Consider the following 72089-nt stretch of genomic DNA (forward strand, 5'->3'; position numbering starts at 1 on the left):
AAAACAGCATACTACTGTGACACAGCCACATCAATGTTTATAGCAGCACAATTTGCAATAGCTAAATTGTGGAACCAACCTAGATTTCTTTCAATAGATGAATGGATAAAGAAACTGTGGTGTACATTAAAAGAGAACAAAGTCATGGCATTTGCAGGTAAATGAATGGAGTTGGAGAATATCATGTTAAGTGAAGTAAGCCAATCCCATAAAACCAAAGGCTGAATGTTTTCTCTGATATGTGGATGCTGATCCATAATGGGGGTGGGGCAGAACATAGTAGAAAAGGAGGAATTTCAGATAAAGCAAAGTGAAAGAAGGGGAAGGGCAAGGGCATGGGGATAGGAAAGAGCGTGGAATGATATGGACATCATTCCCCTGAGTACATGTATGACGACACAAATGGTGTGACTCTACTTTGTATACAGATACATAAAAATTGTGCTTCATATGTGTACTATTAACTGACATGCATTCTGATGTCATGTATAACAAATTAGAATAAATAAATAATTTTTTAAAAACTTACATGCATGCTAATCCTTATCTCAGTCTGTTTCTGGGAGAGTCTTCCCAAACGGGCTAGGGCAAGGAGGTTTAGAGAAGGAAAGATGGGGAAGCAGAATGCTTTCTCTTCAGTTCTATTAAGTGACCAAGGTGGAAGAAAGGGTCATAATCCTCAAAGTTCAGAAACTTGCTCTTACTAGATAAGAAGATATTGATTCTGCATCTTTAAATAAAAAAATGCTTTGCGCTTTTATACACTATTTAGAGATTCAAGGGCTGCAAACTACAGATGATGATAAGACTCCAGGGTTGTTAGAACTAGAATAAAAGTCTCATGACTCTTTGGCCAGTAGTTTCCACCAGCTTGGAGTCAAACAAAATACTTTAAATCTCAACTCAGCTACTTAGTTTGGTGACAGTGATGCACTGGTAAATGTCTAACAACTGGTCTTTGCAGGAAAGGGAACACACTGAATTGTGGCATCTGCCTTTGTTGGTGTTATCAGTTCTTTTATGGTGGTCTATTTGAAGCTGCCAGGATGACATCATTGAATACACAGTTGAAAGTGATGTACAGAGTTAACTCTCACTGGCTGGTGATAATCAGCTCTAGCTCATCCTTGTCTGTAACCTCTTTCTAAATGTCTTTTCTCCCCCTTATCTATTTTTTACATTGACATAGTTATACTTAGTAGTGTTTCATGGGAAATGTTAATGTTTGATATATAATTGAATAAAGCTTGTTTTGATTGTCATCATCAATGCCAAGAAAAGTTAAAAATGGAAAAGGGTATAAAATAGGTGTTTATAGTTTACCATTGATAACCGTATTTTTATATTGTGAAGTATAATTTTAGCTATAGTTATCTGAAAAAAAATCTTTGAGGAAAATACCAATAAAATGAGAGAATGACCATCAACAATAGCAACACTTTCCCTTATTTTCCACTCAATTGATAGAACTAAGGTATTTCCTAAACTGACCATTTGTTTGAGGAATCCCACCTATCTTAATCCTACATGTCTCTAAAATACCTAAACTAACAACTATCAATGCCACTTTGTATAGCTGGCATTAACCTAGATACATGAAGCAGCATTCTTATTTCTGAGATCAATGGGAGCAAGTATCAGGCTGTCAGTATTAATGGGGTCTCCATTGAAGCCAACTCAGGTTGTATTTTAGCAACTGAGAATACCTTCCTTAACCCATTAAATAATGTGTGGGACCTTGTTTCATCATTGTCATGTGATAGAAATACCAAAAGTCATCCAACAAATTTTAGGGCACTGTTGCAAAACTTGTTGTGTTAATACAAGCCATTACATGAACATCATAGCAGTGATTAGAAAGGTATTAGCATTCATAATGTGCATGTGAGGGTACCTTGGAACTTTGCTTACATTTTGTAAGTGTATTTTCTAGAGAATAGAATAAAACACTAGGCCTTTAACAACTGGGCACATCTGGATAGGAATGCTACTCATTTTCTCTTCCTCAGAAGCTGAATCTGAGTCCTTGAACATGAGTTGTGTGTGTGATGTTACCTCTTTCTCTAGTGCTGTCAAGATTGGCTTTATCCATATCCTATGAACTTCTGCTCATCTCAATTGGCTGCGTATAAACTTTGGTTAAACTTTACCCTGAAGGCAGGAAGTAAGAAGGGAGCCCTAGCAGAGTTGAGACTCTGACACAGGGAATCTTGGTGTGATGTTTGCCCACGGAGAGATCTTATTCATCAAAATATTTGCCATAAGGAAAGAAACAGACATCCAATTGCCCAAATTGTGTTCACTGACATTTATCTTTGGGTGCAATCATTGTTTCCTGCTAGCAACAATTTATCTGTGCTTGGACACAATTGCAACAGGAGTTCAAAAAAAAAAAAAAAAAAGGTAACCCAGGTAAAAAGGAGATGTGTAGCCATGCGGTGATTTGATAGGAGCCAACAGGATTTAGGGGAAGTAACATAAATCAATCTCTCTCTTTAGGGGGAAAAAACTGTAGAAATCCTAGATGGTAACAGGCATCTGTTATTGTGGAAATGGGCCTTTTGATTGGTTGCTCCAAAATACTTCTCAAAGGAAAACAGTTATTTTATCAACCTTTACTAAGGGTTGGAGGGAAGTGTTACATCAGGAAAAGAAAAAAAGAGCTAGATGTTACTCTCTCAGCCTGCATTCTCCTTCAGTGAGTTCCTCATTCTTACACAGGGATAGCTGCTGTCAGTTTCCTTGGGGGTAGATGTTAAAAACAAAACTAAGCTAAAAAGCCTCCCCCGCTTGCTCTCTCTCCTCTCCCCTTGCCCTTTCCCTTTGGGGACTGAAACTCTCTCCTTCTGGTTCCCACAGCATGCAGTGGGGCAGCCAAGCCGCCCCCGGCATCCTCCAGTGAGCAGAGCAGCAGGCCTGGCTCTGTCATGCCCCATCTCTCTCAGCCTCTAAGAGGCCTGCGGAGAAACAGCCCAGCTGGCAGGAGCACGCGGGCTGCTGGCTGCCCCTCAGCAGAGAGGCTTCTCACAAATTGGCCAGAGGCTGCCTTCTGAGCAGAGAGGGAAGAGGGCCAACACCTTCAGCTCATATTTGACTCTCCCTGCCCCGGCAAGGTCAAGAAAGCAAGAAGTGCTTTTCCCTTAGCAGCTCTAATTTTTAGTGAAGCCATGTGCCTTGGATTTGCAGGTCAAGAAACTGTGAGTTTAACACTCTAATCTACTCCATGTGCCTCTCTAATCCTGTAACCAACACATACCCAGCACTGAGCACCTCCAGGCACAGTGCTAAGTGTGGAGATGAACATGGAAAATCTGGCCTTGTACCTAGAAGACCTCATGGACCAGAGTGGAAGAAAATTTTCTTGCAGACAGTGTGGTAATGAGAGTGCAGCAAAAAAAAAAAAAAAAAAAAAGAGAGTGCAGCAGAAAGAGGGTGGGGTGGGGAGCACTGAGGAAAGCCTGTGAATGACATGGGTAAAGGATGACAAGGGGTTAGACTGGCCTTGTGTGTGGAGTTCCCGGCCTGCACACTCCCTGCAGAGAAAGCTCTCTTCTTCCTTTCCAGCCTGCTGTGGTGAACATGCATTCCTTGACAGGGTCCTGTAGTTCAGCAATGTTGCTGTGACTCTCTCCATGCCTGGCTCCATTCCTGGCCAGCACTTCAACCTGTTCTCTGTGTTTCTGTCATTCCCAGGTGGGGCATCTCCAGGGCAGAGTCCCTAGAAACTCTAGCCTACTCTAATATCCTCCAGCTAGCAACCTCAGCTGTATATAAGAAGAGCCAGTGTTTCCCAAAGTCCTGGCAAAACCCCCAAGCTCTACTTAGACCTGGGGAGCTAACTGTCATTTCTAAAATAACCCTAAGACAAAGGAATATGCTCGTTGGCTGTGTCTGGATCATTCTCACCTCAGTATAGGCATTGGAATAGTTTCCTGCTGCTATTGACAAAATTTTAAGGACTAGATTGTTGGCAAACAAAAAGGAAAGCTGTACACTATTTGTGTAAAGCTCTGGTCTTCTGTTTCTCTGTCCATTACACTAGGTAAACACTCTCCAAAGGAGTCTGAACAGCAAAACAGAACAGGAATGAAAGCAGATGGAAAGAAGGAAGAGCAGGGTGGTCAACTTACTGATAAAGAACACTGCATGGAACTTAGCCAGCAGCACATACTTTTTAATGGGTCACCCAGTAGGCACTTATTCACCATCTTCAATATTTGAGATGCCTCCGACTTGTTCAAAATCTTCTTTTTAATTGAATCCAGGGGTTAAGATTCACTTATTTGGAGCACTTCATATATGCTGTGCATAGTTCTGGATGTTTGGAGGAGGGAAGCTGCAGACTCCCATGGAGTTTACATTCTAAGGAAAGATACAACTAGAGACGTGAATACTGACATAGACATAGATACAGATACACAGATATTACACTAGATGTGGGAGACGGGGAAGGAAGAGGGACCAAAGAAAAGTACTAACTTTAGCCTTAATTTACCTTTTTGGAAAAAAAAACTAAACATACATAGTGAAACAGCTGGAGATAATGATGTCCCAGTACTGCACAGAAGCATATTAAAGTACACTAGATGTGCATACCCAGAAGAAAAATCATTTATTAGAAGAGGGGAAATTGAGGTGAGAATATTAAAAAAGGTTTCATGTATTGTTCTCCAGCTATGAAGCTGAAAGTCATCCAAGTATTACAAGGGGAAAGGAAGGAACTCTAGCCAGTTTTCCCAAAATTATATGACATAAGAGTCAACTTAAGTATTTTTGTTTGTTTGTTTTACAGTGCTGGGTATCAAACCCAGGTCCTCATGCACATCAGGCAAATCATTCTACCACTGAGCCATATCTCCAGCCCATTTTAAGTGTTTCTAGCATTAGATTTCCTGTTAGCAGGATAGACTAGGTCATCTTTATTTTAACCAGCAGGCTGACTACTTCTTACCACCCAGGAAAGTGTGGGACCCTTGTCTAGAGCTCAGCAATGCAGGATGTCCCCAGCCCTTACTGGTCCTTAGTGCTGCTTCTTTCAGACTATTGTGGGAGACCTTCTTTTTTTTTTTTTTTTTTTTTTGGTTTACAGAATGTGAGAATTGAATGGCATAAGAGATGACTACTGGATTTAGTGGAAAGTACAGAGAATAAAGTCCCCCATGCAAATAGATCATGTGAACGTTGATAGCGTTTCTCTGGCAAACAGAGAAAGGGCTGCAGAGATTGCAGACCAAAACATCCAGAGTGTGTGCTTCTAATTCAATTAAGCGCCTCTGTTTTCCATCCAGCCTGCTTCCCAAGTGCTCCACTAGCATATGCTACTGCACTAACAATGCCTTGTGGATGCACAAACCTCCCCAAGGTGGGAGGGGACAGCTGCTTAACAGTCACTGTGCACAGCAGGGCAGAAGGTGAAGAACAAGCCCTGGGTATGGTTTGGGAGGCACTAGGTAGACCACTGGGAAGATTCCTGACAAGACAGAAACCAGAATGGAAATTCTACTAAGGCCATTAGTGTACTGCACATCCATAATCTGTCAGGAAATGTCTTGGGTGTCTGCAACTATGAATAGCTAAGATCTTGGGGCTTCCTAACTAAGCTTGTGGGAATTAAGAGCATCATTGCTTGCTTCTGTAGGTGAGTTCTTGCTTTAAACTCTTTCTCCTCATCTCTGCATAGTTCATGAGATTCAAGGCAGCCAGAAAACACTGCTAGTGATAAAACCATACAATGGAAATAGAATTTAATAACTGGTTTAATAATTGGTTCCCAGAAATATTTCTGGTTCCACCTAGGCATGCTTCAGTATTGCACTTCTCTCTTCCCTTGAAGGGGTGTGTTTCCATGATTTTCTTTGGTCAATGGAAGTATGTTCCACTTTAGACAGATGTTTTAAAAGCTGGTACATGACGGGTCACTTTCTCTTTCCAACCAACACACTGAGAGACAAATGGAGGGTGCTCTTTCAGACTGATCCTGGAGCAAGGCTACTGGAGAACAGTGCCCCTAGCTGACTCATAACAGAAATGCAAGGTGAATGAGAAATTAACCTTATGTTTTAAACCATTGAGATTTTGGGGTTGCTTGTTACTGTAGCACAACCCAGTCTATGATGACTAACGCATTCAACAAAATCAATGCTTTTTCCCCATCCAGATACAGCAATCATATTAGCATGTATCATTAGGCTGCTTTTTCAGGCAGATAGGGGAAAAAACTGTTATTATGATGGGCAAAAAGCAAAGCAAACCTTTATTTGCTTTCACCATGAAATTGTCGCCTTTCTTTAAACAAACACATTTCTAACAATGATAATATGATGCTTTCATTAGTTTCTCCAACATAATTCTTATTCCTTTTTGCTGGTTTCTTGCATCAGTCTACCAATATTCCCTGCCTAAATTGTTACAATGGCTTCCTAGTTGAACTTTCTGCCTCTGGTGTTTTCTTTTTACACACAGTTACCAGGGTGTTTTATTATTAATTCTTATCTCAAACTTGAACAGAAAACTTTCCCACTTCAAACCCAATCATAGCTCCCCATTGCCTATAACATTAAATACATAGAATACACGAAAGTGTTAAGGTACATTTTAATTTTTTTCTTATAAATTATTTAATTTACCTTCTTAGCAAACACGTGTGCATGCCTCTTCACACACACCACAGAAATGCAGGAAGAAAAAACCTGAATTTCCTATTAGCACATTATTTGAGTCTTTACTCAAATGACTCATGACTGTCTATCAAGTTCGCAAGAAACACTTCAGGGCCAGAATCACCCGCAAGCCAGGGCCAGTCTCTAAGGAACCCCACTGTGTTCTGTTCCTCCATTCAATTTAGAGCAATTTAAAATTCCATCAATTTTAATGTTATGCATGTCCTTACAATAAACCACTACACCTTGAGCTTTAGAAAGCCTGTCTTGCACCTGATGGAGCCTCACTAGCACATCTATTTACTCTTACTTACTGTTTAAGATACTGAAAGCCAGGGCATTTTATAAAACTCAAAATCTTGTTATGGATGCAGACTGATTAATCCAACTCTATTAAGCAAATAGATTTTGTGTTATGCTCTAGTATGTGTATATAAATTTCCAAGTGGTCTGTACTTTAAAAATTCCCTTATTTTTTTCCAAAATAAAGTTATTATGTTTTTTCTTTTTTTATTTGTTCTAATTAGTTATACATGACAGTAGAATGCACTTTGATGCATCATACATAGATAGAGTGTAATTTCTCATTCTTCTGGTTGTACACGATTTGGAATCCCACTGGTCATACATATGCACACATGGTAAGAATATCTGATTCATTCTACTAACCTTCCTATCCTCATACCCCCTCCCCTCCCTTCACTCCCTTCTACCTAATCTAAAGAATGTAACACATATTATGAAAAGTTTGGAAATTGTATAACAGTGGGAAAAAGGAAAATAATAAATAATCCAATCTCAATATCAAAAAGAAAGCCTTTGTTACCATCCTGGATGTGGGGTATTTCCTCCTAGTCTTTTTGTGTCTTTGCTTGCACAGGAATCCCATTCCATAATGTTCCTCACTTCCCAGACCATAGACAAACTGCTCACAGAAGCTGTATCCTGAAAAGCTAGCAACCTAACTGGGATGAAATGTGTGTAGCATACACTCCCATCCTTGATTCCCTTTGATCAGCCAGGGTTCAGGCAGGGAATCAAAGCCTCCTTAAGTATTATGGGGAAAGGGGATTTATTATAGGAATTAGTCATTATAAAATTGTGGGGGCCCTGTTGGGGGAGTGAAGGTCTGAAATGGAAGTGGAAGGAAAAAGAGGAAGGGTTACTAATATATCGGATGCACACTGACAAGCTCCAGAAGCCAGGGCTTGAATAGATATTCAAGGAGCCCAGCACATCCCAGCAGCATAGTGAAACAGGAAAAGTGGGAGGTCTGTAAATGTGCAGGGAAAGCTGTCTCTCTGCCTGGCTACTACTGCCTCTGCAGGTGCACAGCCTACAACAGGAGGTGAGCCTGGAGCAGGCCTGGAGACTTGTCAGTGGAAGTTCGAGATGCTGAGTCCATGTTTAACTTCTGTTTTTGCTGACATGATCGCTCTGATTATTAGGCCAGTGGGCAAGGGCAGGGTGGCTCAGAAAAGAGGTCGACCAATATCTACCATTACTGAGGTCATCATGACCACCTGACCATCAAGTTCCTCTTCTTTGAGGTTTCTCTTTTGTGGGATACAAACATCTTTTTGTATTTTGCCTATTGTGAAAGGTCTATCTGCAAGCTTCTCTCCAGACTTTCCTGTCACCAACTTATAAGTGACATTCCTCTGAATCCCTGGCCATCCAATGAATCATCACTCACTGTCCATGAATCAATACAGTTCTACATCTTCATATCTGTCCTTCCAGGCAATGTGAATAACCAGGTGCACGGCTTGAAAGTTCTGCCTGTTGTCAGCCTCTCCCTCACCACTGTCCTTCAGGCAACCCTGACTGAAGCTAGAGTGTAACAGGCATCTACTTTTTTAGATGCTACCAGCTCATCATGCAAAACCATCACCACTTTATTGTTCTCGTTGTCCAGGAGAAGCTGTTTCCCATTCCCATGCCATCAAATAACAGAAAAGACTCTTGGGAATCCATCTGTAGAGTGAAACCCAGCAGTCACACTTTGCTGGGATAGACAAGGAAGAAGTAACAGGGAAAGAGCTTTGCTTAAAATAGTCTCACCCAATCCCAAAGTCCTTCCTCTTAAGGAGCTATGACAGTTCTGATGGGTCCCCAGAAGAGAAGCTGGAGTGGGAGGGATGGTATCTATTAATCTTTCCTTTAGGTTGGCAGGAAAAGACTAAAAGAAAACACAGCTCAGAAGCCAAGGTTAGAAGGACTGTTAAAGGTCATTGAATGTTCAATAAAATGAAAAGAACATTAGCCCAAGGAGAAGTAGCCCACATTTGCCTCAGGTCTCTCATTTACCAGGTAACAGAGGTACTTGTGCCCAACCTATCTTAATCTTTTGTCCAAAAATGCCAATGAGGGAGGCCAACTCCTTGAATATCCTTTTTGGGGAGATACAGTAACAGAGTCAGAGAAGCTGGACTCAGAGTATGTGTGGCAATCACATACAATTTCTTTCCTCTCTTTCAACCTCCACTGAGTCCAGTCAAAAGGACTGGGGAACATCTTGGTTTGAAGGAAATGCAATAAAGAGTACATCTTTCTAATGATGTGATTCAGTCTCTGCCAAAACCTCAGGTTTAGGTCAGATGTCAACTCCTCTTGGAAGCCTCCCCGTGTGCCCAAGTCAGAATGTGTTGTTCCTCTTTCTGAGTCTCCCTAAAGTCTGTAGCTAAACTTTCTTTCAAGCTATTTTGGACTGCAGTTAATACCTTCAATGTCTGCATTCTCCTTCCACTAGGTCCTTTGTTCTCATCTGGGATATCAAAACCCAGGATGTAGCAATGAGCAGTGAAGTATGTTGTAATTTGTAACTAATAGTAGGTAAAATAACAACATACAGATGATTCAGGGTGACATCTATGATGTGTTTCCAACTCTTTAATGCCACTTTCATTCAGTAGTATTCAATAGCGATTTCTTAAGCATAGGAGACACAGGCTTAGAAAGAGCAGAAATTGTTATATAACTCCGACTTTGCTCTTGAGATTGTGTTGCACATATTAATGCCATCCATTAAGTGTCAAGGTAACAAATATTGAGAACTTCTGTGTTAGAATGAGAGCTCCTTGAGAGGAAGTTCTCTGATTCACCAGTCTGTTAACGGTGTTGTCTAAAACAGTAACATGCACTTAGTAATGGAATACATTGAAACTGAAGAAAAATTAAAAAAAAAAAAAAACAAAGTTAACAAAACATGTCCACATATGGGAAGGTCAAATAAAGGAAATGTGATCTCTTGGTAGGACAAAAATCAGTTGTTTACATAGCACTTTATAACAAGTAGTCACAAAATCTTGTAATAATAAATAGAAGATAGGTTTAGCTGGGGTCAGCTAGGCAGCTCTCCCGTCTTGGCTGGGCTCATTCATGTCTGGGATGGGGGAACAACTGGCAATCAGCTGCTCTGTTGGACTTGGTTGGGACAACTAGGGAAGCTTTGAGTTGTTCTGTGTTTCTCATCTCCTAGTGAGCTCTTCTGGGCACATTCTCATGGTCAGAGCAAGGGTATAAGGCAGGGCAGGTGATAACATATATGGACTTTGCTCAAAATCAGCCTGCCATCTCTTCTGCACTTTCTATTAGGCAAGCAAGTCATCCGGCCAGCTAACATTCAAGAGATGGCGAAGATTTTCAACAAGGAACTGCATACTGCTGTGGGAAAGGGTTGCTGTCGGAACTAGGAGGAGCAGGAGCCACCACTTTAACTCATCATAGAGTATAAGAAGCTTTGACCACACAGGAGAACTGGAGCACAGGACCGAGGATTCTTTGTTTAGCACAGCTATGTTGACTTTAAAAATTCTTCCAGCACAATATCTAGGGTCAGAATGTTTCTCCATTGGGATGTCCACAGGGATACAAGCACTCTGCACAGATTAGATCACATAGCAGCACGAGGGCAGCCATTCTTCTTCATTGGACTTTATATCTGCAAGGTGTTAACAAGTAAACATTATGATAAGAAAAGGACATGGTTCCTGGAGCCTGTCCCTTTTCCAAGCATGGGCCAGTGCACATGAATAGCCCTGCCTCTGGCAAAGGACTGCAACCAGAGCTTTGTCGCCATTTCTGGTTCATTGTTCCTCTTAAGGGCTCCTGGGGAGAGTCAGAGAAATAAATCAGGACATATAGGATAGTCCCTCCAGCAGCTCTTGGGTAGCAAATATGTATAATGGTGGAAATGCTCCTGATTGCTTTCCATTTATTTCTGCAGCTACCGGTTTTCCCTATTGCTTGTTGTAAAGTTTAAAACAACATCAATTTTTAAGGACTTGAAAGTGCTTTTCTATTTAAAATCAAACAAGACAAGCATCATTTTCATTCTGGGACTGTGCTTTGCTTCTTGAAGTGTGCTGAATATATAGACACCCACTGAAAAATAATAATAATAAAAAAGCTAAGTGATGGAAATGAGTAATTGCTTGGCAGCGAGTCTGCAGGGAGAGGGCTGATGTCGTGCGGCACATATTTCATGAATAATGAGAGGAGTCTCAGAGCTGTGCAATCACTGCCTATTGGGTCAGAAATTTCACATTAGTGGATTCATCGGAGCAGATCAGTGTCATAAAGACACTCTCTCCTGGGGCAAACACACCTTTCCCTTCACTGAACTGTCGTCTCTTAGTTGTATGGTAGATACAGCAAAGACCTTCTGAGAGACAAGGGACAGATCTGGATTAAGAGTACTTATAGCACATCATTCTATCTGCTCATGGCAACAGAAAGAAACAGTTTTTAGCAGAGATAAGCTAGTAAGTCTATGGCTAACAAAGAGCCTAATGAAGCATTAGATAAATATAATCAATGAACATGTAATTCTATGAAATTTCACTGCAAAATAATTGGAACTCAGAGAATTTAAAAATAGTGACAGGAACTTCAGGTTTTTTGTCTTAGAAATTATATATTTTTTAACCAAATGTTCCTGTTCTCTTTCTGGGTCTTATTGTAGGATTTTACTTCCTGTCATCTTGTGAAGGTACTAACTATCAGATCATGACTTGAGTTGGCCTATGAACTGTGAGCAGAAGTGAAGTGGTCTTTTGGAAATGAAGGTTTAAGAGCCAGTGTGCAATCTGACATTGTTTCCACCAATGCTCCAGAGTGCCAGTCCACATGGGGGCCACTCCATCAGCCTGGGTTCTGGAAAGTACCGAGTACTGACCCCTAGGTAACCCTGACGGGCATGCAACCGGACCAGGAAATAAATAGTTCAAGCTCATAAGACTGTCAGTTGTTTGCTGCTGCAAAATATCCTGCTTAATTCACTAAGTACTTCTTGCTTATTTGTTTATTTTATTTATTTATTTTTTGCTCAGACCACCCTAGGTATCATATGGTAGTTTAGAGAATGGTATTTTATGGTTAGTTAGAGTTAAGTTTGAAGGATTCTTTGAAATAACTATAGGTTCATATAAAATAGAAACCAGAACAGTTTGGTGAAAATTAAGATCATGCATTCAAGATCTTTAGTGTAGTACTTGCATAAGTTTTCTAATCATCATTAACTAACATTATTAGCTAAGCCAGAGGCAGCTATACTAAACAAGGAGGTAAACACGCCACTCAGAAATAATTGATAGCCCTTAACTTAAAGCATATTTTTCCATAAAACCTCCCAAACTCTTGATTTTTTTTTCTCTCTTTCTCTTGGTTTTCATGGAGCCATAGAATACTAGGCTAAGATGCAGATAGTTACAGTAATATCCAAATGCTTGAGAAACTGGTCCAGGAGTGGAGGGATTTGTCCAGAGACACCTGCTTAGGAAGAGGCAGCAGGAGAGCAAAGGAAACCACATAATTTTATCATCCAAAAGAACACTTTTGAAAATGAATGAAGAACTTTGTTAGTAATCATTCCAGAACAACAGGTGGAAAGTAAGATTTTCTCTGGCAGAACAGAACATATGGTCACCCTAATTAGGACCTACTTTCCCTGTGGCTGTGCCCCACGTCACTTTCCTTCGCATCAAACATCTTCACACTCTTGATGTAAGAAACTCTTTGCCATTTACGCTTATGACATAGCGTTGTCACTAGGGAAGAAAAGAACCAAGAGCATTGCTTTCTTTTTTGAAATTCTTTATAAATCATTGTCACTTTTATTCTTTTCCCTCCCTGCTTTCTTTGACTTAGGTTCTTTGCTTATCGCTTTCATGTTTAACTATTTACCTTGAGCAACTGCCTTGCTCAACACAGTTATGGACACTCACTGTACAGATGAATTTGTATCTGAAAAAAAAAAAATGTTGCAACAGCATGGGGAAACTCAGAGGCAAGATTTACCAAAAAGAGAACACAGCTGCTTTCATATAACATGACACATAAAGAAGATTGCATAGCACTGGCAGGGACAGAAATGATAGTGGATACTCTCAAGAGATACATACAGTCATCCATACTCAGATGGGTTCTTAAGGGGACCTGGCTCTCCTCTTATCTATATTCAGAAAAGAAATTATAATTTTTTTGAACATAGCGGAAATTAACTCATGAGAAATAGAAAAGACCCAGAAAACATATTCTGGTATTCTCTCCAAGTTGCAACCCAAGTATGAAAATAGAACACAGAGGAGACAAAGGCCAGGTGAGCAGAAATTACATGCTAGAGATCCTTCTTCATTGCTGAACAAGGTATCCTTCCAGGTCCCTCATGCACAAATGGGCTGGGTGCTGTGACTGTTTAATTGCTTTTGAAATTAGAAATGCCCATGTATTGTGGAGCCTAAAAAGAATAGGCTAGTTTAAAAAAAAAAGAAAAAGAAAAAAAAGGTCATATTTTCCTATCAAAACTATAAGAAATTATATTAAGTGACAAAAAAATGATGTCTTTTGAGTCCTGAAAAGTGACACTATGGTCTAACTGCATCCCTGAGGCACCTGGCTTTGATTGAATGTGCCTGTATCATTCTTTCCATCTGTTGAATTATGATGCAGAATTAACACGAGAAGGCTGAACTTAAGAAGACTTTGAACTTTTCATTTCAATGTTGCTTTCTTTATGTGGAGTCTGGAGATATGATAATTAGTACTTTCACAAATCCCTATAGTCTGCCCTCCTCTTCCCTCCACAATCTCGGGCTCACCACCCTCCAGCCACATGGCCTGTCCTCATATTCCTCATATTCATCAAGTCTGATCATGTTTCCAGGGGATTTGTAATTGTTTCTTGCTCTGCCTGGGATGTTCTTTCTGTGAACCTTGTCAGGATTGGCTTTTCTTTACCATTTATGACTAGAGACTTCCCTGAACATGGTATCTATGTAGGTCATGAATATATTTCCAGAAGACTTCCTGAAAGCCAACAGGTTCTCAGTAAATATTTCTTGAAAATATGAATGAATGAATGAGTTTCATGTTGATTCTGGAATCAAATGACTGAAGAGATTGTGCTTTAAGGCTTTCTGAGAGCTGTTGGGAATCTTCTTTCTCCAGCAAGCTATATTCCTTGTAACTAAGGGTGCAATACTAAATAGAGTAGCACCAAAAGTATTTAAAATACTTAGGAAAAAGAATAATCTGGATGGTGGAATGTGGACGATCCAGACTTTCTATTGCATCCTACTTGGGTCTACTGTACTTGGTCTGTCTCCAACACGGGTGTCTCCTTCCTTCTGTTGCTCACTTCTCTACCTGTTCTCAGCCCCCAAATTATCAAATGTCTCCTTTCACTTTCTGTCTTAAACCTACTGCTTTTGAAAAGGCACTTGATCTCCAATTCACTTAACAGGATTCTTTAAAACAGTGTTTTATAAAACTTGATTGACTCTCCAAAAAAATTATAGTTTTTGCAGCTTTTTAGCCAGAGGTTTTTCCAAAATTATCTCTTAGAAGTGTGACATCATATTTTCCTGCTACCAAAGTAGTAAAGTTCAACTGGGATTGAACACATGGAATGGTTAGGTTTTCAGGATGTGCACATTTCACATCATTTATGCTGAGCTCTAAACTGATTTTGAACTTAGGGAGAGATGTTGTGTGTCTCTGAGTTTCAAGAATGACAATCTTTGTCTTCCATAAGATTACCTACTGCAGGTGCCTAGGGGGGGAAAGCCTCGCCTCAGTGGGGTTGCCCTATTACCATGCTTAAAGTCATGGAGTCCAGGCGAGGATAGGTCCATGACATCAGGTAGTCTGGAGTTTTTATTTTATAGGTGATGGAACTAGAGAGGTGTAGAAGTAACTTAGTAAAGAATGTGCAATGATTTAATGGATAGCATATTTTTTTATTCCTACAATCAGTTATTTTCCTATTGTAATATTCAAATTCTTTCTCTTTTGTAGCTTTCTCTCTTGTTTTCTCTCCTTCCCCCTCTTCCCTCTCCCACTGACCTCAGCTACTCTATATGCTCCTAAAGTGAATGCACCATGTCTTTCATTCTTTGTTTTCAATTTATTCCACACACACCTGGAAAGGCACCAGAGATGGAGAAGTGCTGATAGTCAGATGGTGCGTCAGATCTCCCCATCTTGTCCCTCCAGATTTAATTCCCTCCTTTCTCTCCCTTGCTCTGTTCCTGAAGGAGCTTATCTACATAGGGCCATCAGTAGACCTCTTGCCATTTAGTTCAACCAAAGAGAAGTCTTGGCAGGAGATTAGAGGGCAAGAGGAGAGAGTAGCAGTGGGGACGCTTGCCCTGTGTTCCCTCCCTACCAGGTCGCCATGGTTGGGCAACACTTCCGTGAAAGACTTCTGCTCGGCAGCACATCTTCCCTTGAGGCCTAGAGGGGATAAGAGAGGCATGCTGTTATCTATCCTGGAGGCATGTCACCATTCCTTATTGGCTTTCTAAACCATCCCAGCACCTATGGAAATATCCCTTTATTTAACTCTTTTTGAATTGCCACATTTGGAGATGCTGTCTGTTACTTGCCTTGTCTCTGGTCAAAATGCAGACAGGAAGGTGGAAGCAGCCATTTATCTCCAGCATAAAGGGAGCATTGTGTGATCCAGGCTATCTGCCTGGACCTTTCTGTGGATATTCTTTTAAATCCTTACAATAACCATCTGAATTGGGTACGACTGAGCCCATTTTCCAGGTTGGGAAACTGTGTCTCAGACAGGTCATATAGCATTGTTAGGATCACACAGTTGGTGCTTAGCCATTATCCTGATTTCCCCATAGGACCCCACCTGACCCCAAACTGTTATGTAATGATTGCATCTGCAGTGCAAATATCTCATCACAGATGGAGAGAAAATAGAAATAGGAGCAAGATTAAGTACTCAAGGAGTGAGAGAATTGTAGCGAGATTGGCCTATCTGTTCCTCTGGAACCCATCAGCATTGCAAAGAAACAAGACCTCTCTCACCAAGATGATGGTGGACAAATAACTGCTGGGGGCCACAGTGGGTGCCAAACTAGTTGGCAGTCTTTGAACAGGAGCTTCCAGCTGCTTCTTGGCTCCCCAACCTGCTGGTAACTGCTGAAAGAAGCGAATCTTCCTTCATGCTCACTCTTCCCACCCCCTCCCGATGCCCCCACAGTCTGGAACAGAAGCATTATCTCCCTGGCTCCCATTTAATCCTGGCAATCATCACCTTCATGCTTCCTCCTCCCTGCCAGTGTAGAGCGCAGTGCAGCCTGAAATTCCCAGCTCTGATGGAGAGCTCTGAATTATTCATCAGCTCGATAATGGCAGGTGATGAGATCTTTCCCCGATATGTCCCTGTCAATAGGTGTTTATTAATCTGTTTCACCAGCCACCCTGCTCTGACTGTGGGGCCAGAAGAACCCCACCCGCCCGCCTGACATGTATCGGCAGAGACAGCACTTTAAAGACTCCCTTTTGCTTGGGAGGTCATCTGAAGGTTATTAGGAACAAATTATTTCTTCATTTCCGCTGACTGAGTAGATAGCCTTAATGATCTGTCACCTAGCAATAGCCTGCCTGTTCAAACATAAAGAATGGCAGGCTGATGGGCTTATAACTAGAATCAGTTCATTTCAGCTATTCTCTTGTCAAGCATGTTTCCAAGATACATATAATATTTACATATTCATGAGCCTCTGCCGACACTGATGCCGTGAGGGGGCCTGTCTGGTAACGTGATACAAGTTTGTACCGTGTCCTCAGGCACTTAAAGTCTATTGAGTATATAAAGTCTACCCAGGGCCTCTTTTCTGGAGGTATTCTCTATTTTAAACACAGCGAGTGCCATCCCAATTTTATGCACTCAACTCCCTCTCCTTCCTTTTCCACCCCTCTATATCCACCAGAATCCCTTCACCTCACCTCTTAAGGAGAGAAAGCTATGGTTTGGAGAAAACTAAGGGGCCAGCATGGGTTTCCCACCTCCTAGCAGAGTAAACTCATCCAGGACATGTTTGCTTTACATTCCTTTAGGCTTCGTGTAGGTAACTCAAATTACATTGTGTAAAGCAAAGTGAAGTTACAGCTGGATTTGCAAATTTTGGACTTTGACAGCATTTTAGAGTCTCCTTGGGCTACTTGTAGCTAATTACTATTTCATGCCTTTGATTTTGCCATGGCCTATGGTCTTGTCTCAATCTATCTAGTTGAGGATGGTGCCCCATAAATCTTGCTATAAAACTAAATCACCTGGGGAAGACCTGAAAATTGTCATTTGGAGAGAGATTCTTATTACCCTATCTCCAATCTCCTGTTTCTTACTCCACCCCAAAATATTCTTCCTACTCCTACTGTGATTTGGAGAAAAAGAAATGTAATTAGTTCAGACATCTCTCCATGATAATTTATTTTTGTAGCCCATGGGCTGTGCCATGAAACCTCAGAGGCCTAGGAATACAGCCTATAATTCTAAGATGTCTGAGTCTAGTTTGGGTTTGCCCCATTTCTTCCAGGGCCCAAGTGCCATCCTTCTGGGTAGTTAGGTGCTACAGAGAGCAAATTGCTTTATTTTTATTTTTATTTTTTTGAGTTGTAGATAAACATAATGCCTTTATTTTATTTTTCATTTTTATGTGGTACTGAGGATCAAACCCAGTGCCTCACACATGCTAGGCAAGCACTCTATCACTGAGCAACAATCCCAGCCTGCAAATTGCTTTTTAAAATAGCATCAAGGTATCCTCAAGTATAAGAACCTTAAATACTTATTCATGGAGAATGACAAGTATGTGAAAAATAACATTCCATTGGGGAGTTGCTTGGGGAGGGTTTGGCAAGCACCTACTTCCTTCAAGTCAGTATTCCTGCAAGTGAAATGGGGATAATGACCCAAAGCCTTTTTTCTGTTTATGAAGTCATTATGACAATTAATGAGGTAGTAACTTGGTGAGTATGTTGGGAATCCATTGAGAAGATGACATTAAGGTACACTCAAACTATGACTGCTTGGCAGACAAATAATAACTTCGTCAAGCTAAGTATGAGCCATTCATTTGAAAACGTGTCAGAGCACTTGATTCTTTCACAGATTTATGGCTATTTCAGAATGGACATGGACTTCAATTATCAGGACTGAAAGCCCCAAAAATATAACAACTGAAAGCCCAAAAAATCAGAGAGGGGTTTCTCTGACTGGGGAGTGGGATACTAAGAACACCATACTCTTGGTCTCCCCTTCTGCTACCACTGAAGAAAACTCTACTTTCAAAAAAAAAAAGTTTGAAAATCTAAGCCTTTTTCTAACATTTGCACCAAGTGGTAATTTAAATGAAAGTTTCCATGTTTAAGTTACATAAAATAAAAGTAAAATTAAAATTCAGTTCCCCAGTCACAATAGCCACTTCATTTCATGTCTTCATAGTCACTGTGGCTAATTGCTTCCACGGTAGACCATGCAAATATGGGCCACATCCATTACTGCAGAGTTCTATTGGACAGCAACTAATCCAGGTATTCTCGAACTTTATTGTGTGTACCTAAAAATAACTCAAGGAGTTTCTTAAAATGTACATTTCTGAGATTCATCTTCAGAAATTGTGATGCAGGTGTAAGAGGAGTTACAGAAATCTTAATATTTTAAAAGTTTCCCAATAATTTTAATGGAATGGTTTGTGAGAATATCTGGCTTTATTAATACAATTTAAACTTTGTTCCTCAGATCAACAGCATTAAGGACAAACTGGGAGCTTGTTTGAAAAGGAAATTCAAGAATTGGGGATGGAGTTCAGCAATCCATCAAGGAAACTTCCAGGCAATTCTATGTATGCTCCATTTAAAAACCACTAGTCTAGACAGAAAAGAAATAGAACTGTAGACCCCCTGCAAATTACCAAAACTTAGATATAAATATTTGTAGTCTAAAATGACAATATTGAAATTAACTTATACATACATCGAATTTGCTTACATAAAATTCATTCATTTATTTCATCCATCCTCCTATCCATCATCCTTCCACATTTTCAGGGTACCAAGTATTGTAATAAGAATTGGGAATATAATATATTTTATAAATAACTAGAAGAGCTTGAAGTCTCCAAACACAAAGAAATGATAAAGAGATGAGAATGTTAATTACCCTGATTTTATCAGTACATATTGTATCCGTGTATTGAAATATCACACTGTATCATACAAATATGTACAATTATTACCCTTTAAAAATTGCTTAAATGTTTAAGGAAAGGGAAATGTTAATACCCTGATTTGATTTTTACACGTTGTATACATGAATAAAATTATGACACCATATCCCTTAAGTTTGCATAATTAATTATAAAAAATGAACTGAGAACAAAGTACTGAATAAGTTTGTTGTAATTTCTGCTTTTAAGAAGTGTGCAACTAACTGGTTGCTAACTCAATTTTCCTTAGTTTTCCTTCAGGTTTTTTTTTTAAGTGGGATGGAATAAAAATAAGACTATTTTCTCTAAACCAGAGGTCTGATGGTTTTCTAGCCCCCCACTCCTCACAGTTATATTAATAGCACACAGCAGTTGGTAGTTCACCCAGGTTTATATAGATATTCAGGGGAGATAAAACAATAGAATCCAGTTTTCCAGACTCCAAGCAAACACCAGCAATATTTGTGTAAAACAATGGATAAATGAATTTTCACTTATTCATAAATGAGTGTTCCAACTACTCATTTTAGTGAATTTATATATTGCATATCTTTAGCAGCAATTTACATAAAGCCAAGTCTTATTACAGCACTCAGAAACAAGATATTTATTAATTTCTCTTTCATATTCCATTTTTTCCTTAAAGTATTTTACTATATTTTATATTATTTTAAACTTTTACATCGTGGAAAACTTCAAACACAAACCCAGAAGGCTGTAGCTGCCGTGAGCTACAGCCCCCAGTCAGCTACATGGTCTCCAGGATCAACAAAGGATGCTCTGCAGTAGGTTTAGGGGATAGGGGTGCAAGAGCGCACTTTGCCACTTAGTTTTGTTTTGGATGTAGTCAGTGTTGTTGTTGGATTTTCTTTGCTTGCTTTTATTTGTTTTGCTATCCTAATTCCTTGATCTCTCAATGAGAATATTTGTTGAGTTTCACAAATACTGTCATCTTCCCTGTTCTGTGTATTTTAAGTTCAATGCCATGTTATGAAAGAAAAAATGTTATTGTAATAGAATTCTTATTTGTGGCTCCACCCTCCAAAGGTTGTTACTCTCAAGGATAAGGAGAGCTAAGTTTTTCCTGGTGACAGTAGGGATGCTTAACACAGAGTCACAGCCAAAGGCCCTTTGTCTTTTGTAAGTGACTGGAGATTTCATGCGGCTGTGAAACATAGCAGAAATGAGTGTGCTCAACATTGTGTAGCAAAAAAAATCCATTTTTAAAAATTTACTATTCCAAAGAGAAGAGAAAATTAAGGGAGATAGCACAAAATCCTTTTCTTTTCAAATAAGCAATTCTCAATGGCTGAAAGGCACGATAAGAGAAAAAGTTTAGGATAAGGAGGACTGGCTAATATCTATCTGTGAGTGAAAAAAAACAGTTATAATAAGGTTTTGTGCAAACTTTTCCTTCCAGTATCCATTTTTGAAGACCAGATATAATTTAAAAATCCAAACTTGAAAATAGATTATAATATTATAGCAAATAATACAGAGCCTGCTGAAATGTAACTACTAAAGTTGTTGCCAGAGAGCATTTTCATTTTTAGTATTAATTCAAATGTTTTCACTTTTACAGTACAAAACTATAAAATGTTTATAATAACAGTAACCATTTAGATTATTTATTTACAACTTACTACCTTCTACATCAATAGTTATTTATTTATTTATTTTTGTTTTTAGTGCATTGTAGCTATGCATGATATTGCAGTATAATTTGTCATTCATAAATGCATATAACATAGTTTTCTCCATTTTTACACATATTTATTGGTGCATTATAGTTGTTCATAATGATGGAATTTGTTGTTACATATTCATACATCCACACAATATAACAATATAATCTGGCCAGTATCACTCCCCAGCATTCCCCCCCCCCTTCCCTAAATCAATACCTTTTTATTTTATATTGAGATGTAATTCACAAGCCATAAAATTCATCATTATAACTGTACAATTCTGTCATATTTATATTTATATTGACAAAGTTATGCAATTATCATGATAAATTCCAGAATATTTTTATTACCCCAACCCTGGGGAAAAAAAAAAAAACATGAAAAGTTAATCCCTGTTAGCAATCAGTTCCCAGTCCTCCTCCTCCCCCTCCTCTGACAACCACTAACTTAATTTTTTATCTCTATGGATTTGTCTGTTCTTGAAATTTCCTATAAATCCCCACACTTATGTCCTATACATGCAGAACCGGTTTTTGTCAAGGACTTGTTTCAATATACTCTGGGATCTCTACATGCATATGTGTTTTCCTGCAGAGCATAGTAGCCCATGTTTTATTGCTTTGACTTTGAACCTTTGAATCAATACTACTTACTAGCTAATATCTGGCTCTCTTCTCTCATTCTGCCTGCCTCCTCCCTTGCCTCCTTCATTATAGACACATGAACCCCCTTGACTCACCTCACAGTCAAAAGCCTTGAATATTTCAGAAGCCTTGCCAAATAGGTCATCAATTAGTCAGATATGGGGTGCCTCGGTGTCCTCATATTTAAGATAGAAAACTTTTGAGCTTTATGAAAAACTATGATCCTATATCTACAGATATTAAATAAGAAAAGAAAGTAAGACAATTACTTAATGCAACAAATAAACCCAATATTTTGCCATCATTAACTAGATGTTTTCAAGAAATAACTATTTTTCCTGAAATAATCAGATGATTGCTGAAGTCTTCCACTTACATTGAGTCTATAGAATTAGCCTTAATTAAAAAAATCACACAGTAAGACAAATCATTTGATATAAATCCATATGACAATAATGAGTATTTGGAAGATTCATTTAATGAATTTATATTAGATTTGAATTTTTTCCCATTGGATTCTGTTATTTCCAAGGTCTTTGTGATAGAAATAATATGTTTAAATATCCTTATATGTGACTCAAAATATATTCTCTGTCTCCATTTTGTTGACATATCTTTCACAGAAATGGTAAAGGTTATTTTTAGGAAGATAGGAGAGTGGGCAAAAAAGTAATGGAAGATTTCTTGGAGAAAGAGCTGTATATTTAAAGGTCTGGAGTTGAGAAAAAGAGTATATAGTTTTTATGAGTGTCAACCACTGCAAGGGAGGAAGGTGACATGTTCTGGAGAGGGAAACTTAGGCAGAATGTCAATTACCTTCTGGGTTTTGTCAAGAAATTTGTATTCTATCATTTTGTCTGAGGCAATGAAGAGCCACTGAGGGTCATAAGCATGAGAGAGCCAAGTCAGACTAGTGATTTAAAAGTACCACAGCAGCCGGGCTGGGGATGTGGCTCAAGCGGTAGCGCGCTCGCCTGGCATGCGTGCGGCCCGGGTTCGATACTCAGCACCACATACCAACAAAGATGTTGTGTCCGCCGAGAACTAAAAATAAATAAATTTAAAAAATAAATAAATAAATAAAAGTACCACAGCATGAAGAGAACACATTGCAGAGCAGCAAGACTGGAGCTGGGGATATGAGGGACAGAGTCAGAGACAGAGGAGACAGAAGGCCAGAGGAGGCTGGAAGATTATAAATTCATGATTTCTAGATATCTTACAAATGTCTTTAAAAGATTTCTTCTCAGTCTTTCTAATGCAGGATAAGGAACACCATGTGGGGCAGAGGTAGGGGTGGCATGGTGACAAATTCCATATTAATGTCTTATTTCTATGCATGACCTTACCTGGATATTTAAAACACATATTTTCTTACTTAAAACCTCAGAAACTGCAAAGTAAAAACAAAGCAAAAAAAGTATGCAAACTTTCTTTAAATCAGCATTCCCCAAACTTATTTGACCTCAGAAATAGGTACTGTATTAGCCTTCTGAGCAACTAGCACAAAGTAGACTGCAGTTTGAGAAATTTGTGCTCTGAACCTTTGAAGAGTAAAAGACAACCACTACTGAGATATTAATACAAGGTCCCTCTCGCTGGTGGCACTGATGAACTTCTACCACTCTCCAGAGCCTTTTCATTACTAAACTCCTCACTGTGGTTTTCCTCTGTCTGTCACAAACAACATAAGAATGTGGCTCACTTTTGCCTTCTTAAATATGGTGTCCTTTCTGCTACTTAATCATTTTGCATGTCTGTACCAACTTCATTCTGGTTCTTGAAATAAGTAAATGACCTTTGAAGCACAATTCTAGTGTTATTCCCCATGGTAAGAGAGATAGAGCTCTGGAATTCTTCCAGAATTACTTCCCCTAAGTGGAGCAGAGATCACACTTTTGAACCCAGTAATCAAAAGGTAGGATTCTGACCACTGGGTGCTGCAAAGCCTCTTCTGCTATGGGAAAATGGAAGCCCTCTGCCTTACCTGGATTATGGTCCTGAGGGATGATTTCTGGTAGCCTGACAAATTCTATGACTGCCGCTGATGTAATTTACATGGTCCCAAATCAAGGCAGGTGGATTATGTATTCTTTTTGTTTTCACTCTGGATTTATGAAACAGAAGGGTTATTTTGCCTTGTCCAACTATCTTAAATCATTCAAAGGCAGCATTAGACTTTTAACAGAAAAATGCAAATGTAACTGGGACACTTACGATGACCTAAATGCATGCTGATTACCATTTTCTGTTATTTTTTGCCCTTAAATAAAGAAAATAAAATAAATGTCAGCAGTAAGAAAAATGAAAGTAGGTCAGTCTACAGAACCATTAGATCAAAAGCATTTAGAACCAAACATACCTTTCCCAAGTGGGAAGTGAGAAATCAATATGTAAATGAAAACCGTTTGAAGAGTAGTGGTAGTTTCTCTATTAGCCCTGGCAATTAGCAGGGTGGCATTAAATTATTTTGGTGACCACATCTTGTAGCTAGAACAAAATAGAAAGGCTGGTAGTTTTCCTGAAAGAGATGAGTAACTCCTAAACAGAATAATTCCCCGTTGGGCAGAACTCACATTCTTTAGAAAAATAAGGAAAAATGGACCACAAAGAGTTTCCCTTGATGGAATGATGAGGGAAGATCTGATTTTTCACTCTGTGTATGCGTGTGTGTGTGTGTGTGTGTGCATGAGTGCATGTGTGTGTGCACGGTGCTCGTGCACGTGTCCTTGGGTGTAAAGTTCTGGTGATTCTGTTGATTATCATCAAAGGTTCAATGCTAAGAATATCATACAATATAAAACACTAATAACATGACCAAATATGATGGGCTCCATTGAAAACATGCTGGTAGAGCTCACTTCTATTAAATATTATTACACTGTTCATTGTTTAAAGATCACATTGTATGGAGTTAGTCAATACACCCACCCTTACATTACGAAGTTTAACAATCAACACTATTTATACAGTTGTGAAGAAGAGAAACACCTAAAGAGCAGACAAAGAAATTCGTAACATGCTTCTTAATGAAGGGTTGCTCATAAAATGTCTTTAGAACAAAATAAGATTTTTAAGGATGTGCTCTGAGAAAAGGAAGGAGGCAGTTCTGTGAATTATGACAGGGTACTATGATAGCAGACAAGGTTTTTAAAATGGGTAGAAGATGTTGGAAGATTTTGGAGAGTGATTTAGTCCACTATGTATATGAACTTTTCCATGAATTTGATCATGTTTTTGGTTCTAATACAGATAGTCCACATAATATGTTTGTTCTCTAATATTGACCAAATCACCATCAATCTACAATGGATCTTGAGTTTTTACTTGAAAATTTACAGATATCAAGTGAAGAAAAAGATGCCCAAGCATAGAATTTTAAAGAAAGTGATATCTCAAAATTCCTTAGGACAAATTTGTAGGAGAAAAAAGTCTTTATTTTATTACTAGTTAGTAGCCTTTAAAGAGAATATACTATTTTCAACAACACTTAAGAAACATGCAAGAACCATAATAGGGCCAACCATACATTCTACAGTATGCAAATTGTAAAATACTTCTGATATTCTTTAACCAGCTTGGGTCTTTCAAGTAGCAAGAAAGACTTTTCCTAGCAACATGGCTGAGAAGACAAGGATAGTGGAAAAGATGATTTGAGGTTAAGACAAATCTGTTTTATTTTTAAATGATCACCACATTGCTTTTTTAAATATACAAGTAGCAATAGATGTTTTCATATTGATTAGTAATCCTTAGATTCTTATGTTGAGCATATCCTGAATTTGCATAAAATTTTTTTGACAAGCTTATCTGAAAAGGCTTAGAATATACAATATAATGTTGAATAAGAAGAAAGTTGGAGTATTGAGCCTTTGTAATGTCAAGAGGTACTATGAAGCTACAATAATTAAGACAGTGTGGTATTGGTGAAAGAATAGACAAGTAGATCTGCGGAATAGAGTAGAAAGCCCAGAAATAGACCACACAAATGTAATCAACTGATCTTTGACAAGATAGCAAATGTGATGTAATGGAGAAATGATAGTCTTTTCAACAAATGATGCTAAATAAGTGGATGTTCCCGGATGGAAGAAGGAGAAAGTGGAGGATAAGGAAGAAGGAGGAGGAAGAGCAGAAGAAGTAGGAGGAAGATCTGTATGCCCATCTTTTACACACATAAAAAAATTTTCAAATTGAATTGCAGGCCAAAATGTAAAATATAATACTATAAAAAAACTCATTGAAAATATCTAGAAGGTAATATAGGCAAAGAGCATGGTAATAACACTAAAGGCATGATCCATTAAAAATATTAAATTAGAATTCACCAAATTTTAAAAAGTCTGTTTTATAAAAGGTACTATAATTGAAAGAAAGGATGAAGGGAGAAGCTACATTGGAGAAAAATACTTTTTAAACTCATAAAGAGTTTGTATCAAAGTTATTGTATAACTTTGATAAAACTCTACAATAAGAAAACAAATAATCCACTTAAAATGGATAAAATAACTGAACAGACACCTCACCAAAGGAGATAAGGATGGCAAACAAGCATAAAGAAAGATGTTCTGCATCATATGTTAGGGAATTTCAAGTTAAAATGACAGTGAGATTCTATTTGAATGGCTAAATTCAAAACATAGAGAATATCAAATACTGGTAAGGATGTGGAGCAACAGAAACTTTATTGTCAATGGGAATACAAAATGATAGAGTGAATTTCGAAGACAGTTTGATAATTTCTTAAAAAGATAAACGAAGGTTAATATACAATCCAGCATTTGTGTCCTTTGGTATTTACTCAAATGAGTTGCAAATTCATGGCTATACAGAACCTTGCACAAAATGTTTTCAGCTGCTTTATTCATAATTACCCAAACATGGAAACCACCAAAATGTCCTTCAAAAGGTTAATGGGTAAATAAATGTGATACATCCATACAATAGAACCTTTCTCTGTGCTACCAAGCATAAAAAGACATGGAGGAATACATACTGCTAAGTGAGAGAAGCCAACCTATAAAGGCTACATTCTGTCTGATTCTTTTTTTATTTTTTAATTTATTTTATTAGTTATACATGACAGTAGAATGCATTTATGAACTTTGATATATCATACATCAATGGGATATAATTTCTCATTTTTCTGAGTGTACATATTGCAGAATCATATTGGTCATGTAGTCACATATATACAGACTGTAACAATGTCTGTTTCATTCTACTATCTTTCCTATTCCCATATCCCTGCCTGTCCCATCACTTCCCTCTACCTAATCTAAGGTAACTCTATTCTTACCTAGTGTCTCTTCCTTATTGTGAATTAGCATCCATATATTAGAGAAAACATTTGGGCTTTGGTTTTGTGGGATTGCCTTATTTTGCTTAGCATGATATTCTCCAACTCCAACCATTTAGTGGCAAATACCATAACATCACTCTTCTTTAAAGCTGAGTAATATTCCATTGAGTATATATACCACATTTTCTTTATCCATTCATCTATTGAGGGACACCTAGATTGGTTCCATAGTATAGCTATTGTGAATTGAGCTGCTATAAATATTGATGTGGCTGCATCCCTATAATATGGTGATTTTAAGTCTTTTGCCTATAAAACCAAGGAGTGGGATAGCTGGGTCAAATGGTGGTTCCATTTTCAGTTTTCTGAGGAACTTCCATGTTTCTTTACATAGGAGGAGGAAGAGGATATATGGGAACTTTCTGCTCTAAAACTAGTGTCTATAATAATTAATTATTTAAAAAAAAAACACTAATGGGATATAATTTCTCATTTTTCTGAGTGTACATATTGTGGAATCATATTGGTCACATCTTATTCATATTTGTCTTGAACTGATGGCCCAAGATTGGGACCATTTGACTTCTACCTCTGTGTCTCAAACCTACCACCTTCATATCAAGAGGGGGGATAATGAGAAATGGCTTTATTTAAGGCTGAATCATATTGGTCACTTTTCTAGCAGAGAAATCTGGTGTGCAGTCTTCTAAATGAAATTTAGTGATCATCTTCTTCAGCAAACTGGTTTCCTTCAATTCCCTATCCTCTCCCACCTCATGCCAGATGGACAGTTATTAATTTCTGATGCAGATAAGTGACAAAATGCATCTAAGATGAAGATACTAATGACCCTATGAATAGAAATGAAAAGTTAAAATGTTAGCCAAACATTGCTCTTTGTCAACTAGTCTGTGCCTGTAAAACCTATGATCAAGGGTAGAGAGTTGAGGTGTATGGGGAAGCCTTCTGCCAAGAGCTGCTATTTTACACTTGGAAGAACCTCCATTTCCTCTCTGTCTAGGAGGAAAGAAAGCTTTCTTCCTTGGCTTCCTTCTGTCCTGGTTTTCCAAATGGCAGAGTCATGAAATAATGTCCTGGTGATTCTGGAAACTTTACCTTTGTCTTTGAAGTGACAATTTTAAAAATAGTTAAGAATAAGGAGTAAATATTGTATAGCTCTTTTACAGGCTGTAAAGCTATCTTTATATATTCTCCCACTGAATCTTCACAACAGGGTTGGTCATCAGTATTATAAGTGATACTGTCCCTGCAAATGAGTAAATGGAGATGTATAATCTTATGTGATTCTACCAAGTTGATACATCTGCCTTAAGCACCACTATCAGGTCCTAACTTAAATATTTGATAATTTGATAATGTGCTCTTTTGTTATATAGATCTTTACTTTAAAAAGAACTTTCCCAGGCTGTGGGACAGACCCACAGAAATGACAGGAAATATTCACATAGGTGTCAAAAGCCAAAACTGGAGCCTCAGAAACCTGCTGGTATGTGGTAGTTTTAAGACTCACTTATTACACACCATAATGGATCATGGGGGGAAGGTTTATAACATGCATTGAAACTGTGACTCCCAAATCCTAAAAACTGAAAATACATTCTCTATTGTGCTTCCAGTGCCTTGATAGTATCTGTCTGAGTCTTCCCCACTACCTGCCTCTCTCCCTGCTGCCAGTCATATCCAGATACAGAAATCCCAGAAGGGAGTAAGTCCTAAACACCAGGAGAGTTCCATTAAGACAAAACAAAACAAAAACATAAAACCTGCATTATATCATCCCTCTTCCTATATCCCAACAATTTCAAACGAAGATGAGTGAAGTTAGTGTTGTACCTCTTCTTTCTTTCCACATTCTTAGAAAGACGGTGTAGGAAGTACAAACAACAGAGATGCTCAGGTGTCCACAGCCTCCTCTGAGAGTGTGGAAATATAAGGCCAGTGAATGTGCATCATGAACTTCTGAATACATCATCTTTCATGTCTTGTTTTACTTCCTCAAAACTTTAAGCCTTTTTTTTTTTTTTGCAGTTAAAAGCACGTTCTCCTTGGTCTTTTATTTTGCAAATTACCAAAAGTTCATATACATATTAAGCAACAGTAGTGACCCTAACATTTCATGGGTGCCTTCCTTGAACAAAGTACTTGTGAAGTGATACAAGTTTGGGCCACTTCAGCCACTTTAGGAATGTTCTTCCCCACAGGGACCTCTATCCCTACTGCCACCCCATATGCTGTAGACTGGCTAGAGGAAGAGAGATGGTTGGTCTTATAACCAATAGGATCATTTAAAATATATCTAATCATTTTGGCCTAATCATAATTTACTTGGTCATTATTAAATGGTAATAGCAATACCTAACTTACAGGAAATTTTTTAAGGAAAAGCAACGCAATATATAAAAGAAACAAATAATGCCATTGACAAAGTACACTTATTGGGAAGTTTGTTGCCATGGTTAAATATGTTATTGCACTGATAATCTTGAAGAAGTTGGAGTAAAGAAGTGGTAGGAGTAAGATCAATACATATATTCCCATTGAGAGCCTAGAATTGGGGAAGTATAGGCATTTCTTCCTGAGCACACTGGCTTCTACTAAGGACTTTGTGATGAAAGGAAATTTTGGAACTTGCTTTTATATGGCCCTGGTGTTTTCTAATGAACTACTTGATCTAATACATTGGGACTTAACTCAGTGTCTGCTTCCAGAATCCTTAACAAGTTCTTTGAAGTACATCATTTCAGAGAAACTGAGGATTGTCAGAAGGTCCTGGCAGCATGCATTAGCTCTTCAATGCCTAATGCTTGCATATTTTACGTCTTTCAAATCAAGATACCTGGGAGAGGCCCTGGAAGGGATTATAGCAATCTGAATCTAAAGAAAGGACTTCAATGCAATACTCAAATTCAGCAACTACTTAAATACCTTCTGAATTAGTTAGCTTTTTGCCACCATGACCAAAATACCTGACCAGAACAACTTAGAGTTGAAAAAGTCTATTTTGGTGCATGGTTTCTGAGGTTCTGTCTATAGCTGGCAGGTTTTGTCACTCTGGGCCTCAGTGAGGCAGAACAGCAGGGTGGATTTTAGCTGCTCAACTCATTACCACTGGGAAACAGACAGAGAGAAAGAGGAAGGGGCCACAGGGAAGATGAAACTTTGCAGGGCCTGCCTCTAGTTACTTACCTCCTCCAACTATGCCCCACATGCCCACAGTTACCACTAGTCAGTCCATTCAAACTAGAATGGACTGATTATATTATGGGTCTCATAATCCAATCATTTTACTTCTGAATATTCCTGCATCAACACAGAAGCTTTTGGGGGAACATCTCATATCCAAACCGAAACATTCTGCCTCCGGCCCCTTCTCCTCTCTCTTTGTCTCTCTCTGCCTCCTGGCATTAATGAGCTGAGCAGATATCCTCCACCATGATGTTCTGCCTCACCTGAGGCCCACAGTGATGGAACCTGCCAACCATGGATTAAACCTTTGAAACCATGAGCCAAAATAAAGTTTTCCTACTCTAAGTTGTTCTGGTCAGGTGTTTTGGTAACAGCAATGAAAAGCTGACTGACACATCTCCCAAGCAGAAAGGAAAGATATATCATAATGGACTACAATACCTTTTGTAGAAGAGGCAGAGATGAGTAGAATTTCCATGGAAGGAACAGAAATATTGATTCTTCTGATAGCTGCAGCAATGGAGAAGGAAGCTGCATAATTGATTGACAGTTTAAGAAAAAAATCTGTGAAATATGTTCCCTTTCTTATTTTTTTTCTCTTAATCATCATGTGATACTGATGGTATTTAGGTATGGGTGAAAGGAACTAGTTTGGGTTATTTTACTGAAAAGGAAGTGTGAAGACCCATAAGTTGAAATGCATTTGTCTAACAATGTGGAAACTGTATTCACCCTTTCCCTGAAGAAAGTCTGAAGTCAGAAGTGTCATCATTGTCATGATGCTGCTATCATGCCTATCCTCTAAGAAATTTAAAGAACTTTTTCAATTCCTAGTGACTGCTTTGCAGACAGAGCATCTGTTAGGCACAGTTAGGCACATCACTGAGAGCCCTTAATACATGTGGAAGACCACAAAAGTTTTTTTATTAAGCTTTACTTATTTTTAGGAACAGAAATGCATTTATTAATGTTCCGTTCATGACAAGTTAAATACATTTTATTTCAACAGCTACTTTTGCAAGATTGTCTTCTTTTTCCTTGTTTTTAGCTAAATAGCCTGTCAAATATGATCTTTGTAACAGTGAGATACTAAATACTGAACAATCTATTTAGCAGGCTTCCTCATGACCTCACAGAAACTCTGTAACACCATCTGCCAGTGGTGAAGCATAGACTCCTTTATCAAAATAGTCAAGGAAGAAGAAAGGGAAGAGGCCGTGATGTTTAGACGAAGTCCTTGGGAAAGTGCTGAAAGCCCTCATTTCTGCTGGCAGTCTTCTAGATCACGGGATTGTGGATCACAGCCATTGTTCTTCCTCTCATGAGTGAAGGGTAAGGTGTGTAGATGACTGTCCTCACTGGCCACAAGTTTGTGTCTGACTATTCTCTGGCAGATGGTATGGAAGGGAACAGAAAAACCTGTAAGGAAATGAAGCTTATCTTTGAAGCAAGGCATTGTCCTTGTCTATGATTAAGCTTTACTCTTTCGAATACTTTTAGGTTCCCAGAAAAACTGAGACAGTAGGTATTTTCTATAATACTCCCCTCTCCCATACATGCCCAGCCTCCCTGATTGTGAGTATTCCCCAGCTGAGTGATGTATTTGTTATAATTAAGGAACCTAACTCGACACATCCTATCCTCCAAGGTCCATAGATTATACTTGGTTCACTCTCGATGTTGTACATTCCAAGGTTTTGTACAAATGTATAACACGTGTCCACCAGTATACCATGTAGAGTAATTTCTTGTAAAATCAGGACAAAAAGAAACTTTTAAAGCTTGAAGAGTAAACACATAGACTGATCCTTCAGATCTTCAAAGTTTGAAAAAAGACAATGACATTCCACTGGCAACTAGCATGGACCACCAGGAGTGGATCAGAGAACCTTGCAGAGCTTGCATGGGAGACGAGAAGCAATGCTGAGTGAGGAAGGAGACATTCCCTAATGCTTGCTTCTCTTAGGGTCGTGTAAGTAGAAAATTACAGGAAATGAACCATAAGCAAAAAAAAAAAGAAAGAAAAGAAAAGAAAAAAATCTAGAGCCTTGTAAATCCATTATTTTTTTCCTAAAATAGGAAAAGAAGTTAATGTAGTCAAAGTTATATTGAGGTCTGGTGATGTAGCTCAGTGGTAGAATACTTGCCTGGTATTTGCAAGGTCCTAGGCTCCATCTCCAACAAACAAACACATTCATGTGCACACGCATACACACAGTTATACTGCAAAAAAAAAAAAAAAAAAAGTTTAAGATTGATATTATATATGGGGAAAGGGGTCCCAAAGGCAAAGGTACCTAGAGTTCACAAGTCATAATGTGGTCTTCTTGCTTTGCTCACCCCAGCAAAAGTTCTCTGCTTTCCTGGTAGTTCTTATCATTTCAGTAAGATATTAATCTTAGGACTCACTTGGGAATGCACTTTGACCTCCAATTCTCTGTGTGAACTTGGGCAAGTTGTTAAGCTATCCAGATGTCCCTTTGTTCATCAGGAAATAAGCATTAACAGGGTTACATCCTCCTGCTGGTAGTCCCTCTTACAATTAGCCTGACCACCCATGTTCACTGTCCTAGGGAAGGAAACACACGGCAGGAAATAAAAGAAAAATATAGACAATCTATTGTTTTGTCTTGTATTCCAAAACTCTAGGCTCTCAGAAGAATAGAAATATTCATGAATACTGAAAATGAATTAACAGAACAAGTGACAAGAATAAAGAAATCACATCCAAGTCCTACTTTCCCCACCACTAACTCCTGGGAAACACTGATCTGTTCTCCACTGTGGTATTGCCCTTCCCTTAATGTCATATAATCAGAATCATATAATTTGTACCTGAAGACATTGGCTGTTGTTACTCAGCTTAAGGCCTTTGTGTATATCATAGACTGTTCACTTGTTAAACTTTACACTTAAGTCATTTCACCTTTTGACTCTTAAGAGTGAAGTTGTTACAAGAGAGAGCCAGGGGAAAAAAGAGGGGAGAGAAAGTTACATCCAATTAGAGGAAAGATCAGTAGAGCAGACAAAGGGGATTGGCAGGAAGAAGGGGGACCTAGAAAAGGGAAGAACAGTGGGATGAATGCTGCTAGGGTGGGTCCCAGCATGGGGTGTGTCCACAGGACTAAAAAAAAAAAAAGTAAACTGTAAATGAATTGAAGAGGGATCTGTGGAGTGGGGGTCAAGGGGGAGAGGGATATGAGAATGAAGTGCTTGAGACTGAATCAGAACCAGTTGGATTATGTGCTTTTGTGATCATGTCAAGGTGTATCCTGGTGTTGTATCATAACTAAAAAGAATAATAAATGAAAAAATAATGATAATAAATGAAGCTGTTATAAATATTCACTTATAGGTTTTGTGTGAACTTATATTTTCATATCTATAAGTACTCAGGAGTGAGATCGCTTGGTCATATAATATGTATTATTAAATTTTATGAGAACACAACATCTTGTTTTACACAGTGGTTGTATCACTTTGTGATGCCAAGAGTAAAGCTTGTGTGTTCCAGTTGCCCACATTCTCACTTGCACTTGGCATTATTGGTGTTGTTTATTTTGATCATTCTAATAGATTTGTGGGAGTACATCATTATGTTTTAAGGTTCAATTTCCCAAATAGCTAATGATGCTGAACATTTTTTTCATGTGCTTATTTGCCATCAATATAATCTTACTGGTGTCTGTTCAAGTTTTATGCATATTTTTTCAATTGGATGCCTTTTAATATTGTTGAGTTTTGAGAACTTTTTATATATTAGAGATATAAGTGCTTTGTCAGAAAAATGCATTGAAAATAATTTAGCACATCTGAAGTTTGTCTCTATTCTTGTAATAGTGCTTTTCACAGAGCAGAATTATTAAAGATTTCTACAGGTCCAAATTATTAAATTTTTGTTTTATAGTTCATACTTTGGGTACAGTCTAGGTACTCTTTGCTTATCACCAGATCATGAACATTTTCTCCTATGTTTTCTCATAGAAATGTTTTAATTGACTCTTTAAATTTGTATCTATTATTATTTGGGTGTTGTAAGTTGCAAGGTTTAGATCAAGGATTTTTTTTTGTATGTGGATGTCTAATTGTTGCAATATTCTTGAAAAATCTATAATTGCTCCACTGAAATATTTTTCTACCTGTCAAAATTCAAATGCCCATATTTGTGTGAGTGTATTTTGGGTTCCTTCATTCTGTTTTGATGATTGTGTTTATGTCTTAAATAATAATACAGTGATTACTGTAGTTTCATAGAAATTTATAAATTGGGAAAGTGTGATTATTGTAACTTTAAAAAAATTTGTTTAACTATTCTACTTCCTTTGCCTTTATATATAAATTTTAAAACAGGTTTGTCTGTATTTTTAAAAATTTCTGTTGAGATTTTTGACTAGAATCATGTTCCTCAACTTTATAGGTTATTATGGATAGAATGAAGATATTTACTATATTGAACTTTCCAATGAATGAATGAATGAACATTTTTTGACTTATTTATATCTTGATTTCTTTCATTAGCAGTTTATGATTTTCAGCAGGTGGATTCTTCAAATTTTTTGACTTTTTTATACCTTTGTATTTTATTTTTTGGAGATATTATAAATGTCTATTTATATTTTTTTGATTTATAATTGGATGTTGTTAATATAGAGAAATGTGAAGACTTTTTGTGTTTCAATTGACTATGTATCATAGTCAATTGTTTGAGTTTAACTTTGTTAAACTCACATTTTAATCTACATTTTTTTTGCAGATTCTTTGAGATTTTCTACATAATTACATCTTCTACGAATAGGGTCATTTTTAATTTTTACTCTTTTACATATACATCTTTATATATTTTTATTACTTTTCGCAATGGCAAGGCCTTCCAATATGTGTTAAATGCTGGTAGTACAACTGAAAATCTTTACCTTATTCTTGATCTTGGGGGAAACAAATCTTTCACCATTAAGTGTGACTTGGTGCTGAGATTTTTATAGATGAATTTTATCAGGTTGTAGGAATTCCCTTCTTTTCCAAGTTCACTGAACATTTTTATATGGAAATGAATGCTGAATTTTGTTGAATATTTTTCTTCATCTATGGATAGAATCATGTAGATTTTCTCAATTAGAATATTAATTTGATTGGTGTAACCAGTCTGGAAAGCAGAATGGAGAGTAATTAGAAAACTTGGAATGGAACCACCATTTGATGCAGTTATCCCACTCCTTGGTCTATACCCAAGGGACTTAAAACCAGCATATGATAGCCACATCAATGTTTTAGCAGCTCAATTCACAGAACCTAACCTATGAAACCAAACTAGGTGCCTTTCAACAGATGAATGGATAATGAAATGTGTGGTGTATATACACAATGCAATATTACTCAGGCATAAAGAAAGAATAAAATTATGGATTTGCCAGTAAATGGATGGAACTGCAGACTATCATGCTAAGTGAAATAAGCCAATCCCCCCAAAAAAGGTTGAATGTTCTCTCTGATATGTGGATCTAACACACAATAAGGGGGGCAAGGATAGAAGTTCATTGGATTAGATAAAGGGAAGGGAGGGGAGATGGGAATAGGAAACACAGTAGAATGAATCTGACACAACTTTTCTATGTTCATATATGAATATATGACCATTGCAGCCCCACATTATGTTCGACCATAAGAATGATATCCTAATTAGAATAAGTTATACTCCATGTATGTATAATATATCAAAATACAGTCTACTTCTTGTATATCTAAAAAGAACAAATTTTTTAAAAAGAATACTAATTTGATGGATTACCTTCAGTAATTTCAAATATTAACCAGCCTTGCATTCCTGAGATAAGCCCTACTTGGTCAATGATAATTATATTATTTCCATGTATTCTTACATTCAATTTTACAATATTTTGTTGAAGACTTTTTTTCATCTGTGTTCATGAGGGATATTGGTCTATAGAATCATTTTCTTTCAATACTTTTTCTAATTTCAGTATAAGGATAATCCTGACCAAGGAAGATATTTAGCATTTTCTATTCTCTTTTTTTTTCTGAAATGTGTATTTAGATTTAATATTTATTCCTCTTAAATTTTAAGTGGGATTCTCTATTAAAATAATCTTTGCAAATAGATGTTTTAAAGATCTTTATGAATTCAAATTCTTTACTAAAGACTCTTCAGGTTCTCATTTTCATCGTCATAAAATTTACATCTACTTGTCAATTTAGTCATTTTTGTCAAATTAGTTCATTTCATCTAAGTCATAAAATTGTATGTGCAGTGTTGTTTTTAGTATTCCGTTCTTATAAAGCCAACATGGTCTACTTGATATCTCCTTTATCATTTCTGTTACTGGTAGTTTGTGTCTTTTCTCTTTTTTTCTTTGACTATACATATTTATGATTTCAATTCTTTGAAATGTATTAATGTTGGCATAGTCATTGGTCTATTTTTGTGAAAATTCCACATGCACTTTGGAAAGAATGTGTATTCTGTTCTTGTTTGATGGTACTACATAAGTGTCACTTTACAATTATAAAACAATCACAATAGCAAACTACAATATCAATAACAATTGCATCTAGTTAGTTGATAATATTATTATATCATTACTGATTTTTGGAAACTAGTTCTATCTGAACTAGGGATGTTGACAGCTACAACTGTAATTATGGATCTGTCTGTTTCTCTTTTTAGTTCTGTCAGTTTTGCTTCCTGTATTTGGGTTTGTATTCGTTGGCTAGAACTGCCACAGCAAAGTAACACAGATTGGGTAGCCTAAACAACAGAAATTAATTTTCTCATAGCTGTGGAGGCTTAAAGTCTGAGATAAAGGTATCCACAGAGGTGTGTCTTTCAAGGCCTCTCTTTTTGTTACAGATGGGGTCTTCTATCTCCACAAGGTCTTCCATCTGGATGTGACTGTATTTTAAACTCTTCTTCTACGAACTCTAATCATATTGGGTTAGATCTCATTCCAATGACTCATTTGATCTTATTTCTTTAAAGACCTATTAGGACATTAGGTCTTCAACAAACAAATTTTAGGGGGTGATGCAATTTATTTATTTTTTTTATTATTTTTTTTATTGGTTGTTCAAAACATTACAAAGCTCTTGACATATCATATTTCATACATCAGATTCAAGTTGGTTATGAACTCCAAATTTTACCCCAAATACAGATTGCAGAATCACATCGGTTACACATCCACATAAATTTAACCAATTACACTCCTCCTCCCTCTGCATGTGAGAAGGGGGCCATGTGAGAAGGGGAAAGGACAATGTGAGAATTGTCTTCAAGTCTTAACCCACTCTAGTATAAACTCCAAATTCAAAATCTCATTTAAATACCATCTGATTCTGATATGAGTGAGCTTCAAAATATTATTCATTCTAAGACAAAATTTCTCTCTAGTTGTGAATCTATGAAACCATAAGACAACAAATTGTCTGTTTTAAACTATAGTGGTAGGTCAGTTCTGTGATATATATTCCTATTCCAAGAGCAAGAGAGGGAAAAGGCTGAAAGAGTCATGGGTCCCAGGCAAGGCTGAAACCTAGCAGGACAAAGCTGATTCAGTTTTAAAGCTCTAGAATAATCCTTTTTTCCTCAATATTCTATCCTTTGGGGTCAAGTGGGTGGTGACCCTCTGTCGTAAGTCTATGGGGGTAGTTCCCCCTGCTTTCTGACTGTTTATTATTATAAAAATCCATTTACCACTTTGAGTTCTCTAATTCTTGAGTGATGTTTACTGAGTACTCTTACCTGATGGGTCCTATTATTTATTAATTCTATGGAAGGAGATTCAAACTATTCTAAACTAGCTTTTCTGAAAGAACTGGGGGAAAAATCACTTTGAAAAACAAAATCTGTCATTGTAGAGTCATGTAGCCAGACAAAAGTATTTTGAACAGCTTTATGATTCTAATTGCAATATAATAAGGAACACTAATTTAGAGAGCTCAATTTCATAAGTCTGATCTATTTATACCTGTGGAATTAACACTACAGTCAAGACAGTGAATATATCCAACACCTTGCAGAGTTTCCTCATTCCTCCTGATAATCCTTTGTCCCCACCTCACCACTCCCAGGCAATTGCTAATCTGCTTTCTTCACTGCCAAAAAAAAAATTGCATTTTCTAGACTTTTATATCAATGAAGTCTTGTAGTATATATTCTTTTTGGTCTGGTTCTGAGATTCAGCATAGCAGTTTGGGGACTGAGCCATGTGGCCGTATGCATCAATAAATAGTTCATTATTTTTCATTATCAAAGGCCATTCCTATATATGGTTATACAATTTATCTATTTACCTCTTGACGAACACATGAGTCTGTATTAGTTATCATTATGTAGCAAAATACTCCAAAATTTAGAAGCCTTAAAACAATGAAACATTTACTATCTCATAGTCCCTGTGGGTCAGGAGGGCTTCTCACTCAAGGTTTCTCAGTGGGCTGCAATGAAGGTGTCATCCAGGGGTACCATTATCTTAGTGTTCAAATAGAGCAGGATCGGCTTCCAAGCTCATTTATGTGGTAAGCCATATTGCCATTCTTCAGGTTCCCTAGTAAGATAGGCAGGAGCAGGCTGTGGTAGCAGATAAATTCTGAGAACTCAGTGATACAACATAACAGTTAAAATTTAGTGTCCACTAAGGTCAGATGCAGGTTGCAAAGCTCTTATAAATCTATAGTTATACCACCTGGAACACAAGGCCTCCATGATCACCACTGAGGGAGAGAAGGCTGGATGGTCAGACAAGGTGTTTTCTCAGGCCAAATTCAGTGGTGCTTCATACCACTTTTACCTCCGTTCCATAGCTGGACTCCAGTCCTCTCACACCAGATGCCCACCTGCATCCCAGAGCTGCACCCCAGACCCCTCATATCTTGTCTACCTCCATTGCATTTTCTGAACCTGGTCTGATAGCTCCAACCTGATTGTGAGGGGAATCAGGCCCTGTCACATTATTAGGCTCCTGGATCCCCACAGAGGCCAAAGCTTTGCATTCCTTACTTAGTGTTGAGTCTTAAGTTCATATTCAGTTCCAGCACACACTAGGTGCTCAATAAATATTTGTATTATGTTTTACATGCATCACTTCAACACCTTTATGAGGCAATTCTTATTAGTCCCCTTTTCACATCAGAATGTGAAAATGAGGCTCATAGAACTTATACCATTGTCCTAAACCCACACAATGAAATGAAATTCTGATTTTGTACTCCTATGTTCACTAAACTTTATGTAATACCAGAGTTCATTTCTCAGTGGCTTTGAAACTCTTTATTATGGTTTGGATCTGGAATGTTCAAAGTCTCATATCCAGAGGCTTATGTGTTGAAGGTTTGGTTCCCAAGTTAGCAACGTTTGGAGGTGGGGTTTTTGGGAAGTGATTGAATCATGAGGACTCTGATCTCATCAATAAATTAATCCATTGATGGATTAATAAATGGACTATTGGGAGGTGCTGGAACCTAGTTAAAGAGTGTGGGTCATTGGGGGTATACCCTTGAGGACTCTGTCTTCTCCCTGACCCTTTCTTCTTTCTACTTCCTGGCTAACATGAGCTGAGCAGCTTTCTTCCACCGAACTCTTCTTCCTGCCTCACCTCAGGCCCAAAGCAATAGAGTTGACAGATTGTGGACAGAAACCTCTGAAACCAAAAGCCAAAATTAATCTTTCCACCTTGAATTATTTTTCAGGTATTTTATCACAGCAATGAAAATGTGGTTAACACACTCTTAAAAATCCCTGTGTTGAATGCATCCTAGTATGGTATAGTCTGGCTGCACGCAGGTGGCAAAGACTGCACTCTCATGTCACTGAACCTCTGCTCATTTCTGGGAGCTCTTCAAACCCTCCTTCTAGCTCTTGCCATAGAAGACAGAGAGTGATTATGGATCTGCCAATATCTCCCATGATCTTCTATTCTCCAAGGTTGCTGGGAGATGTTGTCCAGCTGAAATCCTAATTCTGCTGCCTCTGTGCCACCCCAGTTAGGCTTGTGAGCTCCTTCATACCATTTTCCTGAAGGAATCTCCCAACTCTTCACTGGGCAAGCAGCCCCCCACTCCACAGGCTGCACCAGCGAACTCATCTCAGGGTCACAATCTTTCTTCTCCCAATGATTAAACTGCTCCTTTATTCTCTGGACTGTCACTGTTCTTTGTTCTTTTTCTTTGTGTTGCAGTGGCCCTTTCCATGAAGCAGTGAGTGTTGGATCTGCTTCATTATCCCTCTTAGGCTGACATGAAGTCCCTCCTTTCAGTTCCACTCCTGCAGAGACTGATCCTGTTTCTTCCCAAAGTCAACCTTCCTGTGTCCCACATTTATACACACTTGCACTCCTAATCCCATCCACCCACCCACACAGCTCATCCTGCCTTGGAGCTAAGTCTGGTATTTCACTTGATGCTCTCTCTTCAGGAATATTTTTATGCTGAGTCACATGGGTATCAAGGTGACAGATTCCTGAAGATCGACAACAGTGTTGCCTATATCAGTCATTAAATTCTCCTTTTCTCTTCCCTTTCCTCTTCCTTGCTCTTTTTCCTCTTCTGTGCATCTCCACCCCATGACCTCTTTCATCTGGACCATTAAGCAATATTTTATTGTTGATATACTCTATTGATGATGGCTATCATTATTTAATATTTATAAAGCCTTCCATTTTATATCATTTGCAGTCTTTTTCTACTTCTTTTTTTTTCAGTCTCAAAACCTGGATCAGTGAACCTCCCTTGCTATAATGTAATATGCAAAAGGGGGATAATGTCTCCATCCAGGGTCATTCCTGGGGTCAGGTTCATCTCTGAGATAGGGAATCCTGACAGCCTGCTTTTTCCTTACTGGAGGCTAGTTGAACATTGCACAGAAATTGCCTCTCTTTCTTCATTGGGAAATTTGTAATCATTCAATGAGATGTTATCACTGTAATAACAACAATGACACAGGACAGAGATTATCAGGAGCAAACGGAAATGCATAGGATGGGTGGTGAATGTAGTAAGACTTCATCATTTGGAGCCAACCTCCTTGGAGTCCTCAGAGAAAGGGGTTAATGGGAAAACCTTGACAGTCAAGGACAAGTTAGGATGGCAGCCAGAGAAATAAATACTGACTTGCAGTCCCTCACTGCACAACTGAGCACTACTTTATCAAAAGCTGGATGTGTGGTTCATGTTTCATTACCTGGGTCAGGAAGAGTATAAATCTGGAAGCCATATATTACAAATTTTTCCTGTCTTGCACGTTAACTGCACACCTCTGGCTTGAGTTGCAGCCTTGAAAATCTATGCACTCTTTTCTACTTCGCTGGAGCATCAAAAGCATGCTGGCCCAAGAGCTGGATCAACACAATTACCAGAGGAGCCAGGCTTTGTTATACCACTCTGCTCAGACTTTCCTAAGTTCGTAAGGGAGAGAAATTTTGCATATACTTCTTCCTTCTCTCTAACTCCGTCTGTGTCCTGAGATCCTTCCTGTCCTGATTTATACTTGATGAATCGCTCTATAGCTGAAATCACCTTGGGTTTTCACTTTGTTAACTATAAATCATGTAATTCAGGCATTTTCAAATTTGCTGACAGATTCACCATCAAACAGAATGGTCCACTTTTTAAAAGCATTCCAGGACAAGGAATTTTTAAAACGATTATTTGAAAAGTAATTATTCCTAAGACTTATTAATGTTTTCATCTTAATATATCACCTTCTATGTTTGCCCCAAAGCTCCCTGTAATGGACTGAATTGTGTCCCTCAAATTCATATGTTAAAATCCTCACCCATCACCAGCAACTCAGAGTGTGGCCATGTTTGGAGAAAGAGTCTTGAAGAGGTGCTTAAATTAAAAGGAGGCCATTAGGGCAGATCCTCTCATCTGATCTGACTGGTGTCCTTGTAAGAAGAGACACCAGAGATGCATAAGTGCAGCATAAAGGACTTGTGAGGACACCGAAGAAGAGAGGCCACAGAGAGAGGCCGCAGGAGAAACCAAACTTGCAGACCCCTTGAATGCAGACTTTTGCTACCAGAACTGTGAGAAAATGAATTTCTGCTGTTTAAGTCATCTGCTCTGTGGTACTTTGTTATGGCAAAGTGTATTAGCAAATTAACACACTACCTCGTGACCAGGGTTTGATTAAAACTATTTGAGTAAAATCCATCAGATCTAAAATTTTGATATAGGAATGATTTGTCAGCTAAAAATACCTTTAACTTAGCTTTCAGAATAGTGTCAGTTATTCCCAATGAATCAATATTTTGTATTTTATGAATAGTTTTTATGCATTTAATGGACAAATAATTTAGAACCTACTATGAACTTTGTGTGGTGGTAGGTACCGAGAGTGATATAAATATATGATAAAATATATGACACATTTAGATGAATAAATTGAAAGACACACAAAATAAAATAAAGTAAAGCAAAATTAAGAGGTGTGATTAAGAACCCCTGGCTGAGTCAATTTACAAGGTGATATTTGTAGTAGCAAAAGTGAAAGTGAAAGGGGGAAGGTGGAATGGAAGCAGACAAAACAGCAAGAGGAGCATTTGGGCAGGAAATTAAAGATTCAGAATATCAGTTACCAAATGTAAGAAGCAGTTGGGTGAGGGGTTCATCAGGAACAATTAGGAAAAGTCTTGAATTCTAGGTTTGGAAGTATAAGTTAAACTGTGTGATTACATCCACACTCTTAGTGAATTGGAAGCAAAAAGATTTATGCTGTAATCTGGTGAGGTAAATGAGAGCTCTTCCTTGAGAGTAGACTGCTGCTTTTATTCTTGGTCCTACCATAACTTAGCTTTGTGGCCATGATTAGTGTTGCTGAATGTCTCTAGGTCTCAATTTCCTGCTTTGAAAACACAAAAAATAAAAATTAAAAAAAACAAGGAAATAATAATCTTTGCCTACCTCATAGGTTAGTGTTTGTAAAACCCTTTTAAAAACCAAGAACCAAGTAAAAATCTTGGTTATTATGCTTGTGTAATACATGTTTGATGCCTGCCCAAAGTAAGCACTTGACAAATTTAACTTTGATGACAGTAAAAATGACTTAAAATTACATTTCAGTAAGACTCATATTGCAGACATTATTTTAAAATATAAGGGCCTTTTATTTAGTAAATAATAAAATCTCTGAATTATTCTAAATATATTTCTCTTTAATTTTTATTTTTCTTGATCTTAAATACATTTTTTTCTTTTGAAATTAAGTTGAAAACCTACAGCTATGATTCACTAAATAAAAAGGCTAGACAAATGCAAAAATGAAAAATAGTGATTGTGTCTATACAATGCTAAGTATTCAAACAAAAACTCTTTTCAGGGCATGAGAGATCCTAAATTGGGCATAATCTCACTATCAAACAAGGAGATATTTGAAAAGCAGTCAGTATAAACCAATTTTCAAAAATTGTTTTTGTTGATTTTCTTTTAATTTGGATGTTCTGTTCCATAAATACAGAGCTAAAGAGTTGAACGTGGAGAATTTAGGATGGTCAGCAAGTGGATTGAGACTTTCATAATCTCATAAAAGCCATTGTTCTCAGATTCAAATAAAATTTCAGCTCAGGGTGTGTGTCACTTATCAAAAGAACATTTTATCACTTCCTGAGCTTGGCTTTGCTGCTTATTTTTTTCCCTAGCCCATTCATTTGGCAGTCTGGTGAGGGGGACGTCCTTTTCTCTCATCTGAAGTCCAATGGCAATCCAGAGCCTGAGAGGTCACAGTGTCCAGGATCAGTGCTTTATCTCCTGGGAGAAATTTTGGAATGAGCACATCTTCTCATGACTGAAGTTGTTATTTATTAAGGAAGAGATGCATTGATGGATTCAGCAGCAGTGGACCAAGTTGAGCTCTGCTGCAGGATGCTGAAGACCTTGTCAGATGTGGGCAGCCAGCAGACAGCTGTTAGGCAACCCTTGACCTGAGAGCTCTGCCATGGTAATTAGTGTTGTAAATGAGTCGAGCTCATGGTGGCATATGCTCAAGTCTAACAACACCCTCGTCACTACCTTTGCATTCTGATGTTTAGGGACTGCTGTTAGTGTGCTAACTGCATTCTTAAAGGGTTAACAAAGCAATAACAAAGAAGCTAGCAACTGCCCACTGCCCCCTCTCTCCTTTCCCACCCCAGATGATTTCCCAAACCCATTTAAAATAGAGATGAATTCAGGTGGGTCTTCTATACCACAGCCTGATCTTTGGCTGTATAAGATTACTTTTCAACAATATAAGATGCATAAGTGCCTTTTCATCGTATGAAGAAAGCATGCCCACTGGCAAATGAATCATATTATAAAAATTGATTGTATCCCAAAAGGGAAAAATGTTATTGAAGATCCAATGGCCTGGGATGATACACCATCGATCATTGTAAGAAATACTTCCAGAAACTGTTTTTAATCTTTCCGCCAGAGCATTAGCAATTATTCTTTAGCCCATGGTGAGTAATGACTTGAGTTTCCCAGCTTCTCAATCGATAAAACATTTACCCTACCGCTACAAATGTGCTCTTCGCTTAGACAAGCAGAATTTTTCTTCCAATTACTCTTTTTTTTAGTGTGACCTCATAAAATATTTTTAAACATATTTCAAGGCTTAAAAAACAAGAAAGGAGCAATACTCTTCCACATTCTTATTTTTCTTTTCTTTTCTTTTTTTTTAAGAAAATAAGTCTTGAAGGTTTCATTGTTATTTGGATAGCTGAGACTGCTTTTTATCCTCTTTTTCAATCTTAAGACATGGTGTGAGTTCCACCAACTGCTGCAGTTTGGGTTTGGGCAACAATAAAATACCCTTCTTCCCCCTTCTCTTGAAAGAAGGTTGTGTCCAAATTCCTTTGAAAATCAACAACAACAAACAATACTTCTGAGAAGGTGGGACTCCTCCTCTACTTTCTTTGCATGGCTCATAAAACTAAAGCACTGGCTAATGGAGAACAACCATAAAACACACTGTGATCAGGCTAACAAATAGCTCTGCAGAAAACTAGAGATAAGGACAAACGTCCAGAAGTACACTTTGATGACTGAAAAGTTAATGTTCTAGCAAGTTCTCCTTTCCAAAAGATTTGTGCTGTGCTTCCATTTTAAATTACTACCTCAACTCAAGTGAAAGTACCCACTACTATTTCTCATCACAGTTGCTTTCTGTCTAGAACAAAGTCTATTTTGGCACATTACTCCCACACAAAGGAATTTGCAACTATAAGATTACTTTGTGCTAGAGTTCTGCATGAAGGTTTGGTTTGTAATCACAAGTCTTTTTTGTATTATTAGATTTGGAAAATTGAATCCAGCATCAACAACATGCATTCTTAGTTCTTTCTCAACCAGTGGTGACTTTCTAACATGAACTGAGTGAACATGGTGGAAAGAGTGTGGATTTTCACCTGTTGGCACAAGTTCATGATGCTGCTGGTGTGGGTGAGAATTCAGAGTCCTATAGGTTTAACAAATCCAGCGGAGGAGGAAGACCCAACATGTTCTCCACCTTTACAGTGGAGAAGGAAGTACTGGGATCTGCATACAATAATTGTGGAATATAAAGCAGGGAAGGAATTCAAGACTTTTAAGCTGCTATTCCGGTCATCCAGTTTTAATCAGAACAAAGAAGTTGAATTTTATACACACTGCATAACCAGCGAGGATAAACAATTATCAAAATATGCATTACCTAAGTTATCCACGTTAAGTCTATGGTAGAATTATCACATCAAGCTAATGATGACAGTTTCTTGAGCTAAAGAGTCAGGAATAATTGTATTTGAAAAATTCCCAGTGCAAATATATATTTCACAAGTTTCCTCACATGTATTTGATCAAACCTGGCAGTGGAGTCACTGAGTTTGAATTATTTTATGGTGACTCTTTTGTCTTTGTGCCATTCATTCATTTGTTTAGCAAACATTATTTGAGTGCCTACAAAGTGCTAAGTGCTTTCCTCTACCTCTGCCCACATGGAACTCACTGTCAGAATGAGAGCATGTAAAGACTTTTTTTTCTTATTGTACCTGGAGCCCCGGAAATAGAAGTGAACTTGTGCTTTCTTTGCCCCATGAGTATTCCTGTCAGAGAGAAATGGTTCCAGGAGATGCTTTTCCAAACTGTATGGTTTCCCTAACTCCTAACTGCCACTACAGCCCTGTTTATCACCCTATTATGTTCCTTTCTCTTCATTGTTTATACCAAAAGAAATTGTTTCCACAAAGGCCAGGTAAAGAATGAAAGTGCATTGTCAACTAATCAGGAATTTATTTTTTTTCCAATAGGAAAAAGCATCCCTTGATCTTAACCCTTAGACACAAAGAATAGCACTGAAGATCAAACAGATTGTCACCCTTGCAGCATTATGCGCTCCATAAAGCACCACACAGACACAAGAGATTATCATATCATTACAAACATTTTGGAGAAAATGAATGCCAAGGTTGGCGATGTTCTTCCCCCAAAGGCTTGCTTACTATTGTATAGACCCAATCTTCATTCGTTACACCAAGTCAGCACCTCGTGCTATGATTTTTCTTGCATCCCCCTAGGAATGCCATATTTTTAAACTACTATTATACCTTGTCATGTCACTGCAAACCCCTGCCTGCTTCCCTTTCTCTACCTGGAAGGTTAATCAAACGTAAGCATTTCTTCATTCTGCAGCAGGTGTCCTGGGGCACACAATTTGGGATTAGTGACTGACCCTGCTGTTCATTCTGACAGCACATACTCCAGATTGTATTTTCTTTCTAATAAGCAGAGCTGGTAGGAGAAAAGGCAAGAGTCATTAGCTAAAAGTTAGCTGAGGATTGAAACAGCACACTTTCCTTCCCAGAAGCTCTTCTGAAGGAAGACCTTTTGTCCTCAGCAACCATGTAACAGTATATCTAAGGATTTTGTGATAATTTGTCTTAACCTTTAGCAAAATGAAATCTTATAGAGTGCCTTGGTCATGTTTATTTTCTTGGTCACTTACCTGTTATCGTATTTGTGGCATTGTTTAAAAAGAATGAGCTTATGACAGTGAAAACGGCTTATGTAATAATAAGCTTTTTATAAGGAGTACCATGACGCGCCCAAGACAGGAAGGATTAAGCATAGCCAGGCATATGGTTGTCAGGGATGTGAATTTGACACTTTCACACCTTGTTGAGCTACAGGTGCACCTAAGAAGTATTCCCAAGAGAGCTCCTTTCTCTTTTCTTTATTCTACCCCATTCTTCTTATCCTTGTGCCAGATCAGTATTTGTATTCCCTCTTTTCATCTTGGGTTCTAGGTTACTTGATCTTTTTGTGGTAATTACACTGTGTGTGGCCCAGCATTGAGTGGCTGGAGTGGTTTCTTGTTACTGAAGTAGTCTCACACCATGGCCATTAGGTGTGTGTGTGTGTGTGTATGTGTGTGTGTGTGCATGTGTGTGTGTACACATGCACATATATATATGTTCCATATATAAGATGTTTCATCCCTTGATGATTAATTTTACTACAATATATTGGGGTAGGCAAATTTTTCTATGCACAGTATGAGCTAAAGAAAATATTTCTTAAAAAAAAAAGGAAAGGAAAAGAAAACAATGTAATTATGATTCCTACACCTAGAGGTGTAGACAAATTCTGACCTCAGGAGCTGCCTGCTGGGACAGGGAAGGGAATGCTGCTATGTATGGTTGTAAAGTCTGTGCCCTGAGCAACTTCAGAGCATTCTTTGGAGTTGTACAGTTCACTACCTGCACAGATGTGTATGGTATCCTTGGGGAATAGGCCTTTATCCTTGTCAGGTGGGAAAAGAAGCTCACAAATGTAGACTTTTGACTACCTTCTCTATATGTTTCATGGTCTTTCCCTCAGATAGCTTCATCTAACATCTTTTCATTGTAGTGTAAAGATGAGCTTACTATCTTATTACAGTAGAGAAATAATTGGAAAATTGTTATTTAAAAAGTGTGCTTTGAGGTAGTGTAGTAGACAGAATACCCAAAGAGATCCACATCCTAATCCTTACAAGTATGTTACCTTACATGGAAAATGTGTTACGGATCTTGAAATTGGGAAATTTGCCTGGATGGTCATAATTTAATCACATGAGTCCTTAAAACTAGAGAGCTTTTTTCCGGCTGTGGTCAGAGAGAGAGGTGACCACAGAAGTGTCAGGGAGTTGCTACACTGTTGGCTTGGAAGACAGGAGATGACCCTGAGCCAAGAAGTGCAGGCGCTTTCTAGGAGCTGAAGAGGACAAGTAAAATTTCCCCCTATAATTTCCTGAAAGGAATACAGCCCTCTGAGGCCTTGGATGCATCCCAGTGAGACTTGCGGCAGACCTTTAGCAGTAGCAATAGGAGCTAGTTTAGATAGCTAGCTGCCCCTCTCCCCTCATTCCTTCCTTCCCAGGCATCTCCTGATCTTCTATGTGTTTCTGCCAAGGATCAAATTAGTTTATATCTGGAACAATCCAGAGAATAGGTTAGAGCAAGGGTCAGTAAACTGTAAGACCCAGATAGTAAACCCTGCCTGTGGTAATAGAAAAGCAGCCACAGACAGTACATAAATGAATGAGTATGGCTGTCTTCCAATAAAACTTTATTTACCAACACAGGGGATTTATTCATGCACAGTGGTTTGCTGACTCTCTATTTAACAGCCTTTCTCCTCAAAATGTCATCCCCAAACCAGTAGCAGCCTTTGAGAGTTGGTTACAGAGGCAAAATCATGCTAAGCGAAATAAGTTGGACTCAGAAAGTCAAGGATTGAATGTTTTCTTTCGCATGTGGAAGCTAAAGAGAAAAAAAGGAATAAAAAAGGGAATGTCTCAAAAATAGAAGGTGGAGCAGTAGAGTAGAAGTGGGGGACAAGGAAGCAGGGAAGAGGAGGGAGAAAGGGGAAAAACTGGGGGATAAAGTTGGCCAAATTATAGTAAGTGCATGTATGAATATACCACAAAGCATTCCAATTTTATATACAACTATAATGCATTAATTAAAAATAAATAAATGGAAAGATGATCAATAGAGTAGAGAAAGAGGATCAGGGGTGAGGAGGGGAAAGAAGGGGGACAGTACTTGGAATTGAAATGGAAAAAAATTGTTATATGCCTTTATGAATATGTCAAAATGAACCCCACTACTATGCCTAACTACAATGCACTAAAATTATTTAAAAATTAAAAATAATGTAAAATTTTTAGACCTTAGCTCAGACTTGCTAGGTCCACATCTTAACATGATCCTCAGGTGATTATCATGCATATTCAAGCTCGAGAAGCTTTGCTTGAGAAGGTTTAGCATTCTAGGGATGAGGCAGAATTATTAGAACAAATATCATAGACATCCCATTTCTCCCTGAGGAGTATCACTAGAGTAGAAAGAAAGGAGGACGCAATACCTTCAAGAAAAGAAAGGATATAAACATTTGTTCAGCACGTACTACCTGTAAGCATTTTCAAATATATTATTCTGCTGAATCCTTATAGTGACTCTTGTCATTTTTCTCATTTTTCATAGGTGTAAAAACTGAAGCTTTTTCAGTCTCTCTGAAAAGTGAGAGAGCAAAGATCCATAACTCAGTTGTTCCGACTATAAAATACAATGTATTTTTTATCCTATCACATCAAACTTAAGTGTCTATTTTCTAAACACAATTTGATACCTTCAATAAAAGTAAATTTGGGTTTTAATGTTTCCTGAAACATGTGAGTTCTAGCCAAAAAATGGTATCACTGGGACTTAGAATCCAGTGGTGTACTACATCTGTATTTATAAAAATATTTTGAGGGTCACTCTTACCATTAGTGGAAAGATTCCTGGATGACATTCTGGTGGACAGACTTGACCATTTAATTAGTACCAGAAATGGAGGAACTCTTCTAGCCTACGATTTTAAGGTTAACAATAATAGTCATCACTTTTGATTTATAAAACATTTCTGTAGCTGAAGTTCTGGGCACAGTTATCACTTAGATATGCAGTTAATTAATCTCAGCCAATTCATTTTCAGCTCTATATCTTCTTTTGATGAGGCATGTGGACTTAGCACAGGGCCCTGAAGGATAATTTTCCAGGAGGGTTTTTTTTTTGTGTGTGTGTGTGGGGGGGGATTATGCACCTCCTATGGAAATGCTAGCAACAATATGAACTTCAGATCTCAAATCTATAAACCTAGGGGTTACTGGTCCCTTTAAGGTATAGGCAGGCACAATAAGTAGAAGGTGCTATCAGATGTGCTCAGCATAGAAAAACTAAGTCATGCTCACACAGAAAATGGAAGGTAGGTTTGAGTTGTATGAAGAGAAACCAGATTCTCACATAAAAAGAAAGACTCTTCTTTCTATGCAATGTTGAAAGTTGAGAAATCCTCAAAAGCAATTTCTACTTCCAGCAAATAGGACTCAGTTTCTAATTCCCAGTTAAATAACTCATTCCTGAGCCATGAGACAGGGATCTATCTACTTATTGTCATTAATGGGTCACTGAACCTTTAGCAACTCGAGAACTTTCAGAACCTAGCCACCTCAAGCTCTCTCCTCTTGACCATGTCCTTTCTGGGAACCTCCTACTTTGTCCAGGAAAGCTCAACCTTTATCTTTGGGCAGAGTGTTGCTTTTGTTAAAGAGCAAGCTCACTGAGGACCAAGATGTTGGAACTAAAACTCTGGTCTCTAGATGGCAGTCTAGCCCTGCTAAATTTGACTATTTCCAGTCCTGGGTGAATTGAGAAAGGCACAGCCAAAAATCAGACCTGACTCAGGAAAATCAATGGATGAGGCATAATGAGATTCAGATATTAATAATTGGTGAATGGCAAGTAAAAGGCTGGGTTTCAGTGCCAGCTTGAAAACAATATGTGTCTAAGAACATGCTAAAAATGCTGCTTGGCAGTCCTTTTAGTTTGTGTAAAATTCATGAGTGATGAATGTGGACACCTCTACCATAGAAGGAACAGTATGTCTGAAGTGCTGCTTTGTACCAGCAAGGCAAGAATATGGCTAACACAAAATTTTTAAACCCTCTCTATATATCATCTATTTATATATAAATCATTTAGTCAAAAAAATCCAAACAGGACAGTGAGTTTGATAAAGCACAATTCTTGAAATTCACAATTTCTTGAAAAATTTCAGCAATATAGAAAGGCCACTGGCTTATATCAATGGACAAATCTTTTGATTGGCCCATCCTTCAAGTAGTTGTAGTGACACCTGATTTTGGTGTTAAGTCTGATCTGGGCTTAGCTGAGGATCATGGAATTTTGATCTGGAAGAGACCTGAGAGATCATTCTTACTGTACAGGTGACAAAGCCAACATCCAGATGCAACCCAAGACCTGGGACCTCAAACTGACTTCCAAGTGACTCCAGGTAGGGATATGGACTAGAGACAGAGCCTGGTCTGTGTGATGTTACTCTTGTAGTATCTAACTGTTATGTGAAAAAAAAAAAAGACCAAAAAAAAAAAAACAAAAAACAGCCCTTATTGAGTGCAAATAGCAATGAGATAACCAAACCTGTTTTCATTCATTTTGTTCATTAAAAATGTCCTTTTAAGGTTTTAAAACTACAGATGCTAGGCTATATCAATATATGTTCTGAGCATTTGAAGGCTTTGCTAGATGTGTTAGTAAGAACTCTGACAGGACCCGTGTGGTGCTGTGAAAAGGGTTTGGAATAATGAGACCAGAGGGCTCAGATAACTTTATTTGGGGTGCTGAAACAACTCTCTCCATAAAATGGCAATAATAAGGAAATCCCTACCTATTTTTTAATTTTTTTTAAGATACTGGGGATTGAAACTGGTAGAAATTGTTGTGAAGCTTGAATTATAGGAGAGGAACAAATATACTTTATAGAGAGCCCTACAGAGTATAGTTATTGACATTCAAAATAAGGAACTCTGAATAACAAAGTAAAGTTTAGTAGAAAAATGTATTTAATCATTAAATATTTGACTAAGTAAAAGAAGGTCAGCTATTATATTATTCCATTTAATGGAATCCAGAAGAGGTAAATCCACTGAGACAGTAATCCCCTGGGGAAAGCAGAGTGATGGAGAGTGGCTACTTTAATGGTATGGAGTTTCCTTTGGGGGTGAAAAAATATTGGGGAGGTAAATTGAACATAGAGGTTGTTCAACACTGTGAATGTTCATCATTCACAATTAATTTTATGAGAATTACTTTTAGTTGCTGTTCTTGTTCGATTATCCCCATAAAACTAAGCCCAGCAGATGCTGTCCACACCATGCCATTGGGTTGTGTCCAAGGATAACATGTTCAGAGAACTCTGCAGACTCTTGGACAAATGCCCTCTGGCCTCTGGGGTCCTCTGAGCCTCCTAATTAGCTGCTATGAGAGCCATTCAAGACCCAAGATTTGGGGGAGGAAAGCCCAATAGTTCTCTTCAGTCAAGTCTTGACAATTTAGCACTGCTAGAAATTGGGCTTTTGCTTGGACTGGTTACAGACACTGAGTTTTTTCCCCCATAGTTGGCAAATGTTGACTTTTGTGTGTTTAACTTTCCTCAGTGGACCTCTTCTCTCAGCTTCAAAGAGAATTGCTGTTTCATGGTATCAATTTTCTCACTGTAGGACATTGCCTTCTGATCTTTGCAAGGGCTCTACTTCATTCCAAACATATAGGGTATTTTCAAAGACTGTCAATTAATCTGTTAAATAATTTCTTGCCTTCATTTACAGATATTAAGAAGTGAGTATTAGTTAAGTCATCAATATATTTCTATTTGTACATGTATAATTAGTTGTTCCATACACAATCTGAAGTGCAAAAATGTAAAATAATTGACTACTTGATATTTTTCAAGAGTTTTTTTTTGTCAGCTGGGAAAAATGTGGCTAAATACAAACAAAATGAAATTTTAAAAAATACCCCAGATTTAAACTATGTTGGAAATATCATAGGATCATGGAATTTCAGTGCTGCAACAGATTTTCTGTTATCTGATCAAAAAACTGTGCGCATATGTGTAAATCCTAAGATCCTCTTGGATTGTTGGCTACTCTAAGTTTGATGGGTAGTATGTAAACATTAGAAATATTTTTCCATAACTGAGTTAAATTTCATCATCCTGCAACTTTTATCTCTCAGCCTTGGGTATATCACGGGGAAGTGTTCAGGATGTCAAATTTGTCTTCCACACAACAGATTTTAAATCATAAGCAGTTAAACATGTTACCTTTCCTTTAAAGCTAAAGGCATACAGTTTTTTCTACTGATTTTTGTGTATAAAACTAAAAATTCTATTGTTACCTTATAATTATTTTATGTTTACTGGTGTCCCTGTGGAATTTGGTACCCAGAACTGAACATAATAGGCCATGTATATCTACGCATACAAAGAAAAGATTAAGATCACCACTGTATTTCTAGACCATACATACATATTTATGAATGCAACAAGTTAGCATTCAGTGTTTAATGTGATTGTATATTAGGTTTTGTATCTGTTAGGGGAAAATTTCAATTATAGAATGTGACTGGCAAAGTTGAAGCATGGGATATTTAGACATATTTTAACAATAACCATCCACAACTTAGCAAAAGGAAGAAGAGAATTTACATCACTTATGCCCCTACACTGCACCTGCCAATATAGTTGATGTTTTATACATTTTCCTCTCTATAAGACTTACTTAAACTTCAAACTTGAGCTCAAAGAACACCACCTCTGTGAAGCTTTCCCTGATAGTCTCTTTCTATGTTCTCATAAGACCTCACGCAGACCTCTTTTATGGAACTGATCACTGTACATGTAATTATTGTTTGCATTTCTACTTTCCCCACTAGGCTACAAGCTCCTTTATACCACCTGGTATATAACTGGGTTCTCAGGTGTGTTGAATGAATAGGTGAAAGTTTTCCTTTCATGATTGCATCTCAAGTGGCTATAAGTTATATATTATCATGAAGCCTTCCCTTAGCAACAATTGCAACTTGAAAATGTGTGGTTTCACTCACATTTACTGCTTTCATTAAAGCTATGCATTATGGTTTAAATATGGGATGTCCCCCAAAGTCTCCAATGTAGCAATGTACAGAGGTGGATCTTTTATGAACTGTTTGCATCATGAAGGCTCTAACCATATCAGTGGATTAATCCATTTTGTGGATTCATAATTTGAACATGATATGTTCAACTGGGAAGTGGTGGAAACTGAAGGTAGGTGAGGCCTACTTTGAGAAAGTAGGTGACTGAGGGGTGTGGCCTGGGGACTATATCTTGACCCTGGCCCTTTCCTCTCTCTCTGCTTCCTGGCTGCCATGAGATGAACAGCTTTCTCCCACCATGCCCTCTGTCATGAAGCTCTGCCTCAGCATAGGCCTACAGCAGTGAAATTGGCCAACCATGGACTAAAACCTTTGAAACCATGAACCCAAATAAACCTTTCCTCTTTCATGTGGTTTATGTGAGGTGTTTCAGTCATGGCAATGAAAACCTAACACACTTTGTAACATTTTGTTTAAGAATTCAAAAATAATTTGTCCAGAGAAAGGTATTTTAACTTGTTTCTTTAAAAGGTAACAATAATTTATGTTTTCAGTTACTTCAAATGTAGACATAGAATTTATTATATATATATATATATATATATATATATATATATATATATATATATTTTCCCTTTAGCATATACTTATTCATAGAAAAGAAAAGGATTTTTCAAGTTCCTGTTTTAGCATAGAATCTGTTACACAGAAAAAAAATAAAACAGTTATCAAATCAGCACATTTAATTCTGCAAGATGATCAATTCCCATCTGGTATTCACCATTACAATACTTACTGGTGGAAAATATCTAGGTGATTGTAATCACAAATCTCAAAAAATGTTCAAAACAAAAATATCAATCAATAAACATTAATTCACAGTGTTCTATTAAGTGAACTTTCTCATAATCGATAAGCAGGCTGGGTTTTTAGTCACAAAACAGACTTGGCTATTTAGGACACACAGACCTAAGGTGGTTTGTAAATATGTACAGACCTCTGTTGTAAAATCTGAGTTCCAAGGTTATACTATTTAGTCATAACATAGATAATTAATATCTGAGAAGAAATGGTATTCAGGAAAATAATGTATATAAAATGATCACTCTTGCTGTTCTTGTAGCTAGACTACTTTAGTTCAGGGGGAAGTCAGAGGCTTACAGGACTTATAAGACTGCACTGATCTGAGCTTCCTGTTTTGATGTCTGATTTTGAAATCACCAGTCAGATTCAAGTCTTTAGAATTGGGTCTATCAATTGGGTCCATCAATCTTTCCTCACAGATGTTTCTATGCCAGGAGCCAGTTGCCCTCTACCTGATGAAATGTATCAGTTACAGTTTTGTGTTCATTTTATAATTCTTTCTCTCCAAGGAAAAAGATTCTAAGATAACATTATCTGGGCAAACTTATAGACACCATTGAATCAGGGTTTTTATCATATCAATAATTTAATCTGTTTATATGTTATACCCTATTCACTTCCAAAATTGATCTGAGATCACTAATGGCCTGTTTAAAAAAAAAACTATTTTACATAAGGAAAAAAGGTTTAAAAAATCTGCAAACTATAATATCTTCAATTCAGTTTTTATTGCATTTCATTCTGAAAGCAGACCTGTACATCTAAATTTAAATCTTTTTAGAAAACGTGAGGATTTTCTAATGTGGGTGGCAGATTTGTTCACTGTGATGCCTAGCTATCAGAAAGCTCAAGGAATTCAAACCTGCTCAAGCAAACTTCCAACTTTAAAAATGTCTAAATAATTAAAGATTAATACATCATCTGCTTTTTCCCTTACCTCCCCCCAAGTCTTTCTTCTTTTGCTTCACCACTTTTCTCAGCAAAATTATGGTTTGAGAAAATAAATACATACAGACTAGGTATTATTTTCTGACAAAAATGGTAGCTGATCTTGAAATGGTTTATGTCATAGTCCATTGAGAAGGGGACCTCTTGGCTTGTGAAAAGAGCCACAGAAAGGTACACTTTCCACTGGGAAAACTGGGACACTAAATCCAATGAAAATATTGAAACCATAGACAAAAATAGCAGACAAATCATGTTGGCCCCACAGCTACTACACTCCTGTTGCTGCTTCATCTTGAACTAGTCCTGTGTGGCCATCGTAGCCCAGTACATCTGCTTAGCATCAACAGAAAACAAATAGAAGAGCATTCTCCTCTGGTTCCAAGTAGATCAAGTCAGCTAACGCAGAAATGGCAAGCTCAGGAGGGCTTTTTTTGTGGGGAGAAACCCTGAAGGAGGTTCTTGCTCCAAGAGCAGCTGGGACCATGCTTTGAAGTTGGAACAGCACCCAACTCCCACCCATTTTCTCCTTGCATTTATTTTGGTAAAGCTTCCCTGAAATGTGTGATGCTCGGGTTTCACTGTGAAGCAAAAACTGCTTCCGTTTGTTTGGTGAGATTCCTCCTGACCCATGGGTTTTCACTGCCCTTCAAAAGAAAGGGGCTGTGTGGCGTGTTTTGTTTGTTTACCAGCGTGGACAATGCTTATGTCTGATCAGAACCCCACTCTGTTTGAATAGTCAGACTACTGTTGAATTAACCTGACCATAAGTGGCAAAATGCACAGGTGCGCCTTTGCAGGACCTCTGAAGGCACTAGAGGGGCCTCCCAGTCCAGTTGAGGCAGCAGGAGTTTCAGAACAGTCCTGGGAAACTACATATATATCAGTGGTAAAACTAGTGCAGCCTGCTGTTTTCTCCCAATTCCCACTGCAGAGAAATTGCATAGACATCTGAGTATGTGGGGGGTAGGATTCCCAGTTCTTCATGTTTGTACCATCAACAGAGCATCTTCATCTTCTGGTGGGTTGCAGTGAGTCACTGGTCTTCCAGAATAAGCTTCCCTTCCTGCCTGCATGGAAAGCCCATTTGCTGGCTATGTGGATATGCCTAAGGATGGCATAAGCCCTTCCACTCCCTTTTCCCTGGATCACCTTAAATTCAAGCCTTTTTTTAAAATAGGAAACCAAAGGAAATAACAATCATAACAATAATGACCATTAATATAGGAATGGACTGTCTTACACCTATGGCTTGCAGGCTGGAGAGGAAGCAGAATGATTATACCAAGTAAAACAGCAGGGTAGAGGGAAAACCCGAAGTAGCTGTTGTTTTACAATGAATTTTAGAACTGGGAAATTTCTCATGGAAATATTGGATAAAATGTAATTCTGTTCTCTAGGGTGGTAAGCAGAAGTCCAAGGTCTGACAAGTGCAAGGGGAATCTACCTTTTAGGTTCTTATTCTGTCCAGTATAAGAATAAGATGGTATGTGGATGGTATGTTAATACCATACCCACACATCAGGTATAGAAAACTTGGGTTGGGGAAGAAAAATAGGCTGAATTAAGCCACCTCAGTATGATGGTATTAGTATAATACCCTGAAATCAGGTATAGTAAGCTAAGAGTGAGAGAAAAATAGCCTGAATCAAGACACATCAGTATGGAGACCCTCTTCATTGCTATCTCTATTTTTATGCATTGTAAATCTAAAAACACAGTAGGATATACCATACATTTTTCATGTAATCTCGAGATTGTTGATGCCAAGGTTCTACCTGAAGCTAAATAGACAAATATTCTAATTTCCCCCTCCTTTTTTTTTAGTTTAAATATACTAGTTATTTCAGAAGGCATCAAGAAGGAGACAGGTATATTTGCATTATGCCTGGGAATCCTTTGCCAAGTGCACCATCTTTCTGTTGACATAAGAGTCAGCTTTGTCTCACAGGTCCTCATGGAAAAACAGTACCAAATTTGGAGGAGGCATTTTATAATTCCTAACCATTTAATTATGGCATTAAGGTGCATTAATTGCTTCATAGTCGTGTGGATATAGAATTGTATTCATTGACTTAAGTTAACAACTTCCTTTTTGCTAAAGCTAGTTAGGAAAAAGCACTTCAAATAGGTTTCTAATGATCTCATAAACACTATGTTTCTTCTGATTGCTAAGTAGCTTCCTTTCCTTTCTTCTCTTTTTAATTCTCAGCTTCCAGTTCCTCTTCATTATGGTTATGAACAGCTGAACTTAAGATCTGAAGTGTTGTTTTCCCAGTCTTCTCAGAAGCACAATGACTTTATCAGTGATTATGGACAGAAGGATGAATTGTCACTGAAGTAGAAGGAGCCAGATATGAAATCCAACTCAAGTTGAAGCATTTCTTTTTGAACCAATGACAGGACTTACCCTCTGTGTTTCTCTCTCTCTCTTTCTCTCTCTCTCCTTCCTTCCTGCCTCCCTTTCTCTTCTTCCTTCCTTTCTTTCCTGGGGATCAAATCCAGCAACAGGTAAGTCTTTCTCACTGAGCTATACCCTCAACCAAACAGGAAACTTTCTTAATCAACTTGTGGATGATCACATGTTCCATAAGAAATGGGGAAAACAAAATGACTTGAAAATTCAAATTCCACACTTAATATCTATTTTATACCAGAAGAAAACTAATCTGGAAGAAAGAAGACATGTATTTCAAAGCCAATAAGTCTGTTTTTTTAAATCCCTGAATGCCAAATATGATCGACTACATCCATGGTCAGTTGGGTTGAAATCTTCTGTGGAAGACCCTTCCTGTGGCTTGGGGAGGATGCACAACTGAAATGGCAGATGAACCCGCAGCCTTGCACTCACATGCCCCCACATATGGCTATTTCTAAGCTACCATTAAACCCTGAGAGAAATAAATGCCATCAACAACCAAGTGCTGCAGATGCCCTTCCGATTCTCTGTTCTGAATCAGTTCAGGTGGAGAAGAGGCCCTGTGTCGAAAAACTGCTCACCAAATTTAACTAGTGGGAACAGCACAACATTCAAAGTGGAAAAACCATGGCCAATCACTTTAGGACTCTTAGTTCTTGCCCTTTTTCACTGATAAAACTAAAATTGCTATAGGTGATAAAAGTATGGTATCCATTTTATTAAAGGCTTTTTCCATGAATCTTGGTAAGAGATTATTTTTCTAAAAACACACATTTTCCAAACTTTCTATGATATTTACACAAAATCTACCGAGGATTAAATGTTTTCTAAGAACATTTCCTGTCAGAGTTTTAGACAACCCCTTCCAACAGCTGTGGACAGAACCCCTGCTACTCCTGTCATGAATGTCCTCCAATGTTTGGAACCTAAGGAGCAAACAAACATTTACTCCAAGAAACACAGTCCCAGACAGAATACGAACTTTGCTGTACTTTACCTTGTCATAACAATTTAATGGAAATTAATTTGGTAGTCACTTAACCACTAGCTGTTCTAGAAAATATAAGCATATTTGTAATACAACTGGTACTTCCTAAGACTTCACACATACACACACACACACACACACACACACACACGTAAAATACCATTGAATGCTAATAGAACAGGGGGAAGATCAGTTTAAATTTAAAATTATGTACTTCGTTTTTTTTTTTTCCTCCCTGAATGTTTGTTTTACCTTTTAGGTCACCAGTTTCCAGCATAGAGGATATTTTTAAACATAGCTCTTATGCTGGAGTGTACATTAAATATTTGTTCAGCTGATTAAAACAGTTCTACATTTATTTAATGTTTAAACAGTAAACAGTTTATTGAAAACTGAAATGTCTTTTTATACATACACGTACACTCACACAGACCTCTCAGAAGAGGGGCTTCTGATAGGAGGGTTTCTCAACTTATGCTGTTAAGTGTAAACAGTCCTCGGATCAACACCATTTTCAGACGTGGTTGTCTTCCAGGGAGGGCTGGGCTTCTGTCAGGGGCTGGTCCAGGTCTAGGGTGGGCGGCCAGATTCAATAGGCAAGGGCAGCAGAACAGGAGGCGGTGAGTGGCTTAACACCAGAATAAGAGTTTCATGCTGACAGAAACATTTATCTTAGAGGCGAAAAAAAAAAAAAAAAACCATGGTGTGAGATTTTTAAAGACAGCTCCAACATGGGCTCAGTAGAGGTGTTCTCTGCCCTTTACCCTGGTTTGTTAAAACAGAAGGTATTTTGAACTCAGATAAACTGGGAAAGGTTGAGATTACTTTGAAGAATGACAAACAAATTGGAAGATAAACTTCACAGCAGTGCCTTTGCTTTGTCATCTGTGGATCCTGAGTGAACCAGAAATGAAATAGTCACTGTGTTTATGTTACCTTCTGCAATCCCCCAATCACAAGGAGATTGGATGTACCCTCCCGTTAATTCTCACCATATCTCTGCATGAGGAGGCATGTGTATACATTCACAACCGCCTGATATTGAGCATGGTGTTATGGGATGTGCTGGTTAAATAAGACCATCTGCTATTATCAGATATAAATGACCAATATGGAGGGTCCCAATGTAGTCTCTTAAAGTTATTAAAATGATCAATGATATTGAACATAAGCAAATCTTCTCTGGTTAGATATCAAGTATTTTAATTTCAGATTCTGCATTCTCAATACAATTGTAATATAGGTTTGTAACTTCACGGTTAAATGAGACTTTCCTTTTAGAAGTAGACAAATCTGTGTGTCAGGATAATCATTGCTGTATTATGTAACAACACATTAAAAGCATATGATTGATCTCAAAGTCCATTAATGGAGATGTTGATTAAAGTATGAGGCCAAAATGGAGTAGAATATTATATAGTTCTTAAAAGGGATGAGGTAGATCAATGTATACTGACACAAAGGCAGATACAACACACATTTTTAATTTAAAAACAAGCAAGTTGTAGAAGACTATGTTAAATGACACTTCCATTAAAAGGAAAACACTACACATCTGTGTGCTTGCCTGCCTGTAGAAATGCAGGATATATTTGAGAAGATAAACAAGAAACTATTGATGATGGCTAACATGGAAAGTGAACACGTGGCAGAAAGAGGTTTTGACTTTTATGCTATCTGTGCTGTTTGACTTGCAGTATACAACTTTTAACATGCATACAAATCTAACTTATACCATTATAAAAAGTACATAATTAGATGTGTTCAAAATAATATTAATAAGAACTTACATCATAAACTGAGTCAACACCTTTCTTTATAAACAAGATAAGTTTCAAACAAGGCAATTTTTCTTGAGTCCAAAGTGACATTATACAGGTGATTAATCTGTGGACATAGATTGTCAAGACAGATGGTATGTAAGGACTCTAAATATAGATTTTTGCTTATCTGATATTCTCCTCACATTTTTATTCAAAGATGATCATAGTTTGGGTTCCTTGTTTTGGAACTCAAAATGACATTTTAGGAAGATGGGTGGGTTTTCAGACCCTGACACTTAAGCCCTGCTTATAATTCTCTTCTCATATTTCATCATATTTTCTCTCCAAGCTTAGGAGTGCCTCTAATATTAAACATACCCTAATTTGAATTTGAACTTTTCTTTCCTTTTTCGAGATCTGATTCTTATGATAATACAGTACAGGAAGGACACCAGGGAGAAAAGAGTGTCCATCCGTGACTATTGTTCTTTTTCAGTGGGTAATTATAGCATATCTAGCCAACACTGAATGACTATTGAAGACCTCTGTGCACAGTTGAGCAAATACATCAGTGCATGTGTGAGTTTTTGCAGGACCTTTGGGCCTCCTCACAGCTCCATGTCTTCCTCCACTTCCCACATACCAACAAGCTCCTGTTGTGACAGTCCACTCCACGACTGTTTGCTCCTGGTACTCCTTTGCCTTTCAGGCAAATTTCTCAAGATGGCCCCAATCCAGATACTTTCCCCAGTGTCCATTAAACCTGAGAAAATTCAGGCCCCCTTTCCAAGTCTGATAATGGAGAAGCAGACTATTCCCCTGTTTCTCCTTTTCTTCACCTCCCATCTTTCAATTCATATATACCTAACTCAGAAAAATAAAAAGCAGATCAAAAAATGTACGACCAAAGCTGAATTATATGTAAGGCTCTCCCCTTGTCAGCAGTGATCCTCTCTGACTTTAAGGAAGTGGGGAAAAACTTAATATAATAACTATGTACTCATAAAGCTATTGTCACTATTGATTCTCATAACTTTCTCTTTTTGTCCCTGGCCCAACCCTCTGCTTAAATTTATGAAATTCATTGTTAGGAGAATAGGAGCTGTGTTCAAGACTGTGGTTAGAGCATCCATCATTTTTCAACTGACTCTTGGTAAGACCTGGTACATGAGTTGCCCCCACTTGTTGGTGGCCCTTTTTCAAAGATAGAGTTGCTAGTGTTTTTTGTTGTCATCTTTGGACCCCAGCATAATTGAAGAGTGCCATTCAGCATGTTTTTACATTCATCTTCTATGTGACATTTCTTTAGGATCAAGATAGTGGCCAGGATTTAAATGTCCAAACAACTGGCATTGTTATCTGATGGCGATGGGAAGAGTTATGCCTTTGGTGCACAGCATTGCTCACATCCATGGAAATTTGCAAATTGAAACATTTGAATGAGAGGACCTTGGACACCTCTTCATTCAATGGACTGTTTTTATGCCAACCCCTGTCAGTGTTCCAAGGGTTGGAGATGGGTGAGGGGAGATAAAACTAAGTTGTTTTGTCCTTGGAAAGCTTGATATTGAGTCATTTATTTTCCAATGCAATACTGTCCTACAAACCAAAGCAATAAACTTGAGGGTTATCTGAGTAAAGGGGCTCTCTGAATCCATAGATGTAGATAAATGGGAATTTTAATAGAAGAAGGAGCTTTTGGTGTTTGGAAAAGCAACTAAAAAAAAAAAAGAATAAACTCCAATTTCTAAATATGTTTGGTAGAACCTAAACTTCACAGGAGTGACTCAGGTATCACTATAAAATAGCAAGTAGGGGACAGAGAGAGAGAGAGAGACTGAGAGAGAGAGAAATATGAAAGCGCCTCCATACTTATTTAAATAGAATAGCTCTGTTTTTATTTATTTTACATGACCAATTTCTATTACAATTCCATTTTATGAAAGGGTTAAAAATGTGAAAGCTAGATGTATGGCAAATGGTGTGTGTACATGCAGCTGGGTTAGTTGGATGCTGAGCTTGTCATCAGCCCCTTTGTCTCTTTCTCTCTCTCTCTGTTTCCTGGCCACAATGAGGTGAGCAACTTTGCTCCTCCACCTCCTTCTGCCATGGGGCTCTGCCTCACCACAGAGCCAGAAATGATAGATCTGACTGACCGTGGAGCCAACCTCTGAAACCATAAGCCAAAATCAACCTTTCCTCTTTTAAGTTGTTTTTCTCCAGTGTTTTGTTAAAGTGATGAAAAGATTATGAACAAAGAAAGGTTTAGTACAACTGATGAAAAAAAGTAATATTGAAAGAAGTTTCACCAGCTGTTCATGATGTGAGTTTGTGAATGCATGTTTGTGTGGATGCCAACCTGAGTCCAGGTGGTGACTCAGTCTCTAACCTTCCCAAGGCAGCAGATGTTGATGTAAAAATGAGAAACAAAATCAGTGGTTCTAACCTTCTACTCTTCTTACCTTTCTCTTATGTATAGTTCCTCACCAACATAAATCCCTGAAGTGGCTTTGCTCCTGGATGACATCTTTCAGAATAGATATCTCACCTTTCAAAACTCCTTGAGTGTGTCCAACACAAGGGCTTACTCCCTCTTCTGCAGTGGCAGACTGCTCCCTACTTCTACCCTGTCTGTCCCTTATAAAGGTGGCTACATCATAAAAACAGGAAATGTTTTCAGGCTATCACCCAAATGAGCTGATTAAAGTAATTTCAATGCTGCCAAATGTTCAGCAAAGTCTTGACAGTGTTTAGGAGAGACCTTGCTGAATCCCTCAAGTAATGATGTTGAAAACCACAGGATGCTGTGGGCTTTGCCACAGGGAGCCTTCTGACACTTTTAAGCAGATGGCAATGTATACATTTCTCTTATGTATAATACTTCTCTAAATTAAAATGATTTTTCAAAAACAATTCTCTTAGAGATAGAATGAGAGAAAAACAAAAACAAAAACCTTACCATACCCACCAGTAGACAGCCTCATTTATGCAAGCCATGGGAAAATTAGAAGTCACGGTACTATAGTATATTTTTTTACAAGCCTCTTGAATGTTAAGTGCTGAGAAAAATTAAGTTTTCACATTCCACTGAGGTGAGACTTCTCTGAAACCCAGGTAATGAGGAAGGCAGACCTTTAACACCATTTTACATAAGAATGATGAAATGACCGTCACCTAATTTGTTAAATTGCATGCACTTTTTGTTCATGCTCAGAGTTTAAAATAACAAGAAATCTTTACCCATGAATTTAGCTTCAACAATCTATCCAAAGGCTCAAAATAGAGACTGCTGACTGGGTACCCAAGAGCTGACTGACAACTAGTTCTTAAAATGGCTAATTTTGTCAACCAACAGATGTTTCATACAAAATATTGATATTTTAAACACTGTTGTTCCACTGAATAAACCATATTGACTAGCAGTTTGGTATTCACAGATCCAGTATAGATTTTTCTATTGAGATTCAGTCTCATTTTTAGTTTTTTTTTTTTTTTTGAGTGTTCACAGATCAACAGAGACATACATGCCACTGTCATCTGGAATGTCCTCAACCCCAAGGTTTAATCATTGTAGTGCTTGAGTCTCCTTGGTTGCATTTTTGAAGTATGATATCTATTTCTCATTGGCTCCATCAGGTCAACCTGAAGAGACCATGCATTTTTCAAGAACATGAATTGTTGGCTTTAATCTCTTCTATTTATCTGCTTAACAAATGCATTTAGTGTAAGGCCCTGTCCCAGGACCTCTAGGACAGGCAAAGGAGCAGGATAGCCATTTCCTAGGCTAGATGAAGTTAGAGTCTAATATGGGAGGAGGTTATGTGGATTTAGAGCTAGGCACAGCATCCAGGAAGGATGAGGAAAGTGCTCTGGCAGAATACCAACAGTTAGGATTTATTTCATATTGTCTATAGACCAGATACTTGGCTAAATGCTTTATAAATATTATCTTATTTGATTGTGTTAACAAAACTATAAGATTGATATTGTCATCCTCATGTTATAGAGGAAGAAATAGAGAGTTAGAGAAATTTAATAATTTTCTAACTATTAAATTAGCTATATTTGTCAGAGATCCAGTTAGTCCTTAAGTCCAGATCTTTATATTTTAAAGGCCTCTGCTCATAACCACCATACTTTACTCTTTTCCAATGAACTCTTTTCCTATAAAGATAGCTATTATGCTATGAATGTTCAGTGGAGAGAGTAAATACTTCAGACTTGAGAAAAAAATGGGAGATTAAGAAGTGGCATTTGGCCTGGTTTCTGCAGGATTGGTGAAAGGAAGGAGAAGAGAGATTGGAGAAAGGGATGAGAAATCTAGAAAGAGAGCAAAAACATAGAGCCAGGAATTAAAGGTCTTGCTTGGGAAAGCTGGAGAAGAGTATCTTTGAAGAAATGCTTCCCATATCTTATAATTCATCTGACTGTAGCATTCTGAACTCCTAGCCAATCATGCAAAACCTCTCAGTTGCTCAGTCACACCAGCAACTTATATGTATGTATATATATGCTCATTTGTGTTGGCCCACATGTATGTGTGTGAAATAATCTATTCCTCCTTGGATACTTAAAATGTTTACCTGTCGAAGAACTACAGGAGGAAGAGCTGGCCTCTTCTACCACATGGTCCAAAATACCACACCATCAGTTCATAAACAACAGGATCATAATTTCCCAGAAAGTGATTTTAGGCCCACTGAAGAAAGAATTGAAATGAAAAACCCAAACAAGAAGATTGAACATTAACTTCTCATTGGAATCACACACATCAACTGTATGTTTTACTTTTTTGACTGTGGCATAATTATATCACTTTAGCATAGATCAGTACCATATTTTCCTTAGCATTAACTGCCATTAGAATGAGAAATACTATTTCATACCAGAATTTGAATATAAAAATATTATTTTCATATTTATAAATGAGTAAGAGGATGGACAATTGGCAGACCTTCCATTCAGTATGTCTTCAAACTGCAGAGTAAACTTGCCTTGATTAAAAAAAAATAAAGGAAAAAGAAAATTAAAAAACAGACTTTAAAAGAGAGATCACTATTTAGAATTTATCAGTTCTGACCCACTGGCTTTTCCCTGCCTTACATGGCTTTGGTATTTTCTCTAATTGCTACACAGATTAGAATCAGAGGTGGTATAATTCTGTTCCCCTAAAAGGTAAAAATCCAAATGATGAGAACAAAATAGAACCAATGAACATGGTCTCCTACCTTCGGAATACTTCAGAGCACAAATAGCTTCTTGCAAGGAATTACAATTTTAAAATTCACTTATAATATTTTTAAAGTGAACAATTTAGGTTCCTCATCTTAGTCTAAACACCTCTACTAGTACCTCTGAGAAATCACAAGTTTGTGATCTTTCTCCCTATGCCAGAAGACTCCACAAACATAATTGTTCTCTGCTTTTTATTCCTGACACATGCAAATGAGAAATCATTTTGAATCTGAGATTTGCACACTATGCCATCTGTTTAATTTAACCTAACAGGTAGAAAAGTCATTTTCCTTCATATGTTAGAAGAAGAGAAAAGAGAAAGAGAAAATGGCAAAACAAAAGATGTGAGTGTACGGCAGAGTGCATGGGTAGGACCATCCATTGTCCTCATATGCAAGGTCAGACCACTATGAATGCAGAAAGAGCTCTCCACCAAATGTGCAAATGAAGCCACACTTGATTCTGAGAGTTCGAAAGCTGCAGCAATGATGTCCTCACTCTGCAGGATATCCTGGAGTAACTGGAATTGTGAGATTATCTTAAAGTCAAGTTTTTCCAAGAGAATAAATTATAAGTGCTATCAAATCACTCCACTAAAATACAGGTTCCACCAGAGTTGAGTCATAGCAGTGGGAAGTTGGATGTCAGCTTTGGAATCCTGCAGTAGGAGGAATTTGTAATGATGCAGCCTCTACCTTCCATGACTTTTGCTGGGGTGATGTCGTTTTGTGGGAGCTAAGGAAGACTTGTATTTCAGACTATGTCCAAGAGGTCTGTAGCAGCGCTTTCTTTCCAAAGAAAGGGAAGAGAAGATCCATTCCTTATGTCCAAAGGAAAGAAAGGATTTGGGGATAGACTCTCCCAGCAGCATTGTGGCTGCTATAAGGCCCGTGGAAGGTTTCCCAAGAATAGGGAGTCACAGGGTCTTGGAGCTTTCAGATGTTTAAGCAAAGGCAATGAGTTTGTTTTATTTTACTGGTCTTTGCTCCTTCCCAAACTTGATTCTGAGTTGCATGGTTCTCAATCTTTCCACTATGCATAGAATTTAAGGCATTGTGGTTGATTCAGCACCTTTGCATTTCCATCAGAAATACTTGAATTTCCTACAGAAGTACAGACTGTCTCGACTCTAAGCTTCCTTGAGCCATTTGTGTTTCAAAGAGGAAACGATGTCTTCAAGAAGACATCTCCTACTTTAGTTTTGTAACTAAATCTTGTTCAGTGGCTGATTATCAGGGAATAAAATCATCATAATTATGTATGAGGCACAAGACTTCACTAGAATACCAAAAAAAAAAAAAAAAAAAAAGAAAAGGAACATGGGAAAAAAGATGCTAAAATAAACATCAACCAAGTTGTAATCTAAAATCAAAGTGAGAACCTGGGTGGTGACTTTGTACTAGAACACCAGCCTAGTATGTACAAGGCCCTGGGTCTGATCTCCAGCACCACAAAAATAAAAGTAATAATAATTAATCAATTACATTAAAGTTAGCACAAGTGAATGTGAGCAAAAAGTCGATTGAGAAAATACCTGACTTCTTCCCCTCAAAAGGTCCGATTTTAACATGTACAAAAGTAAAAGTCTAAGGGTGGATGAATTCCAGCAATGTTTGAGAACCTTGTGGGATTTCTATAGTTCCCCCTGTAGTTTGAAACTCAAAATAGGTACTTATAATGAAAACATGCACAGACTCTTAACTATAACACTGCTAGCAGGCATTGCTATAATAGCAAGACAATTGAGTGGTAATGGGTGAGTAGGAAGAAAATTAAGTAGTTTGCTGAGATACAAAAAAAAAAAAAAAAGCTAAGCCAGAACATATTTGGCCTCATGTTCAACTTCAAACACAAAGTCAGTTCATTAGTGTAATTTAACCTTTTCATAAGCCTTTCAATGATAAATTCCATTAATACATTGGAAATGCCAGCTGTTAAGAATAGCCTGTGACTATGAGAGGTATTGAAAAAGGTGGGTTGGGCTATGATCTCCTCCTGCCTCGGTAAAAATATGAGTGGATGGCAGGTTTTTACCTTTTCTGGCTACAGTAAATGTCCTCATTCCACTCAGCCCCAAGCCTCAGGGCAAGCCAGGGTTTGCAACCATTTACTGTAATAATAGCAAGACAATTTAGCAGTAATGGATAAGTAGGGAGCAAATTAAGCCATTTGCTGAGATACAGAAATGAAGCCAGAAAATATTTGGCCTCATGTTAGGCTTCAAATTCATAGTCAATTCATTAGTGTAATTTAGTCCTTGCATAAGCCTTTGAGTGATAAATTCTACTAATACATTTGAAATGCCAGCTGTAAGAATAACTCACTGAGTATTGAGTAAAATTAAAAGATGGGCAAGAATAAATCCTTCATTTTCATCTCATATGGGAAGATTTATGAAAGCCTTTGAGAAGAAGCATCTGTCTGCTAGCTGTAAATTGAGAGTATTAGGGGAAAACATTGGAATATTTTGGTTACATTAGCAAGAGGAATGTATTAAGTCCAATGTTTTTGAGATCTTTCCTTTTGTGGTTTGAAGATTATTCTTTTTTTTTTTTTTTTTTTTTTTTTTTTTTTTTAATTTTTTATTGTGGGTTGTTCAAAACATTACAAATTTCTTGACATATCATATTCCACACTTTGATTCTAGTGGGTTATGAACTCCCACCTTCACCCCATACACAGATTGCAGATTCACATCAGTTACACATCCATTGATTTACAAATTGCCATACTAGTGTCTGTTGTGCTCCGCTGCCTTTCCCATCATCCACCCTCCCCCCTCCCCACCTCTCCCCTCCCCTCCCCTCCTCTCTCTCTACCCCCTCCACTGTATAACCCTGAGGGTCTCCTTCCATTACCGTGCAATTTACCTTCTCTCTCCCTTTCCCTCCCACCTCTCATCCCTGTTAAATGTTAATCTTCTTCTCCTGTTCTTCGTCCCTACTCTGTTCTTAGTTACTTTCCTTATATCAAAGAAGACATTTGGCATTTGTTTTTTAGGGATTGGCTAGCTTCACTTAGCATAATCTGCTCTAATGCCATCCATTTGCCTGTAAATTCTATGATTTTGTCATTTTTTAATGCGGAGTAATACTCCATTGTGTATAAATGCCACATTTTTTTTATCCATTCGTCTATTGAAGGGCATCTAGGTTGGTTCCACAGTCTTGCTATTGTGAACTGTGCTGCTATGAACATCGATGTAGCAGTGTCCCTGTAGCATGCTCTTTTTAAGTCTTTAGGGAATAGACCAAGAAGGGGAATAGCTGGGTCAAATGGTGGCTCCATTCCCAGCTTTCCAAGAAATCTCCATACTGCTTTCCAAATTGGCTGCACCAATCTGCAGTCCCACCAGCAATGTACAAGTGTACCCTTTTCCCCACATCCTCGCCAGCACTTGTTGTTGTTTGACTTCCTAATGGCTGCCAATCTTACTGGAGTGAGATGGTATCTTAGGGTGGTTTTGATTTGCATTTCTCTGACAGCTAGAGATGTTGAGCATTTTTTCATGTACTTGTTGATTGACTGTATGTCCTCCTCTGTGAAGTGTCTGTTCAGGTCCTTGGCCCATTTGTTGATTGGGTTGTTTGTTCTCTTATTGTCTAATTTTTTGAGTTCTTTGTATACTCTGGATATTAGGGCTCTATCTGAAGTGTGAGGAGTAAAGATTTGTTCCCAGGATGTAGGCTCCCTATTTACCTCTCTTATTGTTTCTTTTGCTGAGAAAAAACTTCTTAGTTTGAGTAAGTCCCATTTGTTGATTCTAGTTATTAACTTTTGTGCTATGGGTGTCCTATTGAGGAATTTGGAGCCCGACCCCACCGACTGTAGATCGTAGCCAACTTTTTCTTCTATCAGACGGCGCGTCTCTGATTTGATATCAAGTTCCTTGATCCATTTTGAATTCACTTTTGTGCATGGCGAGAGAAAGGGATTCAGTTTCATTTTGTTGCATATGGATTTCCAGTTTTCCCAGCACCATTTGTTGAAGATGCTATCCTTCCTCCATTGCATGCTTTTAGCCCCTTTATCAAATATAAGATAGTTGTAGTTTTGTGGATTGGTTTCTGTGTCCTCTATTCTGTACCATTGGTCCACACGCCTGTTTTGGTACCAGTACCATGCTGTTTTTGTTACTATTGCTCTGTAGTATAGTTTGAAGTCTGGTATCGCTATACTGCCTGATTCACACTTCTTGCTTAGCATTGTTTTTGCTATTCTGGGTCTTTTATTTTTCCATATGAATTTCATGATTGCTTTCTCTATTTCTACAAGAAATGCCATTGGGATTTTGATTGGCATTGCATTAAACCTATAGAGAACTTTTGGTAATATCGCCATTTTGATGATGTTAGTTCTGCCTATCCATGAACAGGGTATATTTTTCCATCTTCTAAGATCTTCTTCTATTTCTCTCTTTAGGGTTCTGTAGTTTTCATTGTATAAGTCTTTCACCTCTTTTGTTAGGTTGATTCCCAAGTATTTTATTTTTTTTGAAGATATTTTGAATGGAGTGGTTGTCCTCATTTCCATTTCAGAGGATTTGTCGCTGATATACAGGAATGCCTTTGATTTATGCGTGTTGATTTTAAATCCTGCCACTTTGCTGAATTCATTTATTAGCTCTAATAGTTTCTTTGTAGAGCCTTTTGGGTCTGCTAGATATAGAATCATATCATCTGCAAATAGTGATAATTTAATTTCTTCTTTTCCTATTTTTATGCCTTTAATTTCTTTCGTCTGTCTAATTGCTCTGGCGAAGATTATTCTTGATGAAGAACATGTGAACTTTTTGAATACATATCTTGCTTGGGAACAAAGGCCGCAGCACAAATAATATTAAGTGGTTGGTGTTTTGGGGAGTGGTTTCTAAGAAACACAATCATGTGTGGGATGTTTGTAACGTTTTCTTTCCATATGGATATTGTTTTCTCTATGCTTATGTGTATTCTCTTTCAAGCCCATAGAGACTACAAAGATTTGGAACAGGGATGGAGAATACAACCAACCAGTATTTGATGTCCTTAGCAAAAAAAAAAAAAAAAACATATTCAGCCCATTTCACTAGTTGATTTTTCTCTTTTTGGTATCTTCAAATTGGATAACTTCATAACAAAATAAACAATTCATTAGAAAAAAATGGAACAAAGAAGTGCATTTGCTTAAATACTTATTACTTACAATGTGCTTTATATAAATTATCTCAGTTCCTCTTAAAAATGTGTAATCGAGACAGAGTGGCATGCACCTCTAATCCCAGCTACTCTGGAGGCTAAGGCAGGAGGTTTGTGAGTGAGGCTAGCCTGGGTAATATAGCAAGACTCCATCCCCCAAAAAGAAAAAAAAATGTGATACATGTTGTATTCCCAACTTACATAAGAGAAATTGCAATTTCAAAGCAATAAAGTAACCTCTAAAGGACAATAGCTAGTCAGGAAAAAAAATGAGATATCAACCTGGGTATGCCTGAGTGCAAGGAGGGAGACTCCTGCAGAGGATGTTGGCCGGGAAGAGCCTGGTATGTCCAAAACTGATGGGTGCCAACAGGCTCTGGCAGCATGCTGTGTCTGTATCAGCCAACCCACCACAGTCCTCTGACCCCTTTATCCTTGTCAATTTGTTGGTTTTGGCCTCAGCTGTGTTCTTAAACTCTTCCTGCTTTGAATTGTCATCTCTGGAGAAATACCCTGGGACTGACTTTTGTCTATCATCAAGTTTGATTTAGGTTTGAAAAAAAAAATGTAGATATGCTCACTGCCCAGTCCAATCTTTGGGCCAGATAACTGAGTCAATACTTGGAGCCCATGTTATACAAGGTAAAGAGCTATACCACTTCTATCCTTGTTCCTGCCCACTGGGTTGCCAGACTTAGT

General features: G+C 37.8%; 1 long non-coding RNA gene across 4 annotated transcripts; it reads right to left on the reverse strand.

The window, feature by feature from the left end:
* Positions 1-12001: 12001 nt before the first annotated feature.
* Positions 12002-30546, reverse strand: LOC124103237 (uncharacterized). 4 transcript variants are annotated; one of them, XR_009228253.1, is made up of 6 exons: positions 30454-30546; positions 23721-23766; positions 23491-23610; positions 22320-22547; positions 21599-21733; positions 12002-15395 (listed from the first exon to the last, which is right to left on the reverse strand). It is a non-coding gene; the product is annotated as an uncharacterized LOC124103237 (long non-coding RNA). The 4 variants fall into 4 exon arrangements; XR_009228251.1 differs by lacking the exon at positions 22320-22547; XR_009228250.1 differs by having other exon boundaries at positions 21599-22547.
* Between the last annotated feature and the right edge of the window lie 41543 nt (positions 30547-72089).

The sequence above is a fragment of the Marmota monax genome, unplaced genomic scaffold (assembly GCF_021218885.2).
Source record: "Marmota monax isolate L192 unplaced genomic scaffold, Marmota_monax_Labrador192_F-V1.1 WCK01_AAM20220418_F8-fsc00585, whole genome shotgun sequence".
Classification (NCBI taxonomy): Eukaryota; Metazoa; Chordata; class Mammalia; order Rodentia; family Sciuridae; genus Marmota; species Marmota monax.